The following is a 72,089-nucleotide window of genomic DNA, read 5'->3' as shown; positions in this document are numbered from 1 at the left end:
TAGTGATCCCAAAGCAGTTGTGGTTACCAATGGATTAGGTTCGGATAGCTTCAGTGTAGGTAGGGGCTGCCATCAGGGATGTCCTCTCTCGCCATTGCTATTTACGCTAATAATTGAACCACTAGCAGAAGCTATACGGGCTGATCCTAATATAACAGCCCCGAGGATTGGTACAGGTAAACATAAAATTACCCTGTATGCAGATGATGTTCTTCTATTCCTCAGTAATCCTCTGATGTCCGTACCTCGCTTAATCCAAGTTATTAATTCATTTAGCATATTCTCAGGCTATAAAATTAATTTCTCAAAATCGGAGGCTATGCCAATGGATGGCCTTGCTATGATACCCCACTTAGTGGACGGATCCCTTTTTCCCTTTCGTTGGTCCCTGGAGGGTTTCTTATATTTAGGTATTTTTATTACCCCAGTATTTGGTCAGTTATATAAGGCTAATTTTGTGCATTTACTGGAAAGGATAAGGCAGGACCTCCAGCGATGGGGAGACCTTCCAATTTCCTGGCTGGGTAGAATAGCACTAATTAAAATGAATGTCCTGCCCCATCTCCTATACCCTATGAAAATGCTTCCGGTGATGCTGCCGAGGATGGCTCTACGTAAATTATATGGCTGGTTGGGTTCCTTTATCTGGAATCATAGACGGCCCTTCATTAAGCTGAAGAAGCTACAACTTCCACAGGCAAGGGGAGGATTGGACTTCCCAGATTTTAGGAAATATCAGTTAAGTTCTCTATTAAGTTACATAGCTGATTGGGTCTTGTCTTATCCACAATCAGTCTGGCTGGACATCGAGGCTTCTCAAGTAAATACCCACTTATTAACCTCTTATTTTCAGACAAGAGGAAAATCATTACGGATCACTGTAAAAACCCTATAATACTAAACACAATTAAAGCTTGGAATATAATGTGGCAAAGTGAGGGCAACCCACATAAAACATCCCCCTATACACTGATAGTGGGAGCATGGGGATTCCAACTGGGGTTTACAGATGCCACTTTTAAACTCTGGAGATCCAGGGGTATCTCATGTCTAGGGGACCTATTTAAAGATGGGGTCCTGATGTCTTTTGAACAGCTGCGTCAGAAATTCGGATTACCTAATGGAGACCTCTTTCGATACTTCCAAATTCGAGACTATATACAGAAGAAGACTATGTTATTAGATAATCTTTATAAATCAGATAGAGAATGTAGAGTACTAAGACCAATGGGGGTATCCTCCATCAGTACTATTTATCATTTACTACATGATGAAGTATCAGGAGATATGGACAATCTGCTTAAAACATGGGATCAGGAATTGGACTAGAAATCTCTATAGAAACATGGAATGACATTTGGGAAAATGCCAGAAGAATCACCATCTGTAACAGAACTCAGGCTATCCAGCTGAAGATACTTCATAGGGCCCATATAGCACCGGTTCGATTGGCAAAATTTAAGGCAGGAGCATCTCCAATGTGTCCCAAATGTAAATTAGAGGTGGGCATTCTTGTACATTGTCTATGGACCTGTCATAAGATCCATAGATACTGGACTAAAGTAGCAAGTGCCCTGAGAGAAATTTTAGGAACAGAAACTAAAGTGGACTCTGTATCTCTCCTTTTGGGCTTTTCGAATTTACCCTCCCTGGATATACACGGGAAGAGACTAATTTCTATTCTCTCCTTCTGTGCAAGGAAAAATATTTTGGTAAACTGGGTGACTGAGGGCCCCCCTGGACTTTCAAATTGGCACAGATTAATTATGGAATGTATTCCCCTTGACTTCCTTACAAATATGGTGCACCGAAAGACCAAATTATTTTATAAAATATGGCAGCCCTTCTTGAATTATATGAATACAGATATTTCGGCTATCCTAACAAGGGCTTTTATTTAATTGAGATTACGAACCTGGCTGGTCCGGGGCCCCTTGGGAGAGGAATCCCGCACGATTACAGGTTTTATTACATTTGATGTTAACACATTCCGAGCATGTATCTCACTACCCAATTTCTATGTTATCCGCTGTTTGTTTTTTTTTCTCTTTCTCTTATTTGAATAATGTAAGAGACTTAAATATACTCTCTGGTTAGTTGTAGGTTAGATTAGTAGTTAGTTGAGTTTTGTTTACTTTTCTTGGTATTTTTCTTTTGTTAAATTTTTGTTATTATATATTTAAGATTTAATTGGACATCAATGTTTGTACTTGAGAGTTTTGTTTATTTTTGTAAACTTGTAAAAATGTTAAATTTCAAATAAAAATATCTATATAAAAAACTATATCTATATAGGTTACCAGGATGTTGCCTGGTTTGGAGAGTATTAGCTGTGAGAGTGATTGGACAAACTTGGTTCATTTTGACTTGAACATCAAAGCACGAGAGGCAACCTGATAGAAGTTCACAACGTTATGAGAGGTGTGAATAGAATGTATAGTCAGTGACTTTTTACCCCAGGATAGAAATGTCAATTATGAGGGGATATAGATATAAGGCACAAGGGGTAAGTTTAAAGGAGACATGAAAGGCAGATTTGTTTTACATGAAAGGTGATAAGCACCTGGAATGCACTGCCAGAGAAGATGGTGGAGACGAATACAATAGCAATGTTTAACAGGCATCTTGACAGATATGAATAGGCTGGGAACAGCGGGATACAGCATTGAAGCAAAAAACATCAGTTTTGAAAGGCATCATGTGATGCCATAGTCTTGGTGGGCCAAAGAGCCCATTCCTGCACTGTGCTGTTCTTTGTTCTTTGATTATAGCCATGCCAACTGAATGAGGAGCATGGAGACAGGGATGATCCTACACTGAGGTTTGGGTGTCTGGATGGTTGTTATCATAAAGAAGTTAAATCTGATATTTGTAGTGTTGCAAATAGTTCTCTGTAGCGTGATATGGCTCATATTTTCCTCTTGTGTAATAAACGTATGTTCTTTTGTTAAAGTATATTGGTAATTTCAGTAATTATAAAACCTAAAGACTCCTAAAAAAACAAGTATATTTATTCCATTTGATCTAAATGGAAATAGTAATTTAAAGGAAATATCATTTGTCCCTTTCTCAGATTAAGTGAAGACTCAATGAACAATAATCACTAGGAGACACATTTTCGTCATGGTTAAAATAAACAAGAAATGGCTCCAAAGATAGGTTTATAGTAGGAAATACATTTTCACCACCTTGACAAAGTAAATTCCAGTTTCCTGTTTTTCTGACATCTGGATGAGGTCAGTAAGTTTGAACAGTGAATGCTGAAGACCAAACTACCAAACAATTTTGTTTATTTAATAAACTAATTGTAATACTCTGTGTAGTGCAGTGGGACTGTTCCCACCTCTGCGCCAAAAGGCTTGGATTCAAGTTCCTACCTACTCCAGAGGTGTGTCATAACATGTCAGAACAGGTTGATTAAAACATAATTGCAGATAAAGTGATATAAATGTCTATTTATCAGAAAATCCACTGAACCATGTTTTGCAATATCATTTAACCTAACCAAGTCCCTTTGCAGATTCTTTGTATCCTCCTCAATTTCCTACTGTTGCTGGACAGTGCAAGACAGTGGAGTGATGCTTCACTGGAGAAACATCATCCCCCACTCACTGCATGAAGATGATGCTCCCATCTTGGTAAAGCCAAGAGCAGACATTTCTTCCAATATATATATGTTGCTCATAGGCCTGGACAATGTACACATTTATTGGATAAAGCCGTATCCCACCTCCCTCCTCAGGAAGGTGATGGTGAGATTAAGAACGTGACCTTGTACAGATTTGTTAGCACTCCACTGGAGTAGTACTGCTGCCTCACAGTGCCAGGAACACAGGCTTCATTCCACCGGCTGTCTGTGTGGAGTTTGCACGTTCCCCCTGTGTCTGTGTGGTTTCTTCCGACAATCCAAAGATGTGCAAGTTAGGTGGATTGGCTATGCTAAATTACCCATAGCTTCCAGTGATGTGCAGGCTAGGTGGATTAACCATGGGAATGCAGGGTGACAGGGTTAGGGTAGGGAGGTGGGTCTGGATGCTCTTCAGATGGTCGGTTTGGAATCAAAGGGCCAAATGGTCTGCTTCTACACTGTCAGGATTCGAGATTGCCAGTTGAAAATATGAGGCCAGCACGATAGCAAACTGAATGGAACTGGAGATGTAATGGGTGTGACCCACTTTGTCAGTCGAAGAGTAAGTACAGGTTTCCTGCCATTAGTCAGTCCAGTACTGGGATATCCCACCCACTCTGAGCCCCTTGTTACCGAGTCACACACAACGTCTGCTTAGACCTTAAGTACACAGAGCAGAACGTTACTCGGGTCTGTTGCTAAATTGACGGTGATTATCACTGCTTAGCAGTATTATTCAGCCCCAAATTTTTTGCCAAATATGCCACACATGTCACGCTTGAGGTCAGGAAAGCTCAAATGGAAACCAGAGTGGCTACCAGATGGATCCAGTTTGCAGCTTGCTCCAAATACTTCCATTTTGGATCCCGGGTACCAACATCACAGGGGCTGCCTCATGGGAACCAGGCACTCTCTCTCGACCACAGACAGTGGCATCAGAAATATGCCAGCCTGGAAGAGCCATGTGTTCTCTGTAGAGAAAGCTTCTGCACTTCAATGCTTCACCTCTGATTGCACCAACAACTATCACTGCAATGCTCTTCTCTTGCAAGGACACTGTTTCAGAGCACACACCCAGCTCACGGACTAGACCAGGCCACCTCTCAGGACTCTTCTTGCTGTCATAGCGCTCACTCTTTCTCAGTACCCCTACCTTGCACTGCCTTTGCATTTTTATTCGGCACTTTGCCACCTCAGCCAGAGATACCAGCCTCATAATTTTGCTGTGTGGCCTTGTTGTTTAGTGCATAAACAAAACCATCGTTGTCAGCAGCCTTAGCAAGTCAAGGGGAATTTGTTCAAGGCTCCCAGAACAACAAGTGAAGGGCAGCCTCCAATCCAGGCCAGGGCCTGCTCAGGGAAGTCAGTCTGGATCCTGTCCTCAAAGGGGCGAAGGGCCAAATGTCAGGCAGCCATCAACCTGTCTTGACTCTTCATGCCCTACTCAGGAAGGTTGTCCTCTTGGAATGAGACAGAAGCAGCACAATAAAATAGGGTGGCACAGCTATTACGTTTATGCATGTGGTGGAGGTTTCCTGAGTGAGTAGGTAATGCCAGGGGCAGGATACTGGGTGTTGGGAGTGGGTGACAGCAATCGAGGGCAGATGTTGCAAGCAGTAGTGAGAGTGGTATTGTATGAGTCTTGGGAGGAAATGGATATAATAACAAAGATAGAGTGTGAGGTGTCAGAGAGAAGATGGTGGCACTCACCCTGGTGGAGTGGAGAAGGATATTAACATTGTCTCCAATGTTGGGCATTCCTCCAGATGGTTGAGATTGCTTTAATTCATGTGACAACCTTGGACCAGACTAACATGCTCTGGCCTCCATGACTGGTCCTGGGGAGGACTGAGTCCTGCATTGGTACCAATCCAGCCAGCATGAGCTTCAGGACCTTGCACATAGAGTGAGCACTGCTGCCATGTCTGGGGCAAAAGTCAGGAGCTACCTTGTCCAGATTTACATTGAGCTGAAAATGTGTTGCTGGAAAAGTGCAGCAAGTCTGGCAGCATCCAAGGAGCAGGAGAATCGACGTTTCGGGCATGAGCCCTTCTTCAGGAATAAGGAAAGTGTGTCCAGCAGGCTAAGATAAAAGGGAGGGAGGAGGGACTTGGGGGAGGGGCGTTGGAAATGCGAAAGGTGGAAGGAGGTCAAGGTGAGGGTGATAGGCCAGAGTGGGGGTGGGGGTGGGGGCGGAGAGGTCAGGAAGAAGATTGCAGGTTAGGAAGGTGGTGCTGAGTTCGAGGGATTTGACTGAGACAAGGTGGGGGGAGGGGAAATGAGAAAACTGGAGAAATCTGGAGTTCATCCCTTGTGGTTGGAGGGTTCCTAGGCAGAAGATGAGGTGCTCTTCCTCCAACTGTCGTGTTGCTAAGGTCTGGCGATGGAGGAGTCCAAGGACCTGCATGTCCTTGGTGGAGTGGGAGGGGGAGTTGAAGTGTTAAGCCACAGGTGGTTGGGTTGGTTGGTCCGGAACATTCTCTGAAACGTTCCGCAAGTAGGCGGCCTGTCTCCCCAATATAGAGGAGGCCACTTCGGGTGCAGCTGATGCAATAAGTGATGTGTGTGGAGGTGCAGGTGAATTTGTGGCGGATATGGAAGGATCCCTTGGGGCCTTGGAGGGAATTAGGGGGGAGGTGTGGGTGCAAGTTTTGCATTTCTTGCGGTTGCAGGGGAAGGTGCCGGGAGTGGAGGTTGGGTTGGTGGGGGGTGTGGACCTGACGAGGGAGTCACGGAGGGAGTGGTCTTTTTGGAACGCTGATAGGGGAGGGGAGGGAAATATATCGCTGGTGGAGGGGTCTGTTTGGAGGTGGCGGAAATGACGGCGGATGATACGTTGGACATGGAGGTTGGTGGGGTGGTAGGTGAGGACCAGTGGGGTTCTGTCCTGGTGGTGATTGGAGGGGCGGGGCTCAAGGGCGGAGGAGCGGGAAGTGGAGGAGATGCGGTGGAGGGCATCGTCGATCACGGCTGGGGGGAAATTGTGGTCTTTGAAGAAGGAGGCCATCTGGGTTGTACGGTATTGGAACTGGTCCTCCTGGGAGCAGATGCGAGGGAGATGAAGGAATTGGGAATATGGGATGGCGTTTTTACAGGGGGCAGGGTGGGAGGAGATGTAGTCTAGGTAGCTGTGGGAGTCGGTCGGTTTATCGTAAATGTCCGTGTTGATTCAGTCGCCCAAGATAGAAATGGAAAGGTCTAGGAAAGGGAGGGAGGAGTCCGAGACGGTCCAGGTGAATTTGAGGTCGGGGTGGAAGGTGTTGGTAAAGTGGATGAACTGTTCAAACTCCTTGTGGGAGCACGAGGCAGCGCCAATACAGTCATCGATGTAGCGGAGGAAAAGGTGGGGGGTGGTGCCAGTATAGCTGCGGAAGATGGACTGTTCCACATATCCTACGAAGAGGCAGGCATAGCTGGGACCCATGTGGGTGCCCATAGCTACTCCTTTGGTTTGGAGGAAGTGGGAGGATTGGAAAGAGTTGTTCAGGGTGAGGACCAGTTCAGTCAGTCGAAGGAGGGTGTCAGTGGAAGGGTACTGGTTGGTACGGTGGGAAAGGAAGAAGTGGAGGGCTTTGAGTCCTTCATGATGGGGGATGGAGGTATACAGGGACTGGATGTCCATGGTGAAGATGAAATGTTGGGGACCAGGGAAGCGAAAATCATGTAGGAGGTGGATGGCGTGGGTGGTGTCCCAAACGTAGATGGAGAGTTCTTGGACTAAGGGGGACAGGACCGTGTTGAGATATGCAGAGATGAGTTTGGTGGGGCAGGAGCAGGCTGAGACAATGGGTCGGCCGGAGCAGTCAGGTTTGTGGATTTTGGGCAGGAGGTAGAAACGGGCGGTGCGGGGTTGTGGGACTATGAGGTTTGAGGCAGTGGATGAGAGATCCCCTGAGGTGATGAGGTTATGGATGGTCTGGGAGATGATGGTTTAGTGGGGTCATGGTCAAGGGGGCAGTAGGAGGAGGTGTCCGCGAGCTGGCGTTTAGCCTCAGCGGTGTAAAGGTCGGTGCGCCAAACTACTACCGCGCCTCCCTTGTCTGCCGGTTTGATAGTGAGGTTGGGGTTGGAATGGAGGGAGTGGAGGGCTGCACGTTCCGAGGGTGAGGTTGGAGTGGGTGAGAGGGGTGGAGAAGTTGAGGCGGTTAATGTCACGGCCCTTTGCAGATGTTGCAAGTACAAGAGTTACTGGTAGCGGGTGTTTATGGGAATGGCTCATGGCAAGATGTGCTGGAAATTGGATGTGAGAGACTCCATCGAGCTGTGGAGGTAATTAACAAGGTGAGTTTGGTAAGATATGCCAGAAAATACATTAGGCCTTGTGGCAAGAATCCATCCAACAAACTATATGAGACATGGACTTTGTCAAAAGGCATAACAATTAGCCCAGTTTCAGTTGAATTTATTTCTTCTTCCTGTTCTCCAATATGGAGAATCAACGAGCAAATCTTTTTAAAAAAGCAAATCAAAATCTTCCCTGTTGAATTTCTATTCTGCTAGGTTCCATTCTCCATATCACAGCATCAGTAAGACTAATACCATTCTTCATTATTCACCAACTGCCAGCACACACATGCAGGTCTATTCTATTTGATGCCACCCTTACTCCATGATTGGAATATCTTTATGTCTTACTCGAACTACCTCAAATTTGAAGATTTCACATTGCAGAACCATTGACTTTTCGCTAATTTCCCTGTTCAGTTAAAGTTGATTAGACACATTTTCATCTAGCTTTTCCAGTCTGACACCCATACCTTTGTTTCTTCATTTCTGTTTCCCCAATTTGACACTGAATCAGATTTTGATTTGGTTGCTATTTCCTGTTGTTCTCCCAAACTTAACATCAGTTATTCATGCAATACTCCTTTCCCTACTATTTTAGAAAAAAAGTATCAAAAGGTGCATTTTTAAAAATGACCCTGTCCTGTTTATCTATTTCTATTCACTCTTTGAATAGCCTATATTGTACAGAGAGTTGTACAGTTTCTTCCTATATCTTCATTCAACCTTCATATAATATGTCTTTACAACTCGTTAAGACACACACCATCCACATTAATTTATTCCTTTCATTATTTTTTTTTAAAACTACTTCATATTCCATCAATTTCATCCATTAAATGTTGTCACAACTACAATCTTTGTGGTGGTGATAAAATTGGAAGCTGTTGTACTCAACACACCTGGATATTAATGATGATCTGTCAATCAGAATGTCATCAATTTCATTTTTTAAAAATCTGGTTTCATTTCTTTCAAAAGCCCAACCAACCATCACCAGTGCACAACCATATCTCCACTTAACTCTTCCTACACCTTCATGATATTCTTAATCTTATCACTACCAGTGACCTAAGGTCTGCCAGTTTCAGTGCTGTAGCTTTCAACAAATTCAATTTCCTTTTATTCCCCTCCTGTTAACTGTGACCATAATTTCCTGTCTTTTCCACTTCATATTTTTGAATGAGTTAAAAAAATATATTTTCTGATAGCATGTTACTCTCACTTGTATTCCCTTTCCATCACAACTTCATTGCTTCCATTTTTGTTATAATGGTGCTCCATGCACCAGTCCTGCTGTTGAATATTTTATATACTTTACTTGTCAGCTTCACTATACTGAAACCCAAATTGACTCCCAGATTTGAGCTAAAACATGGCTCCTTGCTTGAGTCAAAGTTGGCATGGAGATATCAACTAGATTTAAGTTGCATTTGTAATAATCTGGGGTTAGCATAGAGGCCTATATTCACATGTAGCATGGCCCTCAGACATAATTCTCCCAAACATTCAGGAATTAAACCCAAACAAAGCTAGTGCTAGACGTACAAATACACTCCTGTTTGGGAAGCATTCATTAAAACCAAATATTGTGAAAATAAGTTCTCAAAACTCTCCAGACTGTATTTTGTTCTGTACCAAATTTCCAGGGTCTTGCAACCATAGAATTCCTTCAAACCTCCATTTTTCTTAGAACCTGTCTTTAAAACAGAATCCTGGTGTCACTGGATTGCTTCTTTACTTCTCCTTCTTTAAAGCTTGGCCTCATGATTTACATACTGCAGATGATAGATTTCTTTGTAAAACCAACAAAAGGAAGAGAGTATGTTATATTAATTACCCCATTACCCCCTCCCCTCGCACACCCCAAAAGAATTTCTGACTATGCTCTTAGTCTTGATAAATATGATAGCAAGAAGCAGTCTAACACTGTACTGAAGTTCTCATCTGATACCACATTGCTGTCCAAGTTAGGAATATGTGATGAACAAGGTGCAGATCCTTAGTCACTTAGTCAGTCAAACACTGGAACACAAATTTTGAGTTAAATTGAAATGAGTTACATTACAAGATGCTTGCTGAACTTCAAAACAAAAGCATCTCTGAACTACAATAATTTTAAAAAGTGAACAAACAGGTATCAGTCACAGTTCTGTATATTTGTGTATATTCTCTAGCATAAGCCAATGGTATTTGAATAAAATTTCTTAGCAAATTTCTTCATAAAAGTAATTGTTTTCCACTGCATCTGCAACAAGCAGCAGGATCCTTCACAAGCCAGCGGCAATTATTCCGAACTGACGTGAAATGTTTTTACCCACTGCAGAAATAATAGAACCTGTTGCAAACCACAAAGATTCTGGTGGTGTCGTTGAAAACAAATGTTGGTTTTTGTAAAAGGTATGGTTTAACAGTCAAAGCCTTTTTGATTTCAATCTTGAAACAAAATTCAAAAGGATGCAAAATGAAGATGTTCTTTCTCCACAGCACGCTCTAGTTTAACCTCACTACATATGCTTAAGGTGCCTAGTTTCTGACTTACGTTCCACTTCCTACAGAAGCTGCAATAGACATGTTTGTCATAAATAGAAAATACATTTTTTTTAAACTGTTTCTTACTACTTCAACTGTTTATTTTTCTCTTTCAGGTATTCACCAAGTTGAGGCACTTGTTGCGATCCACAGCTTTAACATTTGCTTCCTTGAGCTGTAAACAAACATTGAAAATATGAAACCAAAAGCAAATTACATTACAGACACTGGAAATCCAAAGTAAAACAGAAAATACTGGCAAACTCAAGAAGTCTGGCAGCTTCTAGGCAGAGAGAATTAGACTTATCGTTTCAAATCTATGACCTTTCATCAAAACCAATGAATATTTTCAGTATTTTCTATTTTTCTCTTAAAGCTAGAAGTGTAAACAATTGCGATGCTCTCCAGCCAACAAAATCTTGATCTACTAAGATTTTAAAAAAGCCACAAAACAATAAACTTCAGTGTGGCATATTCACCAGAGCTCAGAACCTCTGAGATAAGACATTCTTTTAAAATAAAGGAATATTTTAAAAGGATATGTGTAAAGTTGCTTTCTGTGATCAACACAAAACATTATTTGTACTAGAACTGCACAAAAATAAAATAAATTATTTTACAGCACAGCAAAGTCTACTGAAAAAAAAATCACAGAGTGCATGAGGGAAACTCAGAACATATAATTTATTGGACAAAGTACCTCAAAAGTACATTCTATATGGATATAGTTTAATACCACATTATACAAAGTTCTTTAACACTACCATAGCTCAATTGAATACCATAAAGAAATGACTTGCATCTGGAAACATTGAAATTACATCACTAAAACAAAGTGAATGCAGTTAAATAATAATTCTGCTGATGAATAGGATTCCACGTGATGATTTTACTTGGTATCGTCTGACCATGTTATTTCATAATCCTTGTACACTGACTTCAGTTTTTCCACAGAGACGGCATGATCTGCTTTCCCAAAACCCTAAGACAAACAAAACAGTAAGTTATCAATTATATTTAGTTTCGCTGTGCATTATAGCCTCACTCAATAAGTTCATCCATATTTCCTGTTCTTGATACGAAAATATCAATAAAGGTGAGAGCAGTTAAGGACAGGATTATGCACAGACTCCAAAGCCTCCACACTGTCTCTTGCACATTAGGGAGGACAAATGTAAACTAGAGGCTTGCTTTGTGGAACACTTCTGCTCAGTTTACTAGCACAACCTCAAACTTTAGGTTGCTTGCTATTTTAGTTTACAATCTTGCTAACATCTTTGTCCCTGGCCTGCTGCACAGTCCCAGTGGAACCCAAAGCAAGCTTGAGGAACAGCACCTCCTCATCTTATAGAACACTTTACAGTCTTCTGGACTCAACATAGAGTTGAACAACTTTGGATCATGAACTCTGTCCTCCATTTTGATTCCTTGTCAAGTGCTAGTCCATTTCTTGTTTTCATGTTTTTGCTTTCAGGCGCAGTTGTTCATTATTCTGCCATTATCATCAAATCTGGCCAATGCTTTTTTATTTACTACAAGCATTACTTTGCCTTTTATCAAGACATCTTTGTTATTTACGTTCTCCCATTCTCTACTTTATCCATCACATTTCACCTCCATTCTGTTCTGAAATTATACTCAATGTGAAATATGATGGCAGACCTGCCAGGAAGTTCCAGAATCAAAACAATTTGCTTTTCTTGTTGCAATGCTGTTGGTTAACATTAGCATAGTGTTGGTATGATTTCACTAGGACAAGGGACAAAGAAACTCATCAAAAAACTCTTCAACTTCACCTCTGGTGGTTAATGATGACAGAAATGTGCATTTAAATGGCAGGCTTAGACCAAGAAACTTTCAAGCTACTTTACAGGGATATAATCAATTTCACAACTCTTCAGTAAAGCAAGGTCAGCGCATGTATAAAGTTGGTAACAAGTCCCCCCTGACTGTTATTATCTTCTGCAGCACCAGAACAGCCATCTACTTCATAACTAAACAGCCAATCATGGTGATGCAACATACAAAATCTGGCTGCACAGACTACTGCAGTGAATTTGCCGTGGCCATAGAATAACATTGGCAAAACTGAAACCCGTTATTGGTAAAGCTTGACATTTACTTTAAATGTAGCCAATTCAATTCTTAAAATGAAAACTACATCATTTTGGTCATGCTTTGGGAGACAGAGGGGCACAAATGCAACAGAATGTTGGTAGGTTCACAGTGCAGAGAATATGGTCAACTTTAAGTCACCCCAGATTACAGTTTTACCCATTACAGGCAACTCAAAATCACGTCCAGCAGAAGGAGCACACCACATCTAGCGATAAGAATATGTATAGGAAGAGAAAACAACAAAGAGTTAGGCAACATAACTCTTCAAATTTATACCACAGATAAAAGAGTTGAAAATGACGGTAACATTGTGCAGCTCAATTGGAGATAAATTACTACCCAATATATTCCAGAATATCTTTATTTATACTGCAAGAACAAGTTTTTTCCCCCAAAGAAAAGCAAGTTATTTACCACGCTCAGGCATGTTAGTATCAGCTTTAGTTAACCAGGTAACATGCATACGTTTGCCCTGTTTGCTATTGATAAAATTATAATCACAAGCATAAACAAGCATTCTGACAATTCTACAACCAATTAATGAACCAACAAAAGTTTACCCCAATAGATTCCAAATTCATAAAGACACCTCTACTCTGGTCCAGAAGTGAGGAAACATTGCACAGATCTATGGCAGTGCTAGTATTCACAATTAGCAACGGCACATAAACATTTTGTTACCTCTATCAGGAAAAAATTGCAGCAACTCTTAGCATCACTGTACTATAGTATTTTGAGAGCAGATCCATCGAAGATACAGAACTTGGAAATGTTAAACCCTTTTAAAAAAATTACTGGAAAAAGTCAGCACGTCTGGCAATAGTCATACCAAACTCAAAACCGTGTAATCGGCTTTCAACTTCGACCTTCCAAAATGAATCACTTCACATTTTCCAGGTTGAATTCCATCTGTCACTTATCAGCCCAGCTCTGTAACCTATCAATGTCCCGTTGCAACCTGCAACAGCCCTCTACACTATCCACAACTCCACCAACATTTGAGTCATCGGCAAACTTACTAACCCATTCTTCCACTTCCTTAACCAAGTCACTTATAAAAATCAAAAAAAGTAGAGATTCCAGAACAGGTCCCTGTGGAAGAACACTGGTCACTGAGCTCCAGACTGAATACTTTCCATCTACTACCACCTCTGTCTTCTATGGGCCAGCCAATTCTGTATCCAGACAGCCAAATTTGCCTGTATCCCATGCCTCCTTACATTCTGAATGAGCCTACCATGGAGAACATTATCAAATGTGTTGATACATCAAAATGTGTTGTATTTATCAATCAAATCTCAATCTTTGGCCATCAGTGAGAAGACAACAATGATTTAAAGTTGATCAATTAGTTTGTATTGAAAGGGCATTCACAGGACCTGAAGAGATTCACAACATAAGTTGTAAACAGACCTGCCACAGAAAGCCTTGTTGTTGGGACAAGCACCTAACACAAGAAAATGAGTATCCTAACAAATTTCTTGAATCCTTGTCCACTATGCCATGCAGGTGGAGGTTGTACATTACAGTACTTTCAGGAAAGAATTGTGGCAATCAGTGCTTTATCCAATATGGAAACATATAGTGAGCAAGTCGATATGCCAACACATGTAAACACCAGCAATTATTAAAAGAAGTTGACTCAAGGAATGGTTGAAAGGCACCTAAGCAGAGTGATATTTGTCTAACTTATATCAGGGAACATGGCTTGAAACTGTGAAGCTGCACAACCAGATCTGAACATGCAGAATCTCATCATGATTCACATCAGTACGATCAAAAGCACCGAATTCCACAGTTAGTGAAGAATTCAAGTCCAATTCTCCAATTAATCAGCTGACCTCCACATTGAAGTGCAGAAGTTGAAACTGCACTGCTCCTCTGAGCTCATAGCCAGTATCGTGTCTCACATTCATGTCAATGTAACACAGACAATGAACTTAAGTAACCCCATCAAGAATATCATGGAAAGAGAGTACTTTTAAAGATGAAATAGCATTTTCACAATAGATTTCCTTTTGGAAGAAGTATGAGGCACGACTGGTTCAATGTAAGACCCAGTGTTTCACACCTTTAAAAGGAAGATAAGTAGGGGGATGGCCTGCAGAAACCTATCATGCTGGCAGGTGTTTGAACACCATTCATATTGAAACCATGCAGCAAACCAGCACACAAACTCCCACCACTAAAGACAAACAGCTGGGCAGAACACAGTTCAGTGCTATATGTCACACACAATACACCAACACAAGTGTACGGCATATCATGTACTTATCCATTGCTGAATCGAAAAGGAGCTGTACAAAAAGATGATAAAAGTTAATATTTGAAGAAAGTGGAAGTGGTGGTGGTCTTGGAATCGTGGATTTGTAGAGATGGAACAGCTCCAGCTCTTTAAATTACTTTCTGATTCTTCCAACTTTGATCTCCAGGATTTGCAGTCCTCACTTTCTCTACACCAACTGTTCTTGTTAGCCCTCCTATTTTATCACTTTTTTTATGTAAAGGCTATTTGCAAAGCATAAACATAAAGAATGCAGGAAATGGCGATTGTTTCCCAAGGGTTTAAAGGAGAGCTACATCATCTGGGGCTATCCTAAGTGCAGCCTGAAATTCAAGAGGCACATTTCAGAAATATTTCGGTTGTAGCAGAAGCACCATGAACCGGAGGACTGCCTCACCTGATGGCTAATGTAAACATAGTGTCATGAGCTGCTTCTAGAAGACCATAAGATGAAGTAGAATTAGGCTACTCAGCCCATCAAGTATGCTCCGCTATTTAATGAAACCATGTCTGATCTGTGCCTTTCCTACAAACCCCTGACTCCCTTACTGATTAACATTAAATATGTTCAAGCTGAAATAGACAATGACCCTGTCTCCATGGTTTTCTGCTATAAAGAATTCCACAGATTCGGTACTTTGTGATAGATGAAATTCCTCTTCATATTTGTTTTAAATTGGCAATACCTTACACCTAATTATGCCCTCTAATCACAGACTCTCCCACAATAAAAACAAACTTTCAAATACCCAAAAAGCATACATGCTTCAATATTACCACTCATTTCTCTAAACTCCAATGTGTACAGGCCCAACCTATTCACATCTTTGCATAAGAAAATCCCTCCATACCTTGGTCCAACTAGTGAATAATATTAATATGTCCTTTCGATAAGGGTACAAACAGTTCACAGTATTCCAGGTGTGATCTAACTTGTGCCTTGCATCAAGACTTCACTATTTTAATACTCCAATCTTTTTGAATTAATGTCTATTTGCCTTCCCATATACCAGCAGAACACCAGTTCCCCAATTCTTCTTGCCAAAGTGCATAATCTCACATCCCCACATTCCACCCGAAAGGTTTCTGTCCACTCATGTAATGTATCTATGACCCTTGATAGACTCTTGAGCCATCCTCAACACTTACCTTACCAAATATTTTTGTGCCATCTGTGAACTTCCCTCATCCAAGTCAGTGATATATTGTGAATAATTGTGGCACTCAACCAGTTGGAGGTGCGATCATTAAAATATCCATTATCCAATTCTCTATTTGCTATTACTTAGCCAATCAGCTATCCATGGTGATACAGTACCCCTATAGCATGGGTTCTTCTCTTATTGCATAGCATTATGTGCAGTGTCTTTTAAAACACTTGAAAATCCACTGGTTCACCTGTGTCAATCTTGCTTGTAACCTCCTCAAATAATTATGATGCACTTGTCAGATACGATTTTCCTTTTTTGAAGCATGCTGACTTTGCTTGATTATAATAGCTTTGCTATCACAATGTCTGAGCACCAGCCATTTAGTGTGCTCCTCCTACCAAATAAAAGGACACAGAATATGGTCTGAAAAACAAGGCAGCTTAGGAGCTTCTGTGATTGCATGCATCCAGTAGGATTATTCCTTGCATATCAGCTGCATTGTTGAAATATTTACCGTCTGGCTGTAGCATACCCTGCCGCAGCTATGAAAAATATGGAGAGGGTTGAAGGACTGCATCAATTAATAGGGACTGCAAAAGTTACACACTGAAGTAAATAAATCTGAGCTGATAACCAGTTTGCGTAGGGAGCTACAGGATGCAAGGACTGGGTCCTGAGTTTTAACACATATATGACATTCACAAACAATAGGAAGCTAGGTAAAGGTAGTAGAGTGTAAATTATTCATGACAGAGGGAGTTTTCGAAATAAACCATTATTTTCAATGCTTAAGTTACCTTTCATTGTGCCTTAGGAATTGCAGTAGGTAACTCACCGTGGAAACACCAAAAACACGAATTTTTTTCTCCTTGCTGTTGTGATCAATTTTTCCACCACCTAGGCACTTGCACTCCAGCTCCAGCTTTTCCATTTCAGGAGCCAATTTTTCAAAAATATTATCTGCAGCAAGAGGAGAGTGAGTTGCATCAGCTACCAAACCAACCTGCCTGTTTAATAGATTTAAATTGTCTAACCCAGGATACTCCCGGAACAAAATTCACGAAGGAGTAATGTTAATGAGTCTTGTATCTCTCTTCATGGAATGACCAATCATTAAGTCTTAAATTTTGAAACATTCATGAACACCTTGGCTTAGAAATGTCATTGCATTGCCAATGTGCAATGCAATGATTGGAGTAGAATAGTTACCACCCCAGTTCTTAAATCACAATTTCTATGGTATAGTTGATTTGCTTAACTTACTTATTCCTATAACCTGTGTTCCACCAAACTCCGCAATCTCCCGTCCTCTCATTTTGATTTTCAATAATCTTGCTTACAAATCAGCTCTGCCTACCTTTTCTCCTGATAATTCTCACTTCCTTAAGATTACATCTCTCAGAACACCAATCACCGAAGCTTGGTCCCTTCAATTTGAAATCAAAGTCAGTCACTACCAACAGATAAGTCTAATATTGAACAAGAAATGGAATATGTAGTACAAATAGTATCTTTAAGGTAATTTACATAATCTATCATCCTTCTCAAAAGTCAAAACAACAAAGCCTCTTCCCATATGTTACATCTCAACATCTTACGCAGTGAATGACTCCCACTGTGCTGCTCAGATAGTTTTGGCTCTGCTGGGAAAGGCTTTTGCTTGCAGCCAATGCCCAACCTTTCCAAGCTCTTATCATGTGCAAAACATGTAAACCTTCTCCAGTGTGCCTAATGGGGATCAAACAACAGTAAACAAGGGAGAATGATACTTCAAGACAAAATGTTTCAGTGAACAGTTCTCTCAGAATCATAACACTAACATAAAAGGACCTACAGTGAAAAATTAGTTGAATGTGACATTGAGGTCAGGCAGCGAGTGGAAACGGAATTGACAGGCACAATTCAAATGAGATAAACGTATGAACTTGCAGTCTGACAAGTGCAGAACATGAAGAGCTCTACCATATCGTCTCAATGAGTAACACTTCCAGCCAGTCACTTGTACAGTTGGTTCTGATAAAACGCAACAGTTCTAGTCTTATGTGATCTCGCGTTAAAAGAAAATCATGCAGTAGCTGTCCTATTTAAACTAATGGAGCCGGAATCGCGTTATAGCCAATACAGGGTAAGGCAAGTTCGGGTTCTACAAGTAAGTCTAAATTCTTCAATTGCATTAAACCAATTCATGTTGAAGAAACAAGCGTTCGAGCAGAACCGACTGTATTAATAACTAGCGTTGCGCATTTAATCTAGATTATATTTTAATGGAAGAATGCTTCATAAAACAGTTGAGCAATCCTGTGTGTTGTCAATCATTTAAAATTCACTGGTTCACAGCCCCATTAAAACAACAGACGTAGGAATGACATACAAATCCATTTGATTGGACCTTGTGATGCAGTTGAAATGTCCTTACCTCTGGGCCAGGAGGACAGGGTTCAGGTCAGATTTGCTCCAGAGATATGTCATAACATCTCTGAACAGATTAATCAGAAAATATCTAAAAATCTCATTGCATATTTATCTCATCACAACCTGAAAAGTCTAAATTTTTCACTCCTATCAATGTACAAATTCCTTAATTACTCCACATCGTATTCTCTCAGTATTCAAATGCCACTGCAACATACATCGCCAATCAAGAGGGAACAAATCAACATGAAGGGCCAATAAGAAAAAGAAATTACATTTCACTTGTTAACTTTTAAACATTTTCAACACTTATCAACTGCTGTCGAGTTAGTTGCATGTGTACAGATGTGTGGCATTTAGCATTTTTCTTTTAATCACTTTCCTCATTTTTTGAACACCTTGGTGGTTCAGTGAGTGGGCAAGGGTATGGCAAATGGAGTACAAAGTTGGTAACTGTGAGGTCATTTTGGTTGGAATTACAGTAAAATGGACCTCTTATTTAAATGGTGAAAAATTGCAGCATGCTGCTGTGCAGAGGGATCTGGGTGTACTTGTGCATGAATCATAGTTAGTTTGCAGGTGCAACAGGCAATTAAGAAAGCAAATGGAACATTGTCCTTCACTGCTAGAGGGATGGAGTTTAAAAATAGGGAGGTTATGCTGCAGCTGTATAGGGTGCTGGTGAGGCCACACCTAGAGTACTGTGGACAATTTTGGTCTCCTTACTCAAGACTGGATGAACTGGCACTGGAGGGGGTGCAGAGGAGCTTCACTAGGTTGATTCAAGACTTGACAGGGTTGTCTTACGAGGAGAGGTTGAGTAGACTGGGACTGTACTCACTGGAACTTAGAGGGGGAGTGGGGTGAATCTTACAGAAACATATAAAATTATGAAGGGAATAGATAGGATAGAAACAGGGATGTTGTTTCCACTGGTGAGTGAAACTAGAACTGGGGGCATAGCCTCAAAACAAGGGGGAGCAGATTTAGCACTGAGTTGAGGAGGAACTTCTTCACCCAAAGGGTTGTGAATCTGTAGAGTTCCTTGCCCAGTGAAGCAGTTGAGGCTTCCTTGTTGAATGTTTTTAAGACAAAGATAGATTTTTGAATAGTTGAGGTCTTAAGGGTTATAGTGAATGTGCAGATAAGTGGAGCTGAGTCCATAAGAAGGTCAGCCATGATCTTAAGGGGTGGAGCAGGCTCGATTGACTAAATGACCTACTTCTGCTCTGATCAAAATGTGGTACCCCATTTGCAAGCTATTAAAATAAGCTGATACTCTGCTACTGCATTAAGTGATAGAGTAACAGAAAGTTCATATACTTTGCTTCTGTTTACACAGTGCCTCCTTTTGTGGATCTGTAATTCAACTGAGCAGAGAAAAAGAAAACTTTGAAACTGGGAAGTATCAGGGCAGACAGGAAGTGTTTGACAAGTTGAAAAGAATTTTGTGTGGCAATTGAGAAGTACAACAGATTCTCAAATTTGTCTTTTTTTGTAGAGCCAGTGAAAGTAGAAGTGATCTTAGTAAAGCACAAATGACTTGAGGGTTCACAACAGCATAAAGGGTGACTGGATATTTCTCTCTGAGGAATCCCCAACAGTAACAGTTTCAAAATAAGAAGCATCCCACTTAATGCAGATATGAAGAGGAATTTTTCTCAGGTGGCTGTTAGTGTTTGGAATTCTCTTTTTCAGTGAGCAGTTGAGTCTGGATTACTGGCTGTATTCAGGGCTGGGTTAGACAGATTTTAAGTGGAAAGGGAGTCCAACCTTATGGAGTCAGGGAGGAAGATTCAGTCCTTTCTGCTACAATGCAATAATTCTGTTCTATGTGACCTTGTGCTATAAAAAACTGCAAAAAAAAAACAGGACTTTTGGAAAAAAAAAGGTTGTGGCAGACCACCAAAAATGTTACTCAAAATTAAAACATTCTTGCTGTTAAAGCACTTCCAAAATTGAAGAACACTGTCCTTATTATCCCCTCAGTAGCTGCAATCAGCTTCTTAAATGTGCGCCTTAAATAATAAACTTTAAAAGCTACTATTACACCTTGGTCCATGGTTTGAAGGAGATAGGTTGTGGCTGGAGGTAAAACTTGCATTTTGATGTTTTCAGAAAGCTGAGCAATGGTGGGAGGATGGCTAGGCACATTATCCAGAATGAGGAAAGCCTCGAAAGCCATTCTTTTTCTTGGAATAATTTCTAAAAACATCAACAATGAGGTCTGAAAAAACTTGTCCTATCATCCAATCTCTTCTGCTTGACCTGAAGCGTACAACTAGAGTGGACTTAAGGTAACCTTTAGATACTCGCGGATTGCCAGGGTGGTACACCACCACAGGGGCTTAAAGCTTTAAGTCTCCACTAGCATTGGTACCAAACAGCACAGTCTGTTGGCGTAAACAGTAACTCTGACTTAGGTAAAAACAATGACTGCAGATGCTGGAAACCATATTCTGGATTAGTGGTGCTGGAAGAGCACAGCAGTTCAGGCAGCATCCGAGGAGCTTCGAAATCGACGTTTCGGGCAAAAGCCCTTCATCAGGAATCCAGCACCACTAATCCAGTAACTCTAACTTGTTGACCTGACTTGACTTCCCTGCAAGTGTGCAAACAGCTGGGCTTGTGGCTGCCAGGGTGAAACTCTACCCTCTGGCCTTGCAAAGGGTCCTGTGTAACTCTGTATATGGCTCATACCCAGTGCACTCTGTACCAATGTTTAAAAATGGTTCAAAACTGGAATTATAGAGTGGGAAGTGAGAGGGCGGTGGATAGGGGCCAGGACCCAGACCTGGGCCTAGAGCCCAGCTGTAGCCCCCCCCAAGGCCCAGGCCCAGGCCCAGGCCCATTCCCCAAGGCCCTCATCCCCCGGCATTCCCCAAGGCCCTCATCCCCCGGCACCCCCCCACCCCCGGCGCGGACACTCACTGTGAAACTCCGCGGTCTTGGTGCCCCTGACGATGTCCTTGTGCTCCGAGCCGCCCCTCCGGCTCACCCTCACCAGGATGTATTTGAAAACCCCGTCGGGGTCGATCTGTACATCGGCCACCGCGCTCAGGCCGGCCATGTCTCTCCGCGGGCGGACACCGACACTCCGGGACAACAGCAGCCGCGACACGGCGCTGCGCCACAGGGACGCCAGGGCGGGGACCCGGGGGGGCGGGACTGTGGGGGGGTGGTGGGAGTGTGGGTGTGTGTGTTTGGGGGTGGGGAGTGTGGGTGTGTCTGGGGTGGGGAGTGGGAGTGTGGGTGTGTCTGGGGTGGGGAGTGGGAGTGTGGGTGTGTGTGTTTGGGGGTGGGTTGTGGGAGTGTGGGTGTGTCTGTTTGGGGGTGGGGAGTGTGGGTGTGTCTGGGGTGGGGAGTGGGAGTGTGGGTGTGTCTGGGGTGGGGAGTGGGAGTGTGGGTGTGTCTGGGGTGGGGAGTGGGAGTGTGGGTGTGTCTGTTTGGGGGTGGGTTGTGGGAGTGTGGGTGTGTCTGTTTGGGGGTGGGGAGTGTGGGTGTGTCTGGGGTGGGGAGTGGGAGTGTGGGTGTGTCTGTTTGGGGATGGGGAGTGTGGGTGTGTCTGGGGTGGGGAGTGGGAGTGTGGGTGTGTCTGGGGTGGGGAGTGGGAGTGTGGGTGTGTCTGTTTGGGGGTGGGGAGTGGGAGTGTGGGTGTGTCTGTTTGGGGGTGGGGAGTGGGAGTGTGGGTGTGTCTGGGGGTGGGGAGTGGGAGTGTGGGTGTGTGTGTCTGGGGGTGGGGAGTGGGAGTGTGGGTGTGTCTGTTTGGGGGTGGGTTGTGGGAGTGTGGGTGTGTCTGTTTGGGGGTGGGGAGTGTGGGTGTGTCTGGGGTGGGGAGTGGGAGTGTGGGTGTGTCTGTTTGGGGGTGGGGAGTGGGAGTGTGGGTGTGTGTTTGGGGGTGGGGAGTGTGGGTGTGTCTGGGGTGGGGAGTGGGAGTGTGGGTGTGTCTGGGGGTGGGGAGTGGGAGTGTGGGTGTGTCTGTTTGGGGGTGGGTTGTGGGAGTGTGGGTGTGTCTGTTTGGGAGTGGGGAGTGGGAGTGTGGGTGGGTGTGTCTGGGGTCAGTGGAAGTGTGTCTGTATGTTACTGGGGTGGAGGAGGCTAACATCCATTTGGGAAACCCTGAAGCACATACAGACACCCAGAATCCTTAGACATTGGAGCTACACCAGGCCATTCAGCCCGTCAAGTCTGCTCACTACTCATGGCTAATCTGATCACAACCCCCCCAAACACGCGCGCGCACACACACCTCCATCACCTTATTGATGAAATGTCTGGCTGGTAAAGGGGTGGCGCTGGGTAAAACCCAGCAGGCCAGGCAGCATCTGTAGGCAGGAGGACCAATGTTTTTGTCATTATATTCCTAACAAAGGCCTTACACCCGAAATGTTGGCCATCCTACTCCTCAGATGCTGCCTGACCTGCTGCACTTTTCCACTCTGCCACTCTGAATCTGCAGTTGTAACTTGCTCCTGATTAAATGTCTGAGCCTTGAATGCACATAATGACCCAGACTCGACAGCCCTCTGTTCTAAAGTGTTCAGTAGATTTATTAACCCTGTTGTGGTTCTGTTCGCCGAGTTGAGAATTTGTGTTGCAGATGTTTTGTCCCCTGTCTAGGTGACATCCTCAGTGCTTGGGAGCCTCCAGTGAAGCGCTTCTGTGATGTTTCCTCCGGCATTTGTAGTGGTTTGAATCTGCCGCTTCCGGTTGTCAGTTCCAGCTGTCCATTGCAGTGGTCGGTATATTGCGTCCAGGTCGATGTGCTTATTGATTGAATCTGTGGATGAGTGCCATACCTCTAGGAATTCCCTGGCTGTTCTCTGTTTGGCTTGTCCTGTGATAATAGTGTTGTCCCAGTCGAACTCATGTTGCTTGTCATCTGCGTGTGTGGCTACTAAGGATAGCTGGGGTCGTGTCGTTTCATGGCTATGAGTCCTAGTGGTCGCAGTAGTCTGGCTGTCAGTTCAGAAATGCTCTTGATGTTTGGTAGTGTGGTTAGTCCTTTGGGTTGCGGCATGTCCTCGTTCCGTTGTCTTTCCCTTAGGCACCTGTTGATGAAATTGCGCGAGTATCCGTTTTTGGCGAATACATTGTAGAGGTGTTCTTCTTCCTCTTTTTGCAGTTCTGGTGTACTGCAGTGTGTTGTGGCCCTTTTGAACAGTGTCTTGATGCAACTTCTTTTGTGTGTGTTGGGGTGGTTGCTTTCATAGTTCAGGACTTGGTCTGTGTGTGTTGCTTTCCTGTATACCTTTGTGGTGAATTCTCCATTAGGTGTTCTCTGTACCATCACGTCTAGGAATGGGAGTTGGTTGTCCTTTTCTTCCTCTCTAGTGAATCGGATTCCTGTGAGTGTGGCGTTGATGATCCGGTGTGTGTTCTCTATTTCTGTATTTTTAATGATTACAAAGGTGTCATCCACATATCTGACCCAGAATTTGGGTTGAATTTGCGGTTTGCCGATACCCAGCATGGGCAAAACCAATGTAGTGTACAAAATCCCATGCAAGAACTGCACAAAACACCACATAGGACAAACAGGAAGACAGCTAACGATCCGCATCCATGAACCCCAACTAGCCACGAAACGACACGACCCCAGCTATCCTTAGTAGCCACACACACAGATGACAAGCAACATGAGTTCGACTGGGACATCACTAGTCTCATAGGACAAGCCAAACAGAGAACAGCCAGGGAATTCCTAGAGGCATGGCACTCATCGACAGATTCAATCAATAAGCACATTGACCTGGACCCAACATACTGACCACTGCAACAGACAGCTGGAACTGACAACTGGAAGCGGCAGAGACAATCCACTATAAATGCCGGAGGAAACAGCACAGAAGCGCTTCACAGGAGGCTCCCAAGCACTGAGGATGTCACCTAGACAGGGGACGAAACATCTGCAACACAAATTCCCAGCTCGGCAAAGAGGACACAACAACGAGTACCGAGCTACAAATCTTCTCACAAATTTATTAACCCTGTCAGAGAAGCAAAGTCTGTTTCGAATGGGCAACCTTTTACTCTGAGATTATGCTGTCTGCTTCTAGACCATCTTACAAAGTGAAGCTAATTCTTCTGCCTCTGCCATGTCAAATGCCCCAAAAGGAGATTCTGTGTTGGGCAGCATGGTGGCTCAGTGGTTAGCACTGCTGCCTCACAGCGCCAGAGACACAGGTTCAATTCCAGCCTTGGCTACTGCCAGTATAGAATCTGCACATTCCTCCCTTGTTTGCGTGGATTTCCTCCCACAGTCACATAGATCTGCAGGTGATGCGGATTGGCCAATGGTAAATTGCCCAAAGTGTCCAGAGATGTGCACATTCATTGTGTTAGCCATGGGAAATGCGGGGTTACAGATATAGGGTAAGGGGGAGGTGGGTCTGGGTGGGAGGTTTGGTGTGAACTTGATGGGAAAGTTAGGAGGAGGCATGAAAAAGCCTTGGTGGGAAGGATTATGGAAAAAAACAAAGGTGTTTTACATTTATGTGAGGAATAAGACAATGATCAGAAAGAGAGTAGGGCTGATCAGGGATAGTGGAGGCAAATTGTGCCCGGAGTCTGATGAAGTAGGGGGGCTCTAAATAAGGTTTTTGCTTCAGTAGTCACAAGAGAGAGACCTTGTTGATAGTGAGAACACCGTGGACCAAGTTAATAGGCTTGAACAGATTGATATTAAGGAAGTGGATGTGCTAGAAATTCTGGGAAGCATCAAGATAGATAAGTCCCCAGGGACAGAACAGATATATCCAAGGTTACTACAGGAAGCTAGGAATGAGATTGCTGCGCCTTTGGTCATGATCTTTGCATCCTCACTCTCCATGAGAGTAGTACTGGCTGATTGGAGGAAGGTGAATGTTGTTCCTCAGTTCAAGAAAGGGAATAGGGGGAAATCCATGGTAATTACAGACCAGGCAGTCTTACATCTGTGGTAAACAAGGTACGGGAAAGGATTCTGAGAGATGGGATTTATGACTATTTGGAAAAACATAGTTTAATTACAGATAGTCAGCATGGCTTTGTGAGGGGCAGGCCTCACAAGCCTTATTGAGTTCTTTGAGGATGTGACAAGACAAGGGGTCGAGCAGTTGTGTGGTATAAATGGATTTCAGTGAGACATTTGATAAGGTTCCTCACGGTAGGCTCATTCAGAAAGTTAGGAGATATGGGATACAGGGAAATTTGGCTGCTGTCTGGATGCAGAATTGGCTGGCCGAAAGAAGACAGCAAGTGGTAGTGGATGGAAAGATTCAGCCTGGAGGTCGGTGACCAGTTGTGTCCTGCATGGATCTGTTCTTGTGCCTCTGCTCTTTGTAGTTTTTATAAATGACTTGTATGAAAAAGTACAATGGTGGGTTAGTAAGTTTGCCGATGACACAAAGGTGGTGGTGTTGTAGATAGTGTCGAGGGCTATTGCTGTCTACAACAAGACATTGACAGGATGCAGAGCTGGGCTGAGAAATGGCGGATGGAGTTCAACCAGGATAAATACAAAGTGATTCTTTTTGGAAGGTCGAATTTGGATGCTGAATACAGGGTTAAAGACAGGATTCTTGTCAATGTGGAGGAACAGCAGGATTTTGGTGTCCATGTACATAGATCCCTCAAAAGTTACCACCCAAGTTGATAGGGTTGTTAAGAAGGCATATGGTGTTTTTGGCTTTCATTAGCATGGGGATTGAGTTTAAGAGCCAGGAAGTTTTGCACAGCTCTATAAAACCCTGGTTAGACAACATTTGGAATATTGTGTCCAGTTCTAGTCGCCTCATTATAGGAAGCTTTAGAGAGGGTGCAGAGATTTACCAGGATGCTGCCTGGATTGGAGGGCTTGTCTTATGAAGACAGATTGAGTGAGCTAGGACTTTTCACACTGGAGAGAAGAAGGAAGAGAGGTGACTCTTAGATGTGTACAAGTTAATGAGATGACGTGGAGGAGCTGGTGTTGGACTGGGGTAGACAAATTAAAATTCACACAGCACCAGGTTATAGTCCAACTAATTTGTTTGGAAGCACTAGCTTTCGGAGCGCTGCTCTTTCATCAGGTGGTTGTAGAGTATACGATCATAAGACACAGAATTTATCGCAAAAGATGACAGTGTCATGAAACTGAAATGATATATTGAACAAACCCGTTATGTCTTTTGTCTTTTAGAATGGGTTGCAAGTTTCGGTTCATTATTATGTAAATCCCAGAATTCTTTTAAGTCACCTTCTCGAGATAACTTAAGGTTTTATAACAAAAGGTGACATCTCAGCTCAGACAATGCAGTAAAGGTATGAGGTTAGAGTCTGTCTGTATCCCAACCTTGAGTCAGATTTATTTCCAAAGTGGAATTCACAAAACATTATGTGGATTGACTGCCTGACTGCCTGCAGATTGTGCATCTTTCGAGCAAATAGAATGTATCTGCAAATATAATTCAGCAAATACAAATCCACCCCATAGACACGTGTGTGTGTGTGTGTGTGTGTTCACAGGGCCTGTACTGTTCTATGTAACCTAGTCAACCTTCTCTGTATTATTTCCAATACCATTATGTCTGTCATTCGATAAGGGACCAAAACTGTACATGCTGTGGTCTAATGCTGTGGTCTAACTAGTGCCTTATATCAGTTTAGCAAGACTTCCCTAATCTGTGGAATGTGTTCCATTTCTACGAATGATGCTGCCGCTTCAGAGAGAGGGGCAGCGCCTAAAAAAAGAGAGTGACAACAAGAGAGAAAGGCAGCAGCTAGAGAGAAGTCACTAGCAATAGAAAGACAGTACAACAGCCAGAGAAGGGGGCAGCCTCTAAAGACTCAAAGATAAAGGGCAGCACTTAGAGGTAAGGGCTTACAGTTAGAGACAGAGAGGCACACCCAGGGAGAGGGGCCATACCCAGAGAGAGAGAGAGAGAGAGTGGAAGCAGTCAGTGTGAAAGGGGAGCACCCAGAGAGAGGGTCAGCACTCAGACTGAGATGGTGAGTTACTCGAAGGGTGTAAATTGTCTAATCAAAGAGGAGGTGCTGTTTCTCAAGCTTATGCTGAGATTCTCTGAAATAAGCACCTCTTCAGGCACACAGATAGCAGTGTTAAAGTAAGATGAGGAATTACAATTACAGGCCACCACAATCTCAGGGACGTGCTTGCAATCTGAATGGAGTTTATCCACAAAGCGGTCACCTAATCTCCATTTGATCTCCTCAGTGTGTATGAGATGGCACTGTGAGCAGTAAATACAGTCAAATAGATTGAAAGAATAATGGCAATTCACCAGGAAGGAGTTTTTGGACCTTGAGTGATAAGGATAAAGAAGGTAATGGAACAAGTGTTCTATCTTCTATGCCTGCAGTGGATGGAGAGAGTTTGTTGGCAGTGAATGATCGGTGGATTAGGGTGCCATAGAGTGAACACTCCCTTCAGAATACTGAAAGGGAGGGGAAGATGTGTTTGGTAATGACAGCACACAGGATAATTAAGTATAGAGGCTAAGGGGATGAGGGTAGGGTGAAGGGGAAATCTAGCATGGTTCTGAGAGGGAGGTGCACAATTGCTGAAATATGGTGGAGATGGTCGAAGGGGCTATCAACAAACATGTACAGGAGAAAGGATGACATCTCAGAAACAGTGAAGTGGAAATTTGCATAATCAGAACAGTTATTCCCAAGAGAGGGGAAAATGGAGAGAAATCCTTCCAGAAAGCCAAGGTGTGAGGAAATGTACACACTGAAGCTGAAATAGTACATTGTGTTATAGTGAATACTAGTTGATTGCCTATTACCAGAAATGGCAACAGAGGAATTAAGGAAGGGAAGTGTTGGAGTGGGACCATGTGAAACTGACAGAAGATTGGAAACTGGACACAGATTTAATTAACTATTTCAATTCAGGGAAGGAACAGAACAAGACATACAGTCATTTATCTAAAATCAATTATCATCAATGATCTTCCCTCCATCATAGGCTCAGAAGTCAGGACGTTCACCAATGATTGTACAATGTTCATCACTATTTGCAACACCTCAGATACTGAAGCAGTCCATGTTCAAATGCAACAAGATCTGGACAATATCCAGGCTTAGGCTCACAAGTGGCAAGTAACATTCATGCCATACAAATCCCAGGCTATGACCATCACCAATAAAAAACAATCTAACCACTGCCCCTTGGCATTCAATGGTGTTCCTATCACTGAATCCTCCAGTATCAACATCCTTGGGGTTACCATTGACCATAAATCCAACTGGACCCACGACCATGGCTACAAGAGCAGGTCAGAAGCTAGGAGTACTGCAGTGAGTAACTCATCTCCTGGCACAAGTCAGAAGTTTGATGGAATACTCCCCACTTGTCTGGATGGGTGTAGCTACAACAACACTCACAAAGTTTTACACTGTCCAGGACAACGCTGTCCATTTGATTGGCACCACATCCACAAATATCCACTCTCTCCAGCACTTGATGCTCAGTAGTAGCACTGCGTAATATCTACAAGATACTACAGCAGAAATTCACCAAAGATCATCAGACAGCACCTTCCAGACCCATGACCATTTCCATCTAGAAGGACAAAGGCAGCAGGTACATGGGAACACCACCATCTGCAAGTTCCCTCCAAACATTCACCATCCTGACTTGGAAATATATCACCATTTCTTCATTGTCACTGGGTCAAAATCCTGGTACTCCCTCCCTAATGGCATTGTGTGTCAAGGAGGCAGCTCACCACCACCTTCTCAAGGGCAACTAGGGATGGGCAATAAATACTGGTCCAGACGATGGCATTCACATTCCATGACTGAATAAAAAAGATTATGTGCCAGGTTAAAAGTTAAATTGCAAGATGGACCTGAGTACATCTGGAACAGAAAATATCTAATATATTCTACAAAAGACAACTATAGATAGGACCCATGCAGGAAAATATATCAACTCTTTTCATTTAGGAGGAGTGAGATGGGTTTAAGCAGTAGTTGTTTAATTCATGGAAATGTTCAGCCTGTCAAAGAAGAGTTGTAGTCAATGGAAACTAAGTAGACCCCTGTTCAAGGAAGAAGTCAAGAGCTCTCTGACCATTTTGTCAGGGGTGGGGCTACAGGGAATTAGACAACCATGATAAGGAGGAGTTACATTTGGGTTCATCTGTTGCTCCAATTAATTTTAATGAATATATTGAGCATATGTATTTTTCCCTTTAAAAAACTTATCCGTTCCCTCAACAGAGAGTTTCCTTACTCCGGAGTAACTACACAATGGGACCAACAGACTGATTGGAGTCTTGAGGGGAGGAGTGTGCAAGTGAGGAGGTGGACGAGTAGGAGTAAGCAAGAGATTAGATTAGATTAGATTACTTACAGTGTGGAAACAGGCCCTTTGGCCCAACAAGACCACACCGACGCTCCGAAGGGCAACCCACCCAGACCTATCCCTCTACAGTTACCCCTTCACCCAACACTATGGGCAATTTAGCATCCAAAAGAGAAAATGCTGGAAAATCTCAGCAGGTCTGACAGCATCTGTAAGGAGAGAAAAGAGTTGACATTTTCCCTTTTGGTTTCAGATTCCAGCATCCACAGTAATTTGCTTTTATTGGGCAATTTAGCATGCCCAATTCACCTAACCTGCATATTTTTGGACTGTGGGAGGAAACCCACACAGACACAGGGAGAATAGGCAAACTCCATACAGTTGCCCGAGGTAGGAATTGAACCTGGGTCTCTAGTGCTATGAGGTAGCAATGCTAGCTACTGCACCATCCACAATAGATAGATAAGAGTGAAGCCTGTTTTGTACATCACCACCAATGGACGAGTAGCTGTTGTTTCAATCAACCTTCTGTTGTTTATCTGTCTCAGTGTCACCGAAAGAATGCTAAGATTAGTGTGCATATCACCAGTGACCAATCTTCCTTAATTAAGGGTTCATGCATTGTTCTTTCCTGAGCCCTACAGAGGATGTTTTCCTCTAAAGTTGCTGCTCTTTCTGTGTTTGAATGTTTCCCCTTTGCACCTGTTTCCTTCCCTCCACCATCTTTTTAATTGCATTAATGTTTGAAGATGTTCCACATTCGTGATTGAATATGCCAATAATCAGAACTTGGAGGAAGAAAATATCTATCACTTGCAAAATCAGAATTTAACCTCTTCACCCACATTAGGAAAAAGTACTGTTGTTCACTGATGTCTGTTGTACGTTAATGATTAGAAGACTATTAAAGTCCAATCTAACCAGAGTACTGTATCTCCTTATGCGTCTTCCTCTAGTTTACACTGCTACTTTGCATAACTTAATTGATTGAACACTGGTTCACACATGTAGTGAAATCTACATGAAAACGCTTTCACAGCTAAACGTTATTTCTAAGTGATAAGCTCAGAACTTGCCAACTAAAAACATGAGAAGATCTGCATGTTTGGAGAGGCTGGAATCACTTATGTGGGATGGCGAGACTGCATATCTGAGCAACCAAGTAAAATTCATTGTGCGGTAATGTCCTGCTCTCCTGTTACTACCACCATTTACATATTCTTAAAGTGCTTAAGCTTCTACCCTGTGGCACAAAGAATAACCTCTTCTCTCTGATATAGAGTTCATTGACATCACACAACCTCTGATCCAAAGAGGCCAACACCACACCCCACCAGCTCCTCTTCTCTATCTGAGGTAGAAGCCATAAATCTCTCTATGTTTGCATCAGTAATGATTCTCTTATATTCTGCACCATCTCAGACACTTTCACCTCAGTGTGTTGGTTTTCTGGATTAACTAGGGGAGCACATTTTATTGAGCAAATCACTGGCACATGTCTGTAGCTATTAAATGTCCAAGGTTGCTGGCACTCAGGGAGCGACCAGAGACCAGGACCATGTTCAGCCTCAGGAATAAGCTGACCCCATGGTGTCAGCCATTATCAACTGCAGCGAATACACAGAGTTACAACAGGCAAGTTTGTTGGAGGTACTCAGTAAACTGGATTGAAGATTGCAGGAGTACAGCAATGTGATCACTATTATGCTGGTTCCAGGATGCATATGTCTCACTGTCTTCATGGACAGGTTGCTGCCGGCAACGCACATGGATCTGCACTCCATTACTATGGCCATTGATGCTCAGCATAACAGCACAGTGAGAGGAGTGGTGGTGGAGGGGGTGGTCTTCGACCTTATTCCAGGTTCCTCTCTCTCTCAAGAGGACAGAATGGTGCCACAGGCCACTAGACAGAGAAAAGATTACACAGGGCTCGCCAAATGTTTCCCCTCAGGACACTTTAGAGATGGCCAAACCCTCCGTTTCCACTGTCCCTGCAATCCTCAAAGTTATTGAAGTTGCAATCCAGGAGAAGGAATCTGGGCAAGTGAATCTGAGTGTGCCTGGGCCTTTGAGACACAAGTGCACCCTGGGCTTTCTGCTCAAATCTGCCAAACCAAAAGGTCTATTGCAGAGCAGGATCCCCTCACCCCACTGCAGGACCCAGGACAAGGTGACACATCATTGTCAAAATCTTCCACCTCTGTAAATATATAGAACATAGAACATAGAAAGGTACAGCACAGAACAGGCCCTTAGGCCCATGATGTTGTGCCAAGGCTTAATCCTAATGTAAAATATATTAACTTAACCTACGCACCATATCACTGCTATCCATGTGCAGGTCCAGCAGTCGCTTAAACGTCCCCAATGACTCTGCTTCCACCACCACAGCTGGCAACACACTCCATGCATTCACAACTATCTGCATAAAGAACCTACCTCTGATGTCTCCTTTAAACCTTCCTCCTAATATCTTCAAACTATGACTTCTCGTACCAGTCAATCCTGCCCTGGGGAAAAGTCTCTGGCTATTGACTCTATCTATTCCTCTCATTATTTTGTACACCTCAATCAGGTCTCCTCTCTTCCTCCTTCTCTCCAGAGAGAAAAGTCCAAGCTTATTCAACCTTTCTTCATAAGGCAAGCCCTCCAGTCCGGGCAGCATCCTGGTAAACCTTCTTTGCACCCTCTCCAAAGTCTCTGTATTTTTCCTATAGTAGGGTGACTAGAACTGGACACAATATTCCAAGTGTGGTCTCACCAGGGACTTGTAAAGCTGCAGCAAAACCTCGCAATAAGGCTCTTAAGCTCGATCCCCCTGTTAATGAAAGCCAAAACACCATCTGCTTTCTTAACAACCCTATCCACTTGGGTGGCAACTTTGAGGGATCTATGTATTTGCACACCCAGATCCCTCAGTTCCTCCACACTGCCAAGAATCCTGTCTTTAATCCTATATTCAGCATTCAAGTTTGACCTTCCAAAATGCATCACTTTGAATTTATCCAGGTTGAACTCCATCTGCCATTTCTCAGCCCAGCTCTGCATCCTATGTGCACTCTCAACCTCCACATGTCTGATGGAGTCACATTTTAATTGGAGGACATAGAACATAGAACACAGAACATAGAACATAGAACAATACAGCACAGAACAGGCCCTTCGGCCCACGATGTTGTGCCGAACTTCTATCCTAGATTAAGCACCCATCCATGTACCTATCCAAATGCCGCTTAAAGGTCGCCAATGAATCTGACTCTACCACTCCCATGGGCAGCGCATTCCATGCCCCCACCACTCTCTGGGTAAAGAACCCACCCCTGACATCTCCCCTATACCTTCCACCCTTCACCTTAAATTTATGTCCCCTTGTAACACTCTGTTGTACCCGGGGAAAAAGTTTCTGACTGTCTACTCTATCTATTCCTCTGATCATCTTATAAACCTCGATCAAGTCACCCCTCATCCTTCGCCGTTCCAACGAGAAAAGGCCGAGAACTCTCAACCTATCCTCGTACGACCTACTCTCCATTCCAGGCAACATCCTGGTAAATCTTCTCTGCACCCTCTCCAAAACTTCCACATCTTTCCTAAAGTGAGGCGACCAGAACTGCACACAGTACTCCAAATGTGGCCTAACCAAAGTCCTGTACAGCTGCAACATCACCTCACGACTCTTGAATTCAATCCCTCTGCTAATGAACGATAATACTCCATAGGCCTTCTTACAAACTCTATCCACCTGAGTGGCAACCTTCAAAGATCTATGTACATAGACCCCAAGATCCCTCAGTTCCTCCACCTGACCAAGAACCCTACCATTAACCCTGTATTCCGCATTCTTATTTGTTCTTCCAAAATGGACAACCTCACACTTGGCAGGGTTGAACTCCATCTGCCACTCCTCAGCCCAGCTCTGCATCATATCTAAGTCCCTCTGCAGCCGACAACAGCCCTCCTCACTGTCCACAACTCCACCTATCTTTGTATCATCTGCAAATTTACTGACCCACCCTTCGACTCCCTCCTCCAAGTCATTAATAAAAATTACAAACAGCAGAGGACCCAGAACTGATCCCTGCGGAACTCCACTTGTAACTGGACTCCATGCTGAATATTTACCATCTACCACCACTCTCTGACTTCGACCGGTTAGCCAGTTTTCTATCCAATTGGCCAAATTTCCCTCTATCCCATGCCTCCTGACTTTCCGCATAAGCCTACCATGGGGAACCTTATCAAATGCCTTACTAAAATCCATGTACACTACATCCACTGCTCTACCCTCATCCACATGCTTGGTCATCTCCTCGAAGAATTCAATAAGACTTGTAAGGCAAGACCTACCCTTCACAAATCCGTGCTGGCTGTCCCTAATCAAGCAGTGTCTTTCCAGATACTCGTAAATCCTATCCCTCAGTACCCTTTCCATTACTTTGCCTACCACAGAAGTAAGACTAACTGGCCTGTAATTCCCGGGGTTATCCCTATTCCCTTTTTTGAACAGGGGCACAACATTCGCTACTCTCCAGTCCCCTGGTACCACCCCAGTTGCCAGTGAAGACGAGAAGATCATTGCCAACGGTACTGCAATTTCCTCTCTTGCTTCCCACATAATCCTAGGATATATCCCGTCAGGCCCGGGGGACTTGTCTATCCTCAAGTTGTTCAAAATGTCCAACACATCTTCCTTCCTAACAGGTATCTCTTCTAGCTTATCAGTCCGTTTCACACTCTCCTCTTCAACAATACGGTCCCTCTCGTTCGTAAATACTGAAGAGAAGTACTTGTTCAAGACCTCTCCTATCTCTTCCGACTCAATACACAGTCTCCCACCACTGTCCTTGATCGGACCTACCCTCGTTCTCGTCATTCTCAGGTTTCTCACATACGCATAGAATGTCTTGGGGTTATCCTTGATCCTATCCGCCAGGGATTTTTCATGCCCTCTCTTAGCTCTCCTAATCCCTTTCTTCAGGTCCCTTCTGGCTATCCTGTATCCCTCCACTGCTCTGTCTGAACCTTGTTTCCTCAACCTTATGTAAGCCTCCTTCTTCCTCTTTACTAGACATTCAACCTCCCTCGTCAACCAAGGCTCCCTCACACGACCATTTCTTTCCTGCCTGATCGGTACATACATATCAAGGACACGTCGTATCTGCTCCTTGAAAAAGTCCCACATTTCCACCACATCCTTCCCTGACAGCCTATGCTCCCAACGTATGCTCCTCAAATCCTGTCTTACAGCATCGTAATTTCCCTTCCCCCAATTGTAAAAACTTCCTTGTTGTGCGCACCTATCTCTCTCCATAACCAAGGTGAAAGTCACAGAATTGTGGTCGCCATCACCAAAATGTTCACCCACTAACAAGCCCACCACTTGTCCCGGTTCATTACCGAGTACCAAATCCAATATGGCCTCCCCTCTGGTTGGACAATCTACATACTGCGTTAGAAAAGCTTCCTGGACACACTGCACAAACACCGCCCCATCCAATCTACTTGATCTAAAGAGCTTCCAATCAATATTTGGGAAGTTGAAGTCGCCCATGACTACGACCCTGTGGCTTCTGCACCTTTCCAAAATCTGTTTCCCAATCTGTTTCTCCACATCTCTGCTGCTATTGGGGGGCCTATAGTAAACACCCAACAAGGTGACTGCACCTTTCCTATTTCTGACTTCAGCCCATACTACCTCCAGAGGCAGATCCCCCTCAAACTTCCTTTCTGCAGCCGTTATACCATTTCTAATTAGCAATGCCACCCCCCCTCCTTTTTTACCACCCTCCCTAATCTTACTGAAACATCTGTAACCAGGAACCTCCAACAGCCATTCCTGTCCCTCATCTATCCATGTTTCCGTGATGGCCACAACATCGTAGTCCCAGGTACCGATCCACGCCTTAAGTTCACCCACCTTATTTCTGATACTCCTTGCATTGAAGTATACGCACTTGAGCCCATCTCCGTGTCCGCAAGTAGTCCCTGTCAGTGCTACCTTCTCCACAGCCTCCCTACAGTCTTGGACATCCTGACACACAGCTAGCTTACTTGCTGGACTACAAGTCCGGATCCCATCCCCCTGCCAAATTAGTTTAAACCCCCCCGAAGAGTGCTAGCAAACCTACCCCCCAGGATATTGGTGCCCTTCTGGTTCAGGTGCAACCCGTCCTGTTTATACAGGTCCCACCTTCCCCAGAATGCAGTCCAATTGTCCAAATATCTGAAGCCCTCCCTCCTACACCATCCTTGCAGCCACGTGTTCAACTGCACTCTCTCCCTATTCTTTGCCTCTCTGTCACGTGGCACCGGCAACAACCCAGAGATGACGACTCTGTCTGTCCTAGCTTTTAGCTTCCAGCCTAACTCCTTGAGCTCTTGAATGACCTCCCCACCCCTCTTCCTACCTATGTCGTTGGTGCCAATGTGTACCACGACTTCTGGCTGCACACCCTCCCCCTTAAGGATTCTGAAGACACGGTCCGAGACGTCTCGGACCCTAGCACCCGGGAGGCAACAAACCATCCGAGAGTCTCGCCCATGTCCACAGAACCGCCTGTCCGTCCCTCTAACTAGAGAGTCCCCTATAACTAGCGCTCTCCTCTTCTCCCCCTTTCCCTTCTGAATCTCAGAGCCACAGACCCCTTCACTGCAGCTTACACCTGCAAGGCTGTCCCCCCCAACAGTTTCCAAAGCTGCATACTTATTTTTTAGGGGAACGACCACAGGGGAACCCTGCACTGCCTGTTTCTTCCCCTTCCCACCTCTAACTGTTACCCAGCTACCTCTGTTCTCTGGCGTAACTATGTCCCTGTAGCTTCTATCGATCACCCTCTCAGCCTCTCGAATAATCCTCAGCTCATCCAGCTCCAGTTCCAGTTCCCTAACTCGTTCGGTGAGGATCAGGATCTGACTGCATTTCCTGCACACGAAGTCGGCAGGAGTATCGGTGGTCACCCCTACCTCAAACATCCTGCAGGAGGAACATTCCACCGCCTGCGCTGCCATGACTGTACACTGTCTCCAAAAACAAGAACACTGAGTCAATAACCTGTGGACTTTAAAGTTAGGTTAGAGGAGGAGGGTGGGAGGGAGGCCCTACGGAAGTAGGACCTGGGGTCTAGAACACACCCACTCAAATACTAATCACTTGCCTTCCCGCCCAGCTATGCGCTCCAACCTCACTTCCGCTGCCCGCTACAGGTAAGTAATTTTGAAACAAACTGTCTTACCTTAGCTGTAGTCTCCCGGGTTCGTTTTTCCTTGGCCGCTGCTCCCACTCAAATGACCGTTGGTGATTAAAGGGGGAGTATTTATACTCACCGTTCTCCTTCCCGGCTGCCCCTCTGTTTACCGTCACTTCCTCTGCTGCTCCCGCTCTTTTTGTGAAGAGAGAGAAAAAAAAAACCGCTGCCCGCTACAGGTAAGTAATTTTGAAACAAACTGTCTTACCTTAGCTGTAGTCTCCCGGGTTCGTTTTTCCTCGGCCGCTGCTCCCACTCAAAGTGGTCTCCCAATCAGGGATAATGGAAGTTATACAGCTCAGACACTGCTCATCTCTGAGAAGTCTCCTAGATAGCAGCAAATTGATTATAGATCCTTTGACCTCTCTATATTCATGAGTGTAGTCTTGGCTTGACATGCCTTTATGAGGAGAATATCGAAGTTCAAGGCAATGTAATGCCTTGTGATTGGACCTGGCCTACACTCATCTTCCACACTTACAGCAACCTTGTGTGTTTTACTATGTGATCATTCATGACTGAACATTTCTCTGAGGGCAAAGGTTCATTCCATTTATATGCTCTACTTATATCCGTACTCTGCCACATAACACATTGTCCTGATGGGAAAAGATGGTCTAAGAGCAACCTCTGTCAATTTAGTTATTAAAGTGAAATGGACTTCAACATCAAGCTTTTTTAACAGTGTGTGCAGAATTAGAAATGCTGAAGACTGAAGGGAGGGTCGAAAGGCCCAGCCTCAGGATACCTCTCAAACTGATACTGGTCACAGGAGAACTCACTAAGCAGCTCACCAAGGAATAAATGAAGCCTCAGAAGCTAACTTGCCCCAACATTATATAATGTCATAACTCTGTCTGAATGAGTGCTACTCATTCCTAATGCCCATCAGAACATATAATATTCTCATACATGAATGTGGGAGCAAAATATGTTGCAAAGTGTTCAACAAGTTGTTAATTGTAACTTTTATTGCACAGCGGGAAAGGCAAAACAAAAATGTTGTATTTGCTTTTGCCAGTTGCTTTTCTTTGCCAAAAGATACAACAATTCTGAATGATGTCTTCAACCAACCCTAACGTCTTGAAAACAAGTTGTGTCTGGCTTCGTGTGCCCAACGATGCACCACTCTATCATCCTGAAAGTGGTGTTCCGTCCAGTTAATGTCCTCACCTTCATCCTCAGAATGTTGCTGCTACTCTCCTAGCCCCACAATTACCGCAACATCCTCTCTTTGCCTGTTCCAGTCAGGCAGAGGACAGCATGCAAGGATTATGTGGCACTCTCTGCCTGGGGTGTACTGCATGGCCCTGACTGAGCAATCCTAAGTATTTGAACCTCATCTTGAGGATGTTCCACAGTGACTCTGGCAATTGAGTCAATTGCATTGTATCTGTGTTATGCCTCAGTCAATGGTTTCCATATTGGAGTCATCAACATAGAATCACAGCACTGTTTTAAAATTAAAATTGTTTTGTTCAGCTCCCTCAAACACAACACGAGTTTGCCCAGGCTGTTCCCTTAAAGTTCCAAAACTGCTTCCAGGACCAATTCATACACAGTTTAGAATATACCTTTTACCTCATCATAATCTCTATAACCGCTGTCTGACAGGAATGCATAATTTCGGTCTAACTATTAAAATTTTCTTCAGGATCCAGGTCAGCAAGCCATTTGTAGTTGTTGCTGTTTTGTGGATTTGCCAGCAAAAAAGTCCCATGAGACCAAAGTTGTGTAAGAGAATTCATAGAACTCAGGGAGAGTGCACACCCTGGAAAATCCACCTATGTTTAGTTTGGAACAGTTAAATTGCTTAGCAACATCCAAATCAGAACCAATCAAAATAAGTGTCTGGTTAAATAATCACCCAGTTCTAATGGAGGTTGATACTGGCGTGGCCATTTCAGTGCTCCCAGAACCAGTCTTTAACAAAACTCGCTCTGGTCTCCAGCCCTAATGTTTAAGTAAGACCTCGACTAGACTGCCTACCTATACTGGGGAACCTTTGCAGATGAAGGGAACAACTCTGAGGAGAAGCAGCTGGTTCAGTTAACACTGATTGTAGTAAAATACTTGGGCCTAACTTGATGGGGCAAAATTGGTTGAGAAAGATCCCCCGTGATTGGCTCAACGATTTTCAATTAGAAAATGTCTGCCTGAGTGAAGTTCTAATTAAATGCCCAGAAGGAAGGTCTAGGCACTATCAAATGATCCAAGGCCACCTTGAATGTGGACCCGGAAGCAATTCCAAGCTTCTCCAAGGCCTGGCCAGTGCCATTTGCCTTATGGGCAAAAGTGAGACAGAAATCAGAAGGCTGGAAAATAAAGGAATCATCAAACCAGTCCAAAGCAGCACTGATCATATCTTTTGTGAAGTCTGAAGGGATGATTTGCCGTTTTGGGGATTTTAAACAAACAGTAAACCGCTTTTTGCAGTTGGACAATAGCTAATCCATTGCCTAGAGGTCTTATATGCAAAGTTGGCAGGAGGGGCTGTTCTTCACAAAGCTGGACGTGAGCCAGGCATACTTGCAATTGCAGTTAGATGAGTATTCCTAGAAGTATGCTAAAATTATTATCAATAAGGGTTTGCACCAATTTATGATATTGTTATTTAGGGTATCGTCAACTTGTGCAATTTTTCAGTGGATGATGGAGAATATTTTACCAAGTGCCTCCAGGTCTCCATTTATCTCAACGATGTGCTAAACACAGGGAAGACCAAGGAGAAGAGCTTAGAGGACTTGGGCATTGTTCTTCAGTGGGTGTGTGCCTTAGAAGGGAAAAATGTGTATTCCAGGCACCCCGAGTGACCTACTAGGGCTAAGAAGACCAGGTTACACTCATTGAAAGATAAAATGAGGGTGATCAAAAGTGCCCTGACTCCCACATCTGCACTACAGCCTAGGTCTTTCCTTGGGCTGGTGAACAATTCCAGAATGTTCACACATAACCTGGCCTCCATCCTGGCACCATTCCATCGACTCTTAAAAATGGGTCAGCCTTAGAAAGAGCTTTCAGGGAAGTTAAGAAACAGCTATCATCCTCTAAGGTGTTGGCACACTGTGATCCTAAGCGAGATCTGGCATTGACATGTGATGGTTCCCCGTACGGCATTTAGGTTCCATAAGGTCATAGGTGGCCCAATGGAGAGAAATACTCAATAGTATATGTGTCCAGGACTTTGGCTAATGGAGAGCAAAAATCTGCCCAGATAGAAAAGGAAGATTTGGCGATTAATATTTGGAGTCAGGATGTTCCATTTATATCTTACTGATGTAAATTTGTAATAGTAATGGACCACAGACCCCTGCTAGGTCTACTTAAAGAGGACAAGGCCCCGCATTGGTAAGAGGCATAGCCAAAGCAAGGTCAGGCCCAGTGACTTATAAAGTCACTGAACAAGCACGTGACCATGTGAAAGATGCAAACTTGTCAACTGTGAGGGAGCAAAACATGCCCGACTCCTTGACTGCCTTTCCGACTCTTCTGGAACCTGCAGCATTGAAGATACCTCGGAATCTGAGATGGACAGGGCAGATGTTGCCACCTTTACCACCTGAAGAGGAGAATGAATGTCTTACATTATATGTCGCCTGTACAGAGGCAGAGTTGGAGGAACCTGACCCAATGCTAAAATACCCCAGGAGGAGTTATAGAAAGGAAGAACCAGCCTATATCCTTGGATTCATAGGGGGGTGGGATGTAGTGATTCTAATGAGGTCAGCCAAGTGGGCATCATAGAATATGAGTTCCCTGATTGGGGCTGTTAATCTGGTCCAATCTGGGAGCCCTGGCTGAGGAGTGTCAGACATCCCGTTCACTCTGAGAGCTGGCTTTAAGGGAGCTGGATCAGTGTTAAGGACTTGCCTTGTAAATAAAGTGTGTGACTTGATGATGGAATACCCACCTCTGTGGATACATTTCACAAAGATGAAGAATCTCTGAATTGGCAGCAGATAGCATATATTAAACTAGTGTTGTAAACAGATCATTAAACCAATAAAATATGACAACATACAGCACACAAAAATATAAATCAGATTATAATTAAATTCACTGAAAATGTAGCAAACCCGTTGGTCTGTGGTAGCTAATATTACCTTGTTTATTTTGGAATCATTTGTTTCGCTGGCTATTATGTCAAAGAATGAATGGTAATGTTTGTAAGGGTACATTGTAAATGCTTTGAAAATTGCTAATGATACAAAAAAACTGTAAAAGCTTGTTCCTTTTTGACACATCAAACAGAACAAAAGAAGGTCTGGCATTTATATAGTACCTTCCATAACAGCAGGACATCTGAGAGCACTTTACACCCAATGGAATTTCTTTTGAAGTGTAGTCACTGTTGTAATGTAGGATCAATTCAAAGTGCTCACCAACTTCCCTCAATTTTCTTTTTCCCCAAAGATGTTTGTATGACCTGTTGGTCCCTGTTTCCTATATGACTTATTTCCAAAGTTAAAGCCTTCGGTGTAGCAATTTAATTTTCTCTCTATTGCTGAAACTTGTTAACGTAATGAAAAATGTGTTCGTTCTCTTCAGAATGTCAAACCAATCTCCAGGTTAGGTTAAATGTCTCAGCACAAGAACAGGAATTAAGCCTGGAATTTGCTAATCTGAGAGGTTCAGCTGTGTGCTGCCTTTAGTTACTATACCATCAAAGGAGCTCTTCCTGTCACTACTGAACTCTCAGGTCACATTTTCATCTTCCAGTGGAACTGGGTCATGAAATGCTGAACACAGTTTCTTTTGCTTGAAAAAAAATACATTTTTGTTTCCTGCCTGCCCAACCCCACACTCTTCACAGGTTGAGAAAGCTGCGGGTAAAAAAGAATGCACAGTCAAATACAGTCTTCTGAACTGGGATTCCAACTGTGACAACAACAGGAACATTTGAACTTTCTTTCCTACTCGATTTTTGTGAACTATCTGGAAGACCCTCAAAAAACACACCTCCTTGGAAAGTTTATGACCATTGGGGAAACCTGGTGAAGGATCTGGAATATTCTGACAGAATGGTGACACTGGAGCAATGGACAGTTTTTAAAAGTTTCAATAGCATAACCTTGGTTCCTGAATAAAACCTTTTTTTTAAATAGACATTTCAGGAATTCAAATTTTTCTATAGGCCTACAGTTTGTGTTGTAATGTAATGACAGATTTGAATGTGAATTTGATTGCTAAAGGATTTTTATCCCTTAATTATAATGCTTGCTGTGGCAGAGTTCTGAGGGCTGGTACATCATGATTACTGGGTGGGTACCTATGGAGGTTATATGATGAGAATGGGGAGTGCATAGAGGTTTGAAAGGGGATTAGAGAGGATATAGAGAAAATGAGATAGCATGGAGTGACCTGGAGGCTATGAAGGAGAGTGAAGTGATTTTTGGGATTTATGGTGCTGTATGGAAGAGGCAGCATGCAAAGGGAACCTTGGTTGGAGGTTATTGTTAGGTTTCAACACTTGAACAATGACGTTGGAAGTTGGCCTTCTACCAGCTGCCTGGTCATCCACGTTTCTCTCGCTCTGCTTTACTGTCGTTGGCTAACTTAGTTAGAAAATGAAAATCTTGGTGTCAAAAATCAGACTTGAATTGAGTGTGCATTTCTGAAACAAAAAAGGTGACTTGCATTTTGTTAACGCAAGACAAAAATACCATCCCCAGGAAGTTATTTTTACCAATATTGTACACATTTTAAGAAACTTTTATGAGATATGGGCCAGCTGTAAGGATCTCCAAAAGTGCGCAGTGATGATTGCTCACATGGGACAATACCTCCAGTCTTTCTTCACAATCATTAGAAATTTAATCATAATCTCACTCCATTGTTTTAAAAGGTGGTATTTTTCTCAAGTTGAATACATTTTGCGTTTTTCTAGTCAGTCATGTGACAAAATCCTCCAACTCTTGTGAAGAAACTATGTGTCTCAGCCGTCGAACATTGCCTTTCTTCTCTGGTTGAGTCTTGGAATTGGCCAGTTTATTTAAGTACTGTAATAAAGGAGTAGAAGTGAGAAGCTGTTTTCATGATTTGATCAGAGCAGTTCAAACACAGGATTCTGATTAATGTGGAGCACACTTCCTTCATTGGAGGCAGTCCAACAAGGGCATTAACTAGTTAGTTGCTTTATTATATTCATAACTTTTGATGGCTGAGTAACAATTTGAAGAAAGGTTTACCTTTATTAAGTAAAAGATCAAACCACACTTAATTTACATAGATTTCTGAACAGATAGAATCATAGAATCACAACAGTGTGGAAACAGGCCATTTGGCCCAACAAGTCCACACCGATCCTCTGAAGAGTATCCCACCCAGACCCATTCCCCAACCCTATTATTCCACATTTACCCCTGATTAATGCACCTAACCAATACATCTTTGAACACTATGGACAATTTAGCATGGTCAATTCACCCAACCTGCACACCTTTGGATTGTGGGAGAAACCGGAGCATCCAGAGGAAACCCACACAGACACGGGGAGAATGTGCAGATCATAGAAAGGTTCTTGATATTTCTTTGCTTTTACAGATTCCACTGCATTTGGTGTTTCATTTAAATGTCTCCTTACAATGATAATCAAGGGAAGGTTGTGGATTGCAGTGCCAGCTCATTAGACTGAAGCACCACTAGTTCAGAACTAATCTGATTGATTTTCATTTACCTGAGCAAATGCTTCAATGTACAGGAGCTTGGTGAGACCATTCCTGGAGTGTTGTATGCAGTTTTGGTCTCGTTATTGGACAAATGATGTTCTGGCTATAGAGGGAGTTCTATAGTTTCTAAGACTAGGATGGCAGGACCGATATATGAAGGGAGACTGGAATAATTAGGATTATATTCACTGGAGTTTGCAAAAATGAGGGGGGATTATTACAAAAATCTATTACAATTCTAACAGCACTAGATGGAGTAATTGCAAGAAGGATGTTCCGATGACCAGGTAGTCCAGAATCAGGGGTCACAGGTTAAGGATAAGATGTAGGCCATTTAGATGAGTTCAAATTTCTTCATTGAGAGAAAGGTTAGCCTATGGAATTATTTTACACAGAAAGCAATTGAGGTCAAAACATTGAAGACTTGTAAGAATGAGTTACATTTCATTTTTAGGGTTAAATGGTATGGGGAGAAAGTAGAAATAGGATATGGAGTTGGATGATTATCCATGGTCATATTGAATGGCGAGCAGGCTCCTGTTTCCTATGGAAATCTCCAACTCCTTTGGAAAGACCCTTCACTCTGGTTTAGAAAATACATTTTTGAACTTGTTGAATTCTAAAACTGTCTCATGATCCCGGCAGTGACTGGTTTTCCCAGATCCCTTCTGGTACTGGGGACAATCTCCTGATCACAAGCAAGGGCAGCTGAGGAGCTCCCACATAGTGGCTGGTAAAACTGTACAACTGTACTGTGTGATTGATGGTGACACTAACCAATCACACAGGGATGAAGACACTGGTACCATTTTAGACCACTGGTGTGGGTCAAGGACAGAGTTGGGTACAGAAACAAAGGCAATTAATGAAAATGATTTGCTCCTTAAATGTTTTCTTTTCATCAATAAATAACTCCGGGTCAACACCAAGGTTCAAATGTGGAGAAAAGAGAACCAATGATTAGGTGATACCAAGCCTGAGGAAGAGAAAAGTGAAGGAAAGCCATGCTGTCAGGCCTGTAAAAAAAACAAAGGGAAAGGAGGAAATGGTCAACAATGGGAGTAATAAGTTCGAAGGAGTGATGGAGAAAATCTAAAGGGAGGGACCATAACACAAAGTTGAAGAAATTGATGGTAAAATGAGATGTAGAAAACAGAAAGTGAGAGTTAAGTAAGGAAAGGTAATCTGATCAGAGGATAATCTGTGGGACTTGGAGTGTCGGTGAGAGACGATAATGGGTCTACTGTCTGGTGATCCAAGTGAATGAATAACCTAGTAAGCCATGTCGGTACATAAGAAGCTAAAGCTGCAAACCTACTGGCTACAGTCGCCATTCCATGTATAAACTCAATAATTCAAACATCGAAACAGCAGCTAAAGGAAGTGCATTTTATTTCACACAAATAGCTGTGAGGTATTACCTTATAGGTGAGAAACCTTTCTTCATCACTAGAAAGCAAACACAGGAATTATATTAATGTACATCTCAGCTCTCAAATAAACAAAACAGTATGTGATAATTTCATATCAATGTACATTTGAAGAACCACTTTCAAGCTGATCACTGTCACATCTGATATCTCCTCTTGCCAGAAGCTGGCCAATACTATATAAAGGTTTTCCATTCCTCTCTGAACATAAAAAAATAACTTTAATATCTGTGGAGTTCCATTCTGTCAGCTTTGAATTAGTGGTGGAAATTTACAAATAAAAAGGCCTATTTTAAACTTTATCTGGCACTTTTATCTTTCTCTCTTTATGCAACCTTCCTTTTCTTCTTTTTATTTGATTTTGTGCACCTGATTTAACACTTATTTGCTCCCCGATACAGGTTTGCCTGTTCTCTTCACAAAAGTTGCAGATTTCCTGAGAAGGTTTACACACTGTAGCTTGCCAAGCAAAACTTCATAAAGAGACTAAGAACTAAGGGGCCCTTCCAGCAGAATCTACCTGTCGTGTGCAAACTATGATTTGGAGATGCCGGTGTTGGAAACTAGGTTTGTTTGATTAGGAAGTGACAGTTACAAAAGTCTGAAGATAATGCCCTCTGCAAGTCCCTGCGGGTGTCAGCTGCTATGCCTACAACTTTTTCCCTGATTTGGAGACGCTGTTATTGAACTGGGGTGTACAAAGTTAACAATCACTCAACACCAGGTTATAGTCCAACAGGTTTATTTGGAAGCTCTAGATTTCGAAGCGCTTCTCCTTCACCAGGTGGTTGTCATCAGGTCACAACCACCCGATGAAAGAACAGCACTCCGAAAGCTAGTGCTTCCAAATAAACCTGTTGGACTAAAACCTGGTGTTGTGTGATTTTTAACATTTTAACAATCTGACCATAAACCTATAACATTGCTATTTAATTATCACTTATTCATGACATCTTTCTCACTTAAATTAATAGATCATGGATAAAATTGATACACAGAATGTGTACATGAAAGAAGACATAATTTTGGATGATAATATACCAAAGAGTAAAAAGATGAAATTTAAGGAAAGAAAAACATTACCTTTCCTTTTAATGAGTATGACAGCACTTAACACAGAAATTAAGCAGACTGAAGAAGCAATACCAATGCTGATAATTTTTATTGAATTATTTTCCTTCAAGGTACCTAAAAATAAGGGAAGGAAAGTTGTAAACATGATGAATAAATCAAAGAAGAAGACAGTGATGTATGATGTGAGCCTGAGCTGGATAAATTCAGAAATTCAACTTCTCGTTCATAGTGTGGGCTGTTAGCCAACTCGACTGAAGTGGAGATAGAGCAGGTTGAATTAGTTCGAACACTGCTGAGGTCAGTAGAAGAGAGAAATTACCAGGCAGAAGTCCAACTGTTAATTATATCCAATTACTGCTGCAGCAAAAGAGAGGTCTGGCTGTCGATTTGGTTTTAATTTGCCTTCTGGTTGCTTTTCTTTGATTTTTACATCAATTTAAAATTTAGACATTTGTTGACTCTTTGTTAACAGTATAAATGCTTGACTTCCTTAATTGAGAGTTTGTCTCTTGAACCTTTGTAAAAATGTACAGCTGTTTATCAATTTCAGTCAACCTCAACGTCATCATTATATTGAGCTCTCTGTGTGTTGACAGTTCAAGGAATCTCATTATGAATGTTTGGATTCCAAAATGGCTACTTAGAGAGCTGTGATGGGAACTGTGGGCTATATTTAATGGACAGTTTTATAAAGTCCTTCAGTAGATGCTGGTTTATTTTGGTCAATTCACCTATCCCATTCACCTATCCCACAAAATATAGAAGCAAAACAATCCTATAGTGACATATGGATGTGACAATTTAATCTCCACAATGTAGTCAGCTAGGTCTGGTGTCTGGAGTGCAAGCTCATGGTAAGAACTAGTCTGTACCCCTAAAAGGCATTCCAAAAAATTGGAAAGCCTCGAAATGAGAATTAGGAATTGTAGAATAATGGCCTGCCCACCATTTTGAATGGGCTCCCAAGTGATCCATACTTAGCAAAAATCCAACCCATGACCTGATTAAAAATGTTCAGTGAGTTGTGGTGAAATTACCGAAACAAGAGTATTTATTAAAGCTGTATCTGATACACACATTACCTTTGCAGGTTGGGAATGGTGATGACCACATTCCTGAGGCCTCACACTGAAGATTCACTGACCCATTCAAAAAGAAACCTTCCACACATCCAATATCACATGTTGAGCGATAGCTAAAATTTCCGATTGGATGGGAACATGTCATCGTTCCATTTCTAGAGATTTTTGGAATTTCACATTTCACAGCTGGAATAGAAGATTGAAAATTGAATAATGCATGTATTTATATTAAACCTGTTACCCAGGAATGTCTCAATGCTCCGAAAAATGATTTCTTGAATCATCATTAATAAGACTTATAATTAACATTGTGACTTTATTGTGATTTTAATTACCATTTTAGACATCCATTAGAAAAATACGCGCATTGATTTGTAATCTATAATAAACAGATCTATGTGAGAATATCAGCATTTGTTACAAATAAGTTGAAAATATACATAATATTTGCTCAACCATTGATATTACAAGTTCACCTATATCCGAAGTCTCCATGAACAAACATCTTTGCCCAGGCGTCTCCTAACATCATACATCCATGGACCTTGAAGTAAATTCACTGTTACAGCTGCATGATGGATGGTCACAGTGGATAGGAGTATTTATCAGAGACAGGACAAAATCACTCATTCCAATTCTCTCACCCATGCCCCCTTCAAGTGTAGCTGCTCAAGCTGAATGCAGCATTGATGAATTTATCCATTTGATGTCAACTCAAACACAGACTTGGATATTCCTGCTAATAAATTCTAAAATTTGCTTCTAAATGTTCTCTTTCTGCCAGTGGATCCAATGTGAATCCATGCCATCACAGTTGGTTGGGGGGGGGGGGGGGGGGGGGGGGGTGCGGGGGGAGGGGTGGAGGTCATCGCTGTCAGCATTGCTGTTGTATTACATTGGAGCCTCTGTGAGCCCTGCAGTGTAAACCCTGCAGCACAGTGGAAGAGACATGTAGAGCTAAAGCTGAGGTTTCCATTAGGATGGGTGCAGCTCATGGTCACTTGCTCAAGCATTGAGGGTGGTACACTCTTCAACTGTTCAGGGGAAATGGAATCTTTTATTTTCCAATAAAGTTTATATTATGATATTGATGTTGTCAATATCCAAGCATAAGATTAATTTATATGTCAGGTATATATTTCCTATGATGCAAATATATTTTAATTACAAGCATTGTCAGGCTTTTAGAGACAGGGATAAGGCGAGTTGCTAAGCTCCTCCCACCCACAATGACCCCTCATCACCTTATGCAGCGATTGAGATTTTATGCCCATCATCTACCCCACAAAATATAGAAGCAACAAACTCTATAATGACAGATGGATGTGACATTTTTATCTCCACAGTGTAGTCAGCTAGGTCTGGTGTCTGGAGTGCAAGCTCATGGTAAGAACTAGTCTGTACCCCTCAAAGGCATTCCTAAAAATTGGAAAGCCTCGAAATGAGAATTAGGAATTGTAGAATAATGGCCTGCCCACCATTTTGAATGGGCTCCCAAGTAATCCATACCTAGCAAGAATCCAACTCATGACCTGATTAAAAATGTTCAGTGAGTTGTGGTGGAATTACCGAAACAAGAGTATTTATTGAAGCTGTATCTGATACACACATTACCTTCGCAGGTTGGGAATGGTGATGACCACATTCCTGAGGCCTCACACTGAAGATTCACTGACCCATTCAACAAGAAACCTTCCACACATCCAACTTCACACATTGAGCGATAGCTGAAATTTCCGATTGGATGGGAACATGTCATGGTCCCATTTCTAGGAATTTTTGGAATTTCACATTTCACAGCTGGAATGAAAGATTTAAAATTGAATAATGCATGCATTTATATTAAAACCTGTTGCCCAGAAATATCTCAATGCTCCGAAAAAAGATTTCTTGAAACTTCATTAATAAGAATTATAATTTACATTACGACTTTATTGTGATATTATATACAATTTTAGATATCCATTAGAAAAATAAGTTCATTGATTTGTAATCTATAATAAACAGATCTGTTGAGAATATCATTATCTATTACAAATAAATTGAAAATATTAATAAATTTTCCTCAACCACTGCTATTACAAGTTCACCTATATCCGAAGTCTCCATGAACAAACATCTTTGCCCAGGCTTCTCCTAATATCATACATTCATGGACCTTGAAGTAAGTTCACTGTTACAGCTGCATAATGAATGGTCATAGTGGATAGGAGTATTTATCAGAGACAGGACAAAAACATTCATTCCAATTCTCTCACACATGCCCAGCTTGAGCTGAATGCAGCATTGATGAATTTATCCATATGATGTCAACACAAACACAGATTTGGATATTCCTGCTAATATGTTCTAAAATCTGCTTCTAAATGTTTTCTTTCTATGAGTGGACCATATTTTAGTCCACACCTTCACAGTGAGGCATCATCACTGTCCGCATTGCTGTTGCATTACACTGTAGCCTCCGTAAGCCCTGCAGTGTAAACCCTGCAGCACAGTGCAAGAGACATGTAGAGCTAAAGCTGAACTTTCCATTAGGATGGGTGCAGCTCATGGTCACTTGCTCAAGCATTGAGGGTGGTACACTCTTCAACTGTTCAGGGGAAGTGGAATCTTTTATTTTCCAATAAAGTTTATTTTATGATATTGATGCTGTTAATATCCAAGCATAAGATTAATTTATTTGCCAGGTATATATTTCCTATGCTGCAAATATATTTTAAATACAAGCATTATCAGGCATTTAGAGACAACGTTGCTAAGCGTTTCCTGCCCACAATGAATCCTCATCACCTTATGCAGCTATCGAGTTTCTATGCCCATCATCTACCCCACAAAATATAGAAGCAACAAACTCTATAGTGGCAGATGGATCTGACATTTTTATCTCCACAAAGTAGTCAGCTAGGTCTGGTGTCTGGAGTGCAAGCTCATTGTAAGAACTAGTCTGTACCCCTAAAAGGCATTCCTAAAAATTGGAACGCCTCAAAAAGAGAATTAGGAATTGTAGGATAATGGCCTGCCCACCATTTTGAATGGGCTCCCAAGTAATCCGTACTTAGCAAAAATCCAACCAATGACCTGACCAATATGGTTAAAAATGTTCAGTGAATTGTGATGGAATTATCGAAACAAGAGTATTTATTGAAGCTGTATCTGATACACACATTACCTTCGCAGGTTGGGAATGGTAATGACCACATTCCTGAGGCCTCACACTGAAGATTCACTGACCCATTCAACAAGAAACCTTCCACACATCCAACTTCACACGTTGAGCGATAGCTGAAATTTCCGATTGGATGGGAACATGTCATGGACCCATTTCTAGGGATCTTTGGAATTTCACATTTCACAGCTGGAATGGAAGATTGTGAACTGAAAAATGTTTGCATTTATATTACTCATGAATATTTCAATGCCTCTAAAATAAGATTTCTTTAATCTTAATTAATGAGACATATAATTTACATTGTAGTCAATAGATTTTATTAGGATTTCAATTATTATTTTAGATATCCATTAGAAATATAAGTGCTTTGATTAGTAACATATAATAAACAGATCTGTGTGAGAATATCATTATCTGTTACAATAAATTGAAAATATTCATAGAATTTGTTCAACCACTGATGTTACAAGTTCAGCTGTATCTGAAATCTCCAGAATGTACATCTTTGTCCAGGCATCTCCAGGCATCATACATTCTGGATCTTGACAGTAAATTCACTGTTACAGCTGCACAATGGACAATCACAGTGGATAGGAGTATTTATCAGAGTCAGGACAAAAACAGTAATTCCAATTCTCTCACCCACACCCCCTTCAGGTGTAGCTGCTCGAACTGAATGCAGCATTAATGAATTTATCCATTTGATGTCAACTCAAACAAACACTTGGATATTCCTGTTAATATGTTCTAAAATATGCTTGAATGTTCTCATTCTATTAGTGGATCTAATTTGAATCCAGTGGGGGGGTCATCACTGTCCACATTGCTGTTGCATTACACTGGAGCCTCTGTGAGCCCCGCAGTGTAAACCCTGCAGTGCAGTGGGACTCACATATAGGGTTGAAGCTGAAGTTTCCATTAGGATGGGTGCAGCTCATAGTCACTTGATTAGGAACATTGAGAGTGGTACCTTCTTCCATTGTACAGGGGAATTGGTAGCTTTTGTTTTCCAATAAAGTTTATATTCTAATTCTTGTGTTGTCGATATGAATGCATAGGATTCATTTTTTGCCAGGTATACATTTCCTATGGTGCATATATATTTTAAATACAAGCATTGTCAGGATTTTAGAGACAGGGATGAGGTTTATTGCTAAGCGTCTCCCACCCCCAATGACCCCTCATCATCTTATGCAGCCATGGAGTTTATATGTCCTTTCATCTATCCCACACAATATAAAAGCAACAAACCCTATAGTGACATATGGATGTGACATTTTATCTCCACAAAGTAGTCAGCTAGGTCTGGTGTCTGGAGTGCAAGCTCATGGTAAGAACTAGTTTGTACCTCTAAAAGGCATTCCTAAAAATTGGAACGCCTCGAAATGAGAATTAGGAATTGTAGAATAATGGCCTGCCCACCATTTTGAATGGGCTCCCAAGTAACCCAGACCTAGGAAGAATCCAAACCATGACCTGATTAAATATGTTCAGTGAGTTGTGGTGGAATTATCAAAACAAGAGTATTTATTGAAGCTGTATCTGATACACACATTACCTTCGCAGGTTGGGAATGGTGATGACCACATTCCTGAGGCCTCACACTGAAGATTCACTGACCCATTCAACAAGAAACCTTCCACACATCCAACTTCACACATTGAGCGATAGCTGAAATTTCCGATTGGATGGGAACATGTCATGGTCCCAGTTCTAGGGAACTTTGGAATTTCACATTTCACAGCTGGAATAGAAGATTGAGAATTGAACGGTATTTGTATTTATATTAAAACCTATTGCCTATGATTATTTTAATGTCTCTAAAAAAATTTCTTTAATCTTCATTAATGAGAATTATAATTTATATTGTGGTCAACAGACTTTATTGGGATTGTCAATTACTATTTTAGGTATCCATTAGAAAAATAAATGCTTTGATTAGTAACATATAATAAAGAAATCTGTGTGAGAATGTCATTACCTGTTACAAATATATTGAAAAAATACATAAAATTTTCTCAACCACTGATGTTACGAGTTCAGCTGTATCTGAAATCTGCATGAATGAACATCTTTGTTCAGGCATCATACATTCATGGACCCTGAGAGTAAATTCACTGTTACAGCTGCATAATGGAAGGTCACAGTGGATGGGAGTATTTATCAGAGACAGAACAAAAACACTAATTCCAATTCTCTCACCCATGCCCCCTACAAGTATGGCTGGTCATGCTGAATGCAGCATTAATGAATTTATCCATTTGACATCAACTCAAACACACACTTGGATATTCCTGCTAACATGTTCTAAAATCTGTTTCTGAATATTCTCTTTCTATTAGTGGATCATATTTTAGTCCATGCCATCACAGTGGGGGGTCATCGCTATCCACATTGCTGTTGCATTACACTTGACCCTCTGTGAGCCCTACAGTGTAAACCCTGCAGCACAATGGAAGTCACACATCGGGCTAAAGCTGAAGTTTTCATTGGGATTGGTGCAGCTCATAGTCACTTGGTCAGGAGCATTGAAGATGGTACACTGTTCAACTGCATAGGGGAATTGGAATCTTTTATTTTCCAATAACGTTTATATTATGATACTTCTATTGTCAATACAAATGCATAGGATTCATTTTTTTGCCAGGTATATATTTCCTATGATGCAAATATATTTTAAATACAAGCATTGTCAGGCACTTAGAGACAGGGATGAGGCTCTTTGCTAAGCATCTCACACCCACAATGACCCCTCATCACCTTATGCAGCTATTGAGTTTCTATGCCCATCATCTACCCCACAAAATATAGAAGCAACAAACTCTATAGTGACAGATGGATGTGCCATTTCTATCTCCACAATGTAGTCAGCTAGGTCTGGTGTCTGGAGTGCAAGCTCATGGTAAGAATTAGTCTGTACCCCTAAAGGCATTCCTAAAAATTGGAAAGCCTCGAAATGAAAATTAGGAATTGTAGAATAATGGCCTGCCCACCACTTTGAATGGGCTCCCAATTAATCCATACCTAGCAAGAATCCAACCCATGACCTGATTAAAAACGTTCAGTGAGTTGTGATGGAATTATCGAAACAAGAGTATTTATTGAAGCTGTATCTGATACACACATTACCTTCGCAGGTTGGGAATGGTGATGACCACATTCCTGAGGCCTCACACCTAAGATTCACTGACCCATTCAACAAGAAACCTTCCACACATCCAAAGTCACAAGTTGAGCGATAGCTGAAATTTCCGATTGGATGTGAACATATCATGGACCCATTTCTAGGGATCTTTGGAATTTCACATTTCATAGCTGGAATGCAAGATTGAGGATCGAATATTTCTTGCACTTATATTAAAACTTATTACCCAGGAATATCTCAATGTCTGTGAAAAAAGATTTCTTTAATCTTCATTAATAAGAACTTTAATTTACATTGTGATGAATAGACTTCAATGTGAGATTTTGAATCATTTTGGAGATCCATTATAAAAGCAAGTGCTTTGGCTAATGATAAGTAATAAATTTACGTGCAAAGTATGTATTTCCATGTGATGAATACATTGGGAGCGATAGATTTAGACCTTGTTAGGTGCAAAATTTTCAAGTTGACTTGCAATCCAAATCTCTGATGACATGCAAATCTTTTTTGAAGAATATCCAGGCTCCTGAATGGTGTGAGTTGTATTGATGGACTGATATATTCAGTATCAAAATATCAGGATTTTATTTCTCCGAAAACTGTCAAACATACTACCTTTTGTCTCGTTCTCTTTTTCTTCCCTCTTCCTTATATCTATTTTTACTTTCTGTACTGTGTTTTTCCTTTCTTTCTTATTACTTTTCTTTACTGTTTCAATCAATCTTTGTTCTTCATCTTTGATTTCACTCTCTTCATGCTCCCTCATTCTCTCCATTGAACTTGCAGATGCTATTAAGATCCTGGCAATAACACATTGACCTAAGGCGTGACATCTATGTTCACCTTCCAAGGGCAAAATCATGTTAGACTTAAAATGTACTCAATACACACAACAGTTTATTACCCCATGTAATGTATAGACATAAATTAGGGTTGTATTACAGCACAAAAAGAAATAACTTAGTGCGAATGATAACATTGCAATAAATGGTTTATGGCTTTGTTAATCCAACAAAACAGGCAAAAGTGACTTCACATATAAGCAATTTGTAATAATTCAATGCAATTTCAGACTTCAATTTAAATTCACTGCAATGATATTGTTCTTACCAGATTGACACTTTGGTCCATTGAATCCCTCATAACATTGACATGTATAACTTCCAATAGTTTCCACACATTGTCCGTGACCACTGCATGAATTTGGTTTGCAAGAAGCTGTTAGGAGATAACAATATAAACCCATGTACATCACAGCAAACATGGCATCATGCACTCATATTATCTTACTAGCACATGTAGTTGTCAATGAGCCTCACACCAGGGGAGAATAAACCATTTAGTTTGGATCTGCATTGCTTTGGAATTTCTAAACTTATATCTGCAAAGTCATTATTAATACACATTCCAATCTCTGTCATGTATTATTAGACAGCAAGGACTCCTCTACATGTGAAATGGTATGTGAGAATTTCTACCACTGATTATTAACCACATAAGACCAATGAATATTTTATATTGACTTGATTCCAAACTCTGTTTCCTTCTCCTGGGGCTAGAGTTTACAGCCTCCCACCACACATACTTTCATGGGAGGAGGTATATTAAATATTTCGGGCCCCAGTCCCACTTATCCCTATTTAGATTTGCCATTCATTTAGTGGGATGTGGGTGTCACTGGCTGGCCAGCATTTATTGCCCATTCCTAGTTGCCCATGAGAAGATGCTGTAAGCTGCCTTGTACAACTGCTGCAGTCGACCTGCTGTGGGTTGTCACATGATATTATTAGGGATGGAATTCCAGGATTTTGACCCAGTGTCAGGTGAAGGAATGGCGATATATTTCCAAGCTAGGATGGTTGTGGCTTAGAGGGGAACTTGCAGGTGGTGGTGTTCCCATGCATCTGCGGTCCCTGTCCTTCGAGATGGAAATTCTCAGAAATTTGGAAGATGCTGTTTGAGGATCTTTGGTGAATTTCTGCAGTGCATTTTGTAGGTAGTACACACTGCTACTACAGAGCATCGGTGGTGGAGGGAGTGGATGTTCCAGAGGTGGTTGCCAATCAAGTGGGTTACTTTGTCCTGGATGGTGTCAGGCTTCTTGAGTGTTGTTGGAGCAGTGCGGAGTATTCCATCACAGTCTTGACTTGTGCCTTGTAGATGATGGACAGACCTTAGGGAGACAGGAGGTGAGTGACTGAGGAGTCGCGAATGGTGCTGAACATTGTGCAATCAGCGGCAAGCATCCCCGCTTCTTACCTTATGATGGAGAGAAGGTCACTGACAAAGCAGCTGAAGATGATTGAGCTTAAGTACTACGCAGAGGAACTCCTGCAGAGATATCCTGGAGCTGAGATGACTGACCTCCAACAGCCACAACCATCTTCCTGTGTGCCAAGTATGACTCTAACCTATGGAGCATTTGCTCCCTAATACCCACTGATTAGAGTTTTGTTAGGACTCCTTGATGCCACAATTAGTTAAATGTAGCCTTGCTGTCAAAGGCTGTCACTCTCACCTCATTTCTGGAATTCAGCTCTTTTGTCCATGTTTGAACCAAGGCTGTAATGAGGTCAGGAGCTGAGTGGCCCTAGGGGAACCCTAACCAAGCGTCACTGAGCAGGTTATTACTCAGTAGGTGCTGCTTGACAGCACTCTTGATGACATCTTCCAACACTTTGTTGATGATTGAGGGTAGACTGATGGGACAATAATTGGCTGCGTTGGATTTGTCCAGCTTTTTACATATAGGACCTATTTGGGCAATTGTCCACATTGCCAGGTAGATGCCAGTGTTGTAAGTGTACTGTAACTGCTTGGCCCAGGGAGCAGCAAGTTCTGGAGCACACGTCTTCAGTACTATTGACAGAATGTTATCAGGGTCTATAGACTTTGTAGGACCAATGTCCCTAACCATTTCTTGATATTATGTGAATTGAATCGAATTGGCTGAAGATTGGTATCTGAACCACTGCAGGAGCCTAGATTGATCATCCACTCAGCACTTCTGGCTGAAGATTGCTGCAAAGGCTTCAACCTCATCTTTTACACTAATGTATTGGGCTGTTCCATCATTGAGGGTGGGGATATTTGTGGAGCCTCTCCTCTAGTAGGTTGTTTAATTTCTGACTGGATGTGGCAGGACTGCAGAGCTTAGATCCGATTCATTGGTGTGGACTTGTTTAATCCTGTCTATTACTTGCCGCTTATACTGTTTAGCATGAAAGTAACCCATAATATGAGTTGGGTAAGTCCCCACTAGACCACACACCCTTAGACTAATTGAGGCCCTTAACTGCCTGATTAATTGGCAGTTAAGGGCCTCAATTTATCCTGCCCAGTGCCATAAAACATAGCGAAGTGTCAGAGGATAGAGGACGGGAAGAATTTCTGGCTGTAACAGCTGCTCCCTTCTTGAGGCATTTTAGGTGTTGGAGGTGATTTCCTCAAATTCCAGGAGCAGCAATTACTGCTTTATAGGCTGTTGCATTGTTTTGGAACACGTGCCTCCCTCTGTGTGAAAAAGTTGCCCCATAGGCCTCTTTTATATCTTTCCCCTCTCACCCTAAACCTATGCCCTCTAGTTGCCCAACCCCAGGGAAAAGGACTTTGTCTATTTACCCCTCATACTTTTGTAAACCTCTATAAGGTCAGCCTCTGAAGCTCTAGGGAAAACAGCCCCAAACTATTCAGCCTCTCCCTGAAGCTCAAATCCTCCAACCCTAGCAACATCCTTGTAAATCTTTTCTGAACCCTTTAAAGTTTCACATGTATCCCATTCACTGACGGAAACTGAACAGAGGCATGTTGTGAAAGAGGAAGCAATTTTTGTGACATAAAAAACATTTTGTGGATCATGTTGTTGGTTTTCACTTCAAGAGAGAGGGACAAATCACAAACCTTCATGACTTCAAATCTGAGGAGGTAACAAAATATCTCTATGAGTACAATGATTCAGACTGAAGATGATGAAATTTAATACAAAGACAGTATATGTTCCTGAAAAACTGTAGAGGCTTTGTCACACATCCCTGTGGCAAGGTCTGTACAGCAAGATGATATTTTCATTGAAAAAGTGAAAAAGTTTACATTATTAACAACCATGACTCAACCAGCAACTGCTCAGCAACTGAACTAAATCAGGGAAGTCTGACAAGGACCATGCTCAGGTCAGAGAACACTGTGTCGAAGGATAGCTAGCGTTCCTGCCATGTAACCCCATTCTCAGACACGACAGTAAACAAAGAGGCTATCTCAGAATAGCAAATGGTTTTCTCATGAGGGAGAGAGTGGCTAATCTGAGAGTTCTGAGTTTCGACATACAGCATCAATTGCACCAAGGATATCTCAAAATATTGAATGAAAGCAAGATATTCCATTGTCTGAGATTTTATTGTGTGAATTTATTTATTTTTTACTTGTAAATTCCAAGTTATTCTTTTTATGTATGGTCATGAGCCACCTATAGCTAAGGGACTCAGGTAATCAGAAGCTGGATCAGGTGCATCAGCAGACATTAGTTCTAATCCTTCCACCATGGATTAGTGACTGAACCTCATGCTTTGCAGTAGTGGAATTCAGTAACTCAGTATCTCATGAATAACAAATATTGCTAAGCACTATGCCGTCATTAGTGAACAACCGCACTTCAGAGCTTAAACTGGGAAAAAGATCATTGTTGGAACAGCTGGGTTGATGCTTCTAGCTGCACTTTGACAGGTCATGGCTGTGTGGTGGGAGCCTGTGGTGGGGCTGAGAACCATTTAACAGAAATTTCTAACTTCAGAAGTTATAATGCAATAGTCTGTGGTATCTTAAGCATGTTTCTAATGCAGTGACAGATCAGAGCACTCTCTTCTTGAAAGGTTAGGGATCATCAAATTGACTGAGATTGTGTGTGTTCACCAGTACAGTATTCGAATATCTTAACTATTGGTCATGCTTTTCTGCATTCTACAATAATGGCCATCTGTTTGTTTGCATAACTGTGCATGGTGACTGGTATTAGTTTAACAGTTCTCAGAGATCTTTCAGTTCGGTCTTTATGAGTTTATTTATTTTGACGAACACCAAAGAAAGACAGTGTTTATTCAAAAGGGACTTGAATGCTTTTATGTTTTATTGACAGTTTTATAAGCTCTTAAAATGAACAATGTTTTCAAGCAGAGTATAAATGAGTGATTAACTTTTTAAAAAACCTTTACAAATACATTGAAGATTTCCTGCATGGGTTTATAATTATTCATGGTTACTGGGTGAATGGATATGATGGAGTATGGAGATAACATTGGAAATATGAGTGGACATTGAAGGGGTATGGCAACTAGTTTATAGGAAATATTATTGGACATGGAAGGTGTATAGGAGATACGCATGGACCTGGAAGCAGCATGGGTGTGGGTGGAGTTGTAGCAATGACATTGACTCCAGACCCCATCAAGTCACATGGTATCATGTTAAACAGACAGGGATTGTTATTGTTCAGATCAATTCTATCAATACCAGGTCATCCCTACGGGAGTTCCTAAGTATAGTCTCCTGGGCTCAAACATCTTTAGCAGCTTCATCAATGATCTTTTACCCATTTTAAGCTCCAAAGTGCAGTTGTTTACTAATGACTGCATAATACTTAGCAATATTTGTTATTCATCAGATCCTGAAGTTATGTCCATATGCAGCAAAATGTGGACAACATCCAGGCTTGGGCTGGTAAGAATTAAGTAAGTATGCACAACTTAGTACCAGGCAATGGCCAACTCCAACATGTTACAAACTAACCATATCTCTTTGCAATTGAAACCCCATTATCAAAGTCTTTGTGTTTACCATTGACCATAAACTGAACTGGACCAGCCATTTATATACTGTGGCTAAAAGAGCAGATCAGAATCTAGGAATTCTGCAGCAATTAATTCACCCCCAAACTCCTGAAATCCTATCCACAACCTACAAGGCACAAGTCAGGAGTGTGATAGAATACTCCCCACTTGCCTGGCTGGGAGCAGCTCCAACAACACTCAGGAAACTTGACACCATCCAGGACAAAGCAGCTAACTTAATTTTGCTGTTCAATTCCTGCCTTCAATATTCACTCCCTTCACTGTCAACACACAGTGGTAGGAGTGTATACCTTCTACAAGGTGAATTGCAGCAACCACAAGACTCCTTCGTCACCCAAATTCTTAAATTAGCATCATTTTAAATACCAAACTTTTAAAATTACCTCTTGTTTTCTTTCACTCACCTGGGCCACTTACCCCAAAATACATTCTACCCAGAAGTTGACAAAATTATCTTACCTAAATAGCATAATGCTCGTTTTGATCTTTCCAGACAGGGATCATTATTCCACCTTCCTGCATCTGTTGCTCTCTTTATATAAATTTCTACACAATCTTCAGCACCAGGAGTTGGTTCACCTGCAGCCCAGTTTTCTGCCTCTTCATCCAGTGTTTTGTTAGTTCCAACCCAGGTCCAAACATTATTAATCTTTCTTATTCCAATCCAGTAGTAAGTTGGGTTCCTCGGTATCACCGTATTCAGATGGTTAATTTCTTCACGGTTCTGAATTGCAACGAGGTCAGTGAAGAAATGTTGGCAGTAGTTTCTGGCATCGGGCCATGTCATATCTGTTGTTGAATAGCTGTAGTTCCAGCTCTGAACCCCTTTCCAAGCTGTTAGTTCTGGGAAGGCAACAGATTCTCTTGTAATATAACAGAAAGTATTAGAAATACACCAGAGATTCACCAGCAGCCAGAAAGTGAAAAAGCTGGTTAAAATTTTGATTGCAAGCACCTCCTTTAGAAGTAAATCTGAAAGAAAGTTGTTAGACAATCTCTTATCTTCCAATTCTGATATAAAGGTGTGAGCTAGCTTTCCTCTCTGTGGAGACTTGTAAATCTTACTTCCAACATGGTCTATTTTCATTTTTGATTCCCATTTACGTTTTCGATTGTTCACTGTAATGTCAGATTAACTATAACACAGGCTCATTTCAAGCAAGTAGAAACAAAAATTGCTGGAGAAACTCAGCAGGTCTGGCAGCACCAGTGGAGATTGAGACAGAGTTAACACTTTGAGTCCTGTGACCCTTCTTCAGAACCTGTTAATTTCAGACCTGATATCCAGACATGGTGATGAGAACTCTCACTTTAAAACAGAACATAGCTGATTGGCTGAGAGGGGGTTAATATTCTGTCCAGCTCATGACCATGTTAACTGAAACCATAGTCTCTCTGACAACCTTGTCTCTCTCTTGCCAAAATAAAACAAAGAACTGCGGATGTTGGAGATCTGAAACAAAAGCAGAATTTGATGGAAAAATTCAGCAGTCTGACAGAAGCTATGGAGAGAGTTAACATTTCGAGTCTGTCCTCCCGAATTTAGCCAGACATGTACATCTTCTCTGCCCTTTCCATTCTTTGTGTGTAGAGCTTATCTTGTCTGAACAAGTCAATCAAAAAGAACATTGACACAGTGAATATCTGGGCAATTCCTGTAATTTGAAGAAGACGGAAAGACAAAGTTACTGTAATCTCTTTGCGCAAAATCTACTGCTTTGCCTTGTGCTGAGTTTGGTTGCTGCTGACCCCCATTCCTGCATTAAGCTCCTTTCCCTACGATCTCCATCTCACAACTCTCCTCTCAACATCTTTCAGCTTTGCACTGTGGCTCAGGTGGGTGTAATACCAGAAATGGCCACTGTATCATCAGTGGTGCTGCTGTTCAATGCAATTGTCAGCCTCTGATTGGCCAATGGGCAGACCAATTGCCTCCAGGGTCTTGGATTTCAGAGAAGGCCCAGTCCCACTGCTGTCCAGTATAAATGCTTGAGTGGCACTTAATGCGATTGGCTTTCGCTAAAACAGAATATCTGAGCTTCCTGTGGCTGGGCAGTCAGGGATGAGATTCCTGCCAGCATCATCAAATCCAGCCCTAATGGTCAGATCATTGAGCAGAGAAGTCAAGTAGAGGAGAAAGGTGGGAGATATATCAGAGTCAGGAAATTGGAATGGATGAGGCAAAACATGATCAGGAAAATAACATGTTGTAGTGATATGTATTGATTATCTTCCACTTTCACATTGTGATTCCTATGTAAGCTCCCATAATATAAGGATGAGATGTGAATTACATGACAGTGAAGAATGAAACAAACTTCTATCGCAGCACCGGGTATCTGCACATGTACATTACAATCACAAGCACTTGCACGCCCAGGCTCAAACACTACAATTTGGAGATACTGCATTATGTTTCCTTCAGCATGGCATGCTGCAAGATCAGAGCTCAATACAATGGAGACTGAGAGCATTATACCACCATGTGCATGTCTTTTAAAGGTGTATCACACATCTGCTGCGAGAAAGAAGCAAAATGTGAGTCAAGCTGGACACAGTCAAAAAGTGTGGTGCTGGAAAAGCACAGCAGGTCAGGCAGCATTCAAGAAGCAAGAAAATTGATGTTTCGGGTATAAGCCCTGACATTCCTGATGAAGGGCTTATGCTCAAACATTGACTCTCCTGCTCCTCGGATACTGCCTGAAATGTTGAGCTTTTCCAGGACCACACTTTTTGACTCGGACTCTCCAGCTTCTGCAGTCCTCACTGTCTCCAAGTTGGACAAAGAAGCTGAGTGAGTAAGATCCTACCATGTGTTTACCTACACTGCTTTGTTCAGTTAGAGGAAGTTCTTTTGTTTTAGTTCTGATGAACACTGAACCAAAATCTATACTTAGGTTTCTCTCACCACAGATGCTACCTGACTTTCCAACATTTGCTATTTTATTTCACATTGATAACATCCACAGTTATTTTGTTTATATAAAAAAAACTAGATGCTTTAAAAAGAAGACAGAAGTGATTGTAGGATGGGCTGAGTTGAGAAAGCAGGAAAAGCAGAGCTGCTCAATTGAAAAAGGACTTCATTGTTGTTTACTAGCCTTTTCCTGTTTCTAAAACATTGTTCTTACACTGGCATTAAAGTCCTTTCAAAAAGACAGGAGAGTAAAGCCTTACCATGAAGCAGAATTAAAAGCCAAATGTGGGCAATCCTCTTCTGAACCGGATAATGTTTTTGTTGAGCACAAAATTCCACATAAATGCCCTAATGAAAGAAAACAAAAATGTAAATAATATGTGCAGTCTACACATCAAATTACAGAGTCTATACACTTTAGATATGGACATTTCTTACAGAAAAGCTAATATCAGTTCCTCCAAGGAATTGTTTTTAATGAAATGTTAAAAATCTAATATATATGTAACTGTAAAGACTCTGCCACTACTCATGTCATGACTATGGCCCCACCCATTTGCATCTCTTTTTCATAGAACCACAGGACGTTTCAGCATAGAAAGATGTAAGGGTGTGGTGTCTGGACAGAGTTTTCGTTACAGCAATTCAAAACTAGTCCAACTGCCCCATGCTCCCCTATTATTTTTATTCTACTTTGCTTTCAGTATTTTTCCAATGTTTGCGGAAAAAAAGATTCAAACCACACCCTCTTTGTAGTGTCTCTTGCCTATATCAAACCTTGCGGTTGTGCTGTTTGTTCTGTTTGAATGCAGCAACTGAGCTACTATTTGCAAGGTACTTAGCTATTTCATGAATCATATGAAGATTGTGATATTGGTAACGTCAATATTTTTGCATGTCATTACTTTGATCATTATTTTAGCAAAGATGTTAATCCATTCATGCCAAGTCATTGTACACTCAGGGTGGCATGGTGGTTCAGTGGTTAGTGCTGCAGTCTCACAGCACCAGAAACCCAGGTTCAATCCCAGCATCAGGTGACTGTCTGTGTGGCATTTGCATGTTCTCCCTGTGTCTGTGTGTTTCCTCCCACAGTCCAATGATGTGCAGGTTAGGTGGATTGGCCATGCTAAATTGCCCATTGTGTGCCGGGATATGCAGACTAGATGGATTAGTCAGGCTAAATATGTAGTATGGGTGAGATGCTTTTTGGAGAGACAGTGCAGACTCGATGAGCCAAATGGCCTCTTTCCACAGTGCAGAGATTCAATGACTCATCTACATTAATGCTTTCAATTCATAAATAGGAAGCTAGTATTTTTACAGCAAAACTCAGATCCTTAGTACAATGTAATACTTTATAAATCAAATCATTTAACCTTCTTTTAAAAACTTGAATCTAACTGAAACATATCCACCACAGCCCAATATCCAAACTTTAAAGTTTTGCTGTAATATTATGGATATTATTTCTTTGCCCTTTCTGAATGATTTAAACCTGGAACTATTCTTGTATTCTTTTCTGAATGGTTTTCCTCTTTCTTGCAAGGGCAGTAACCATTTGTGCATGCTTTCCATGTAAGACCTTATGAATGATTTATTACCAATGTCACAGTTAAAGTTTAAATTTAATGTCTAATTGGGCAACTTTCCAACAGCACTGCACAAATAATTAGTAATATACAAAACTACATAACTTTTCCTTTCTGCTTTATGTACTTCCATACAATTTCTTATTAAAAAAACTACTGCAAAGCATTTCTAGCACAGAAATAGATCATTTGTCCCAACAGGTCTTTGTCAATGTTTATGCTTCACGCACAGGTTACCCAACCTTCATCATCCAACAATATGAACACATTTTCCTGTTCCTTTCTCCTTCATGAGTTTATCAATCTCCCCCTCACATACTATTTGGCTCAAATATGCCTTGGAGTCTGAGTTTCACTTTCTAACAACTCTCTTGTAAGGATGTTTCTCTCAATTCTTTTTTGGATATATTATGAATGATCCAATATTACTCCTAGTTTCAGTCTCACCCATAAGTTAAAGCATTCTATCCGATAAACCTCTTTCACAGATTTGAAAACCTCAGGTGTTCACTTTGTCCTCCCTTTTCTTTCTTCATCAACATAAATTTTCAGTTTTAATATGATACTTGTAAATATTTTTTGCATCCTTTAGATAGAGATTCAAGCTCTTCACAATGCTCGAGGTTTGATTGAGTCAAGGATCTATACCAGTTTATCACAATGTTGCTGCTTTCTAATTCCCTCCCTCCAGTAGCCATGTAGCAAAGTTTTGTGTTTTTGTGTCACCATGTATTGCTTTGCATTATCCAATTTGATGATTTATCTGTTCATTTGTTAACTCAACACTTGAACTTCTACCTTGCTTAATCTGATTTGAAGGCTGATGATTTTTGGATGGAATATGAACAACCATGATTTTGCATAAGCAAGTTACCCAGTTATATTTATGTTAGTGTTTGTGGAACCTGCTGAACTTTTCACATTAATTTTTGAAATGCAGTTATTACTGTATTTAGCTGGCTGTAAAACACTTTGGAACATCCTGAGGTCATGAAAGGTGCTGTATAAATTCAAGTTTTCCTTTTGATGGGAGTCTCAGGAGTGACAAGCATTAGTTTGAAATAAATCAACCTCCCCTGATTACTGTGCTTCTTTGTTCAATTCTCAGTCAACTTATGACCCAATGTTTGGACAGCTAGGGGGGTGACTATTTCAATTTTGTGCATCCTAAATATGTCACTTTATAGAATACTAGTTCATACATCAATTACAGTGTAGTATTGAATAATCCGTGAATGGAATATCACAGCAACAATGTGTTGGCACTTTTATTTTAGCTGTTGACTCCTGTATCTTGTCACTTTTTTTTATTTCCAAGTAAATCTGACTGATTGCTTTCATTATAACTGTATCACAAAAATCTGAGCACAACTGAGTATGCCTCTTTACTTCAGACTTTGTATACTTCTCGTCTCTTTTCTAAGAAAATTAACCACTGCTCATAAACAAGCAGTGGTTCTGTGAGGTGATCTGATGAACTCCGTTATAATGTTAAATACCATTTTAATGCAAATATCTTTGTCAAAATATTATTCATTGTGCTGTGCATTCAAACATTTTAAACACATTACAACTACATTCAATGTTTTCAAATCTCTAGTCTTTTTCTTATTCACTGTTCAAGATGAAATGTGCTTTATGACAGTTCACAGACTGGTTGACCCAGACTGTATGTTTTCTGCTCAACATTTTAACTCTTTAAAATATTTCTTTATGTTCCCACATTTATTTTAATTCCTACTTTATATTTTCAGAATCTTTTCAATAAAGTTCCACTAAAATAGAATAAAATGAATGTTACTTACCATTTCAGGGATTTTCCGATTTTGTGGTTGGCTTTACCCTCCCTGTTTTACTTCACTGAGATGTTTTGTTCAATAGGGAGAACTTTGTTTTCTTCTGTCAGCTGCAGTTGCTCAGTGCAGTACTGTGCCTATCTACAAACCAAGTGCCTCAGCCCCGGCCACACCTGTGCTTCTCCCCTCACTCTATTTGCTGACCAACAAGCTTCCTGCAATGCTTGTCAAAAAAAAAGTGTAAAATAAAAATGTGGTCTCCCTACAGAGATATCCATGTAAACTCTTTCAGAAGCATTGAACAACATTAAAGATACATCTCTATGAAATAGAAAAATAAGCAGTCACCATTCCTCCCACTCTCCCTCTTACATACAGCCAGTTCTTCTATAATGCGCTGGTTATGTCCTTGTGCAACCCCATGTTATTTTTAAAAAATCACACTTTAGAAACAGCGCTTAAATCTTTGGTGCAGTAATCATGTTATAGCCAATGCATGTTTTAAAAGTTCGTATTTAGAAACAGTGTTCTCAACTAGTCAATTGTGCTACAGTGAATTTGTGTTGATGAAAGTGTTATAGCAGAATGACCTGCACCACATGTCCTTTCAAAGAAGCCATTTCTATAAATTGCAGAGCCAGTAAGCTGTATATCAGCAAGATCTGTCTGAGTAAAGATAGGATTAGATTAGGATAGTTTATAGATATCAATCAATCTGTTGGTTGATCAGGATATATATTCATTGCTTTGTTAGAAGCTTTTGTGAATGTTAGGAGAATGCTTCACAGTGATTGTACGATGGAAGTTTTCAAATACTTGTCATTTTTAGCATAACAGTGGAGATAGGGAATAATGCATCATTAAGCAGCATTTTATGAATATATAATGGCTTAAGTCAGAAGTAAGCCATCAGATAAGTGCCTTCCTTGTCAAAGCTTTGAGTATAGGAGTTGGGATGTCATGTTGTGGATATTAGTAGGTCACCTTTGGGATACAGTGTATATTCTGGTCATCCTTCTGTAGGAAGGATTTTGTGAAACTTGAGAGGGTGCAGAAGAGATTTACAAGAATGTTGCCAGGACTGGAGGGTGAACAACAGGGAGAGACTGAATAGACTGCTGTTTTTTTTTCTCTGGAGCATCGGAGGCTGAGGGGTGACCTTTATATAGGTTTATAAAGTCATGAGGGGTATGGATAGGGTGAGTAGCCAAGGTCATTTTCCCTAGGATGGGGAGTCCAAAGCTAGAGAGCATAGGTTTAAGGTGAGGGGAAAAAAAATATTTTAAAAATTGGAGAGCCAACTTTTTCACACAGAGGGTAGTGCATGTAAGAAACGAGCTGTCAGAAGAAATGGTGAAGGTTGGTACAATTACAACATTTAAAAGGCATCTGGATGGGTTTAGAGGGATATAGGCCAAAGGCTGGGAAATGGAGTGAGGTCCAATTGAGATGTCTGGTCGTCATGGATGAGTTGGGCTGAAGCGTCTGTGTTCTGCTGTATAACTATATGATTTGAAGTAAAAGTCATTCTAATTACCAGAGGAAATATAGTATTTTCCGAAATGCCTAACTTTTATCCCACGGGACCTTATTATACTTGGACTGGTTTTAATGCTGTTGATAGATATAGGTCACACGTTTCTTCCATCTCAGACTGAATATCCCACTAAAGAATAACTTTTCACAATACCATTGATGCATTGTCAAGTGATTCACATTCTAGTTACTAGTTTTCACTTCATGGGCAATCAAACTCTCAGTGAACACTGTTTTCTTAGGTTTTCTGCCAATTTATCACCATAGTTATGGTGGGAGACTGAGAAGCTTAAATGGAGTTTTTATGCTGATATAAAAAGAGCATTTTGACCATTCTTGTTCTTGAGAAATGTAGTTTTAACACTTAGCAATAGCTATAATTCAAATTCTAGATCTCTTAACGGGTATTTCTAAAATCCACATGATCTCTCAAATAATAGAAAGGAGCCATGGGAACTGTCAAGACAATGGACATTCAGATCCATAATTTGGTTCCAGTTATGCATAATCATCAGCGTCTCTATTTCCATTTGAGGGTACAAACAGGACATCACTTTAACAGCTTGACCTAAAGATGGCAGCCCCTTGATTTTACACCACTCCTTTGATTGGAATCTTCACTGTTGGAGAATGTAACTTTTGTCCAAGTGTTGACCAGGTTTGGTCAGGGAAAAGAACATAAGAACACAAGAACTAAAAGCAGGAGTAGGCCGTCCGGCCCTTTGAGCCTGCTCCACCATTCAATAAGAAAATGGCTGATCTTCTGGTGCCTCAGCCCCTCTTACCCGCACTCTCACTATATCCCTTAATTCCTGGATTGTTCAACTACATCACTGGGCAGGGCATTTCACAGACTCACGAACCTCTAGGTGAAGGCGTTCCTTCTCAACCTGCTCTCCCTAATTTTGAGACTATGCCCTCTTGTCCTAGCTTCACCTACTAGTGGAAACATCCCTCTGTGTTGATCTTATCTATTCCCTTCATAATTTTGGATGTTTCTATAAGATCCCCCCTCATACTTCTAAATTCCAATGAAAATAATCCCAGTCTACTCAGCCTCTCCTCACAAGCCAACCCTCTCAACTCTGGAATCAGTCTTGTGAATCTCCTCAGCTCCTCCTCCAGTGCCGGTACATCCTTTCTCAAGTGAGGAGACCAAAACTGCACACTGTACTCCAGGTGTGGCCTCACCAGCACCTTTATACAGCTGCAACATAACCTCTCTGCTTTTAACCTCAATCCCTTTTGCAATGAATGACAAAATTCCATTTGCCTTCTTAATTATCTGCTGCACCTGCAGACCAACCTCTGTGATTCATGCACAAGGACACCCAGGTCCCTCTGCATAGCAGCATGCTGTAACCACTTACCATTCAATTAATAGTCTTTTTTAATGTTACTCTTACCAAAATAGATGACTTCACATATATTAACATCGTATTCCATCTGCCAGACCTTTGGCCACTCACTTAAAGTATCTATGTCCACTGCAAAGTTTCACAGTCCTCTCCTCACTTTGCTATGCCACTCATCTGAGTTTCATCTGCAAACTTTGACACACTGCACGTGGTCCCCCAACTCCAAATAATCTCTATACATTGTGAATAATTGCAGTCTCAACACTGACCGCTGAGGAACACCACGAGTCACTGATTGCCAATTAGACTAGCACTCATTTATCCCCACTCTTGGCTTCCTATTAATTAACCAATCCTCTATCCATTCTAATACTTTCCCCGTAATGTCTTGCATCTTTATCTTATGTTGCAGCCTTTGGCGCGGCACCTTGTCGCAGGCCTTTTGGAAATCTAAGTACACCACATCTACTGGGTCCCCGTTGTCCACTGTGTTCATAATGTCTTCATAGAATTCTAAAAGATTAGTTAAGCATGACCTGCCCTTCATGAGCCCATGCTGTGTTTGCTCAAAAGGTCAATTTCTATCGAGCTGCCCTGCTATTTCTTCCTTGATAATAGACTCAAGCATCTTCCCCACGACAGAGGTTAAGCTCACTGGTCTACAATCCCCATATTTTGTCTACTGCTCTTTTTAAACAGTGATGTCACATTTGTTGTTTTCCAATCTGCTGGAACTGCCCGAGGGTCCACCAAATTTTGGAAAATTACCACCAGTGCACTTGCTATTTTGCCCACCATCTGTTTCAGTACCCTGGGATGCATTCAATCACGGCCAGGAGACTTGTCTGCCTTTAGCTCCATTAGCTTGCCTAACACTACCTCTTCCGTAATAATGATTGTTTCCAGGTCCTCCCCTCCCTTCGTCTCTTGGTCAATTACTGGTATGTTATTAGTGTCGTCCACTGTGAAGACCGATACAAAATACCTGTTCAAAGCCTCAGCCATTTCATCATATCCCATAACTAACTGCCCCTTCTCATCCTCTAAAGCATCAATGTTTACTTTAGCCACTCCTTTTTGTTTTACATACTTACAGAAACTTCTGCTATCTGTCTTTATATTCTGTGCTAGTTTTTTCTCATGTTCTATCTTACTTTTCTTTATACCTCTTTCGTGGTTCTCTGTTGACCTTTAAAGCTTTCCAAATCTTTCATTTTCCAGCTGATCTTGGCCACTTTGGGTGCCTTCTCTTTCAATTTGATAGTCTTCCTTATTTCCTTAGACACCCCTGAGAGATTACCCCTTTTCTTACAGTCCTTTCTTTTCACTGGGATATACTTTTGCTGAGCAATTTGAAAAATTGCTTTGAAAGTCCTCCATTGCACATCAACTGTCCCGCCATAAAGTCTTTATTTCCAGTCTACTTTAGTCAAGTCCTCCCTCATCCTATTGTAGTCTTCATTGTTTAAGCACAGGATCCTGTATTGGATTTTATCTTCACACTCTCCATCTGTATTCTAAATTCAGCCATACTGTGATGGTTCCTTCCAAGAGGATCCCTGACCATGAGGTCATTAATTATTCCTGCCTCATTACACAGGACCAGATCTAGGATGGCTTGCTCCCTCATCAGTTCCATTACATACTGTTCAAGAAAACTATTGCAAACACACTCAATGAACTCCTCCTCAAGCCTACCCTGACCGGGCTGGTTCGACTAATCGACATGTAGATTAAAATCCCCCATGATAATAGCTGTACCATTTTTACAGGCATTAGTTATTTCTTAGTTTATTGCTCGCTCCAATGTGATGTTATTATTTTGTGGCCTATAGACTCTGCCTATCAGTGATTTTTTTTCCTCTTAGAATTTCCAATTTCCACCCAAATGGATCCAACCTTATTCTCCACAGAACCTATATCATCTCTCAGCATCGCCCTGATATCATCGCTGAATATCAGAGTTACACCACCTCCCTTACCTTCCTGTCTTTCCTTCCGAATAGTCTGATACCCCTGCATATTTAAACTCCCAGTTGTGACTATCCTGTAACTATGTCTCTGTAATGGCTACTAAATCATATTCATTTGCGATGATTTGTGCTGTTAACTCACCGACCTTGTTACAAATGCAACAAGCATTCAGGTAAAGTGCCCCTATCCTATTTTTGTACCTTCATGAATTCCAACATCTCTAATGATATCTCCTAAGTTATCCTTCCTTTTCACTTCTTTCATAGTCTGCCTTGTAGTTAAACCCCTCTGAAGTTCAACAAAATCAAATCTGTTCAAGCTCTCATTTAAGGTCTACATGATTATATTGACAAGCAGAAATCAATAGACAGCAATCAGAAGCAGAACTTAGGTCAATTTCTTCTCTTCTGACAATGGCATTGTGTTCAACGTCTTCGAGAGTGCACTTTCAGCCGTTATCTGTGCAGAACCGTTGGCATTGTTGGTCTGATGGAGCTGCTTCAAAGTGCATCATAGTATTGTAGAGGCTGTCGTTTACAATCTTGGTTCTGAGAGAAGATTACACCAGAATTTTTTTTAACAATAAAACTGTAAAAGTAAGAGAAAGGTTTTAATAATTCCTATGTGCTCACTATTTAAGAGCAGTTGTAAACAGATTCTAAAAAGCTGAACTTATGATGAGAGGAAATATTTCTGGTTTCTTTTCATCAAATTCTTCATTCACACTGGATATTGTAAACATAACTGGTAATGGCTTTACAAACCTGTATATTGTATTCTACTTCTCCTGTACAGGCCACAAAACCACCCACAAACAATTTAGATTCCTCACCCATTCTGGGCTGAAAGAATGACTACAGTAAAAATATTAAGATGGTGTTTAGAATTCTGGTTAAAATAACAGAATTTTCTGTATCTTAAACATTGTGGGAATCGTTAACAAAAGGCCTTGAAAATGATTTGCAAACTTTTTGTGCTTTGTTGTTTTTATCTTTTTGGATGTTTCATTTGAACTGAATGCAGATGAATCGTAGAATCCCTACAGTGTGGAAACAGGCCATTTGTCCCAACATGTCCACACAAATCCTCCAAAGAGTATCACATCCAGAACTATTCTCCTACCCTATTAATCTATATTTACCCTGATTAATGCACCTAACCTACACATCCCTGAATGCTATTGGCAATTTAGTATGGCCAATTCACCGAACTTGCACATCTTTGGACAGTGGGAGGAAACCAGAGCAAACTCACGCAGACACAAGGAGAACTTACAAATTCCACACAGTCGCCTGAGGCTGGAATTGAACCCAGGTCCATGGTGCTGTGAGGCAGCAGTGCTGACCACTGAGCCACTACATGAAACATGACTTACAGTAGTGAACATGGACCAAAAACCTGACCCCCATAGGTGAGGACAATAGGCAAGGATAGCAACATTTTAGGAGAATGGGCTCTTGGTCATCATGAAACTACAGTTCTATGATAAAATGAAATCAGAAAATCCTGGATATTTTCAGCATCTGTAGAAAAACAGAGTGAACAGGCTGAATTTT

At 41.7% G+C, this 72,089-nt stretch overlaps 2 protein-coding genes across 2 annotated transcripts; both read right to left on the bottom strand.

The window, feature by feature from the left end:
• Positions 1-11,109: 11,109 nt before the first annotated feature.
• On the bottom strand, positions 11,110-21,623 carry LOC140479692 (14 kDa phosphohistidine phosphatase). The gene is made up of 3 exons (XM_072573707.1): positions 21,341-21,623; positions 16,833-16,957; positions 11,110-11,426 (listed from the first exon to the last, which is right to left on the bottom strand). The coding sequence occupies exons 1-3, from the start codon at positions 21,477-21,479 to the stop codon at positions 11,334-11,336; spliced, it is 357 nt and encodes a 118-aa protein (XP_072429808.1). The 5' UTR covers positions 21,480-21,623; the 3' UTR covers positions 11,110-11,333.
• A 19,417-nt stretch (positions 21,624-41,040) lies between these two features.
• Positions 41,041-65,820, bottom strand: LOC140479691 (P-selectin-like). The gene is made up of 12 exons (XM_072573706.1): positions 65,675-65,820; positions 62,538-62,625; positions 59,820-60,203; positions 54,631-54,738; positions 53,505-53,690; positions 51,934-52,119; positions 50,376-50,561; positions 48,821-49,006; positions 47,207-47,392; positions 46,134-46,238; positions 45,042-45,069; positions 41,041-42,951 (listed from the first exon to the last, which is right to left on the bottom strand). The coding sequence occupies exons 1-12, from the start codon at positions 65,675-65,677 to the stop codon at positions 42,945-42,947; spliced, it is 1,653 nt and encodes a 550-aa protein (XP_072429807.1). The 5' UTR covers positions 65,678-65,820; the 3' UTR covers positions 41,041-42,944.
• Between the last annotated feature and the right edge of the window lie 6,269 nt (positions 65,821-72,089).

Source organism: Chiloscyllium punctatum, chromosome 7 (genome assembly GCF_047496795.1).
Source record: "Chiloscyllium punctatum isolate Juve2018m chromosome 7, sChiPun1.3, whole genome shotgun sequence".
NCBI lineage: Eukaryota > Metazoa > Chordata > Chondrichthyes > Orectolobiformes > Hemiscylliidae > Chiloscyllium > Chiloscyllium punctatum.
Note: the sequence above shows the minus strand (reverse complement) of the source record. Positions and strands in the feature narration are given on the sequence as shown.

Coding starts and splice junctions, on each gene's coding strand:
- LOC140479692 (XM_072573707.1), bottom strand. CDS start 21,479: ATGGCCGGCCTGAGCGCGGTGGCCGATGTACAGATCGACCCCGACGGG. Junction 16,958..21,340: donor CAAGACCGCGGAGTTTCACA/GTGAGTGTCCGC, acceptor CTCTTGCTGCAG/ATAATATTTTTGAAAAATTG. Junction 11,427..16,832: donor GTGTTTTTGGTGTTTCCACG/GTGAGTTACCTA, acceptor TGTTTGTCTTAG/GGTTTTGGGAAAGCAGATCA.
- LOC140479691 (XM_072573706.1), bottom strand. Junction 54,739..59,819: donor ACGAGCATTATGCTATTTAG/GTAAGATAATTT, acceptor ATCTCCTAACAG/CTTCTTGCAAACCAAATTCA. Junction 53,691..54,630: donor TGGACCAAAGTGTCAATCTG/GTAAGAACAATA, acceptor CTTGCATTCCAG/CTATGAAATGTGAAATTCCA.